The sequence below is a fragment of the Coregonus lavaretus genome (assembly GCF_964263955.1).
Source record: "Coregonus lavaretus genome assembly, chromosome: 21".
In the NCBI taxonomy this organism is placed as follows: domain Eukaryota; kingdom Metazoa; phylum Chordata; class Actinopteri; order Salmoniformes; family Salmonidae; genus Coregonus; species Coregonus lavaretus.
The window spans coordinates 48,227,257-48,299,345 of record NC_140008.1 but is presented as its reverse complement, the minus strand read 5'-3'; the positions used below and the strand labels follow the sequence as shown (position 1 = coordinate 48,299,345).

The 72,089-nt window shown below is 44.3% G+C and overlaps 1 protein-coding gene across 1 annotated transcript; it reads right to left on the bottom strand.

The window, feature by feature from the left end:
- Positions 1–30,497: 30,497 nt before the first annotated feature.
- Positions 30,498–58,310, bottom strand: adgrl4 (adhesion G protein-coupled receptor L4). The gene is made up of 16 exons (XM_084186168.1): positions 58,259–58,310; positions 57,585–57,734; positions 53,462–53,611; positions 49,525–49,674; positions 49,130–49,200; positions 48,602–48,781; positions 48,171–48,354; positions 36,778–36,891; positions 36,335–36,534; positions 34,071–34,250; positions 33,132–33,335; positions 32,677–32,897; positions 32,523–32,589; positions 32,163–32,254; positions 31,729–31,897; positions 30,498–31,508 (listed from the first exon to the last, which is right to left on the bottom strand). The coding sequence occupies exons 1-16, from the start codon at positions 58,302–58,304 to the stop codon at positions 31,446–31,448; spliced, it is 2,241 nt and encodes a 746-aa protein (XP_084042294.1). The 5' UTR covers positions 58,305–58,310; the 3' UTR covers positions 30,498–31,445.
- Between the last annotated feature and the right edge of the window lie 13,779 nt (positions 58,311–72,089).

Below are 72,089 nucleotides of genomic sequence, written 5' to 3'. Positions count from 1 at the left end.
TTTGTCGGTGATGTGTATGCCAAGGAACTTGAAGCTTTCCACCTTCTCCACTGCGGTCCCGTCGATGTGGATAGGGGGGTGCACCCTCTGCTGTTTCCTGAAGTCCACGATCATCTCCTTTCTTTTGTTAACGTTGAGTGAGAGGTTATTTTCCTGGCACCACACTCCCAGAGCCCTCACCTCCTCCCTGTAGGCAGTCTCATCATTGTTGGTAACCAAGCCTACTACTGTTGTGTCGTCTGCAAACTTGATGATTGAGTTGGAGGCATGCTTGGCCACGCAGTCATGGGTGAACAGGGAGTACAGGAGGGGGCTGAGCACGCACCCTTGTGGGGCCCCAGTGTTGAGGATCAGCGAAGTGGAGATGTTGTTTCCTACCTTCACCACCTGGGGGCGGCCCGTCAGGAAGTCCAGGACCCAGTTGCACAGGGCGGGGTTCAGACCCAGGGCCTCAAGCTTGATGATGAGCTTGGAGGGTACTATGGTGTTGAATGCTGAGCTATAGTCAATGAACAGCATTCTTACATAGGTATTCCTCTTGTCCAGATGGGATAGAGCAGTGTGCAGTGTGATGACGATTGCATCGTCTGTGGATCTATTGGGACGGTAAGCAAATTGCAGTGGGTCTAGGGTGACAGGTAAGGTAGAGGTGATATGATCCTTGACTAGTCTCTCAAAGCACTTCATGATGACAGAGGTGAGTGCTACAGGGCGATAGTCATTTAGTTCAGTTACCTTTTCTTTCTTGGGTACAGGAACAATGGTGGTCATCTTGAAGCATGTGGGAACAGCAGACTGGGAAAGGGAGAGATTGAATATGTCCATAAACACACCTGCCAGCTGGTCTGCGCATGCTCTGAGGACGCGGCTAGGGATGCCGTCTGGGCCGGCAGCCTTGCGGGGGTTAACATGCTTAAATGTCTTAATCCCGTCTGCCACGGAGAAGGAGAGGCCACAGTCTTTGGTAGTGTGCCTCGTCGGTGGCACTGAGTTATCCTCAAAGCAGTCGAAGAAGGTGTTTAGCATGTCTGGAAGCGAGACGTCGGTGTCGGTGACATGGCTGGTTTTCTTTTTGTAGTCCGTGATTGTCTGTAGACCCTGCCACATACGTCTCGTGTCTGAGCCGTTGAATTGCGACTCCACTTTGTCTCTATACTGATGTTTTGGCAGTTTAATTGCCTTGCGGAGTGAGTAGCTAAACTGTTTGTATTCTGCCATATTCCCAGTCACCTTGCCATGGTTGAATGCGGTGGTTTGCGATTTAAGATTTGCGCGAATGCTGCCATCTATCCACGGTTTCTGGTTAGGGTAGGTTTTAATAGTCACAATGGGCACAACATCACCTATACACTTCCGGATAAACTCAGTCACCGTTTCAGTGTATTCGTCTAAATTATTTTCGGAAGCTACCCGGAAAATATCCCAGTCCGCGTGATCAAAACAATCTTGAAGCATGGATTCCGATTGGTCAGACCAGCGTTGAATAGTCCTTAGCACGGGTATTTCCTGTTTGAGTTTCTGCCTATAGGAAGGGAGGAGCAAAATGGAGTCGTGGTCAGATTTGCCGAAAGGAGGGCGGGGGAGGGCCTTTTAACCATCCCGGAAGTTTGAATAGCAATGGTCGAGGATTTTGGCAGCGCGAGTACAACAGTCGATATGTTGATAGAACGTTGGCAGCCTAGTCCTCAAATTTGCTTTGTTAAAGTCCCCGGCTACAATAAATGCAGCCTCAGTCCAGTTAAGTTCTTTGAGGGCCATCGTGGTATCGGCTTGAGGGGGGGATATACACAGCCATGACCATAGCCAAATAAAATTATCTTGGGAGATAATACGGTCGGCATTTGATTGCGAGGTATTCTAGGTCAGGTGAACAAAAGGACTCGAGTTCCTGTATGTTACTACAATTACACCATGAGTCGTTAATCATGAAACACACACCTCCACCCTTCTGCTTCCCGGAGAGATATTTATTCCTGTCTGCGCGATGAACTGAGAACACCTCTGGCTGGACTGATTTCAACATTATATCCCAAGAGAGCCATGTTTCTGTGAAACAAAGTATGTTACAGGCCTTGATGTCTCTCTGGAAAGAAATCCTTGCCCGGAGTTCGTCGATCTTGTTAACCAAAGACTGAACATTAGCGAGTAGTATACTTGGAAGCAGTGGGTGGTGTGCGCGGCTCCTAAGTTGAACCAGAGTGCCTCTCCTCCGCCGGCGATGTTTTGGGTCAGCCGCTGGAATCAGTTCAGTTGCCCTGGGGAGAGTAAACAAAGGATCTGCTTCGGGAAAGTCGTATTCCTGGTCGTAATGCTGGTGAGTTACAGCCGCTCTGATATCCAATAGTTTTCCCCGGCTGAATGTAATGATACAAAACACTTTCTGAGCTAATAATGTAAAACATAATACATAAAAATAAAAAAATACTGCAAAGTCGCGAGGCTGCGATCTTCATCGGCGCCAGGTCAACAGAGTGCCCCATGATGGCGGTGGGGTTATGGTATGGGCAGGCACAAGCAACGGACAACAAACACAATTGCATTTTATCAATAGCAATATGAATGCACAGAGATACCGTGACGAGATCCTGAGCCATTCATCCACCACCATCACCTCATGTATTAGCATGATCATGCCCAGCCCCATGTCGCAAGGATCTGTACACAATTCCTGGAAGCTGAAAATGTCCCAAGTCTTCCATGGCCTGCATACTCACCAGACATGTCACCCATTGAGCATGTTTGGGATGCTCTAGATCGATGTGTACGACAGTGTGTTCCACAGGCCACAATCAACAGCCTGATCAACTCTATGTGAAGGAGATGTGTCGTGCTGCATGATGCAAATGGTGGTCACACCAGATACTGACCGGTGTTCTGATCCACGCTCCTACTTTTAAAAAAAAAGGTATCTGTGACCAACAGATGCATATCTGTGTTCCCTGTCATGGGAAATCCATAGATTAGGGCCTTATGAATTTATTTCAATTGACTGATTTCCCCAATTAAGGTGCCACAAACCTCCTGTGATATATATATAATTAGCTTATCAGAATAATACATGTTTCATTGTTCTGTCTTCCAAAGGGCCGAAGGACATATAACTTTGAATGGAAAAATCCCACAGCTCTCTTTTGATTTGAGAATGTTCTGTTTTGTCCTTGGATGGCTTATCTTGTCTCTTAATCCTTTCACCACCTGCTGGAGTTGATTTTGCACTCAGCTTTGACTGTGCACTGGTCCATCGGATTCGCACAGAACAGCATCTTTAGGCCAGCAGTTTGTGTGTGTGTGTGTGTGTGTAAATAAGGGCTTGGAGGCCCTTCAGACAGTGCTGGCTCAGCTCATGCCCTCTGCCTGGGAGGCCAAGTGTAAGGAGATCTGTTTAATCGCTTCTCGCAGTAATTAATGAGCAAACACTGAAAGGCAAACAAATGAAAATTACGAGATTGTGGAACTCAGCAAAAGATCAGCGCACAGGGCTCAAACTGTTCAGAGGATTTACATTTTGATAGAGAATAGGGAACATGGGGGGAAATTGCTGCTCTAACTGCAGTGTATCAAGATTTTGTATGTCTTTTTATGGAGAATTCCACATAGGTTAGGCCTAAATGTAGGCCTACTTGCATTTTACAGTTTTTAAAATAGAAGGTAAAACAGAGTAAAATTACAGATTCCTTAGCTATAAAAACATGAGAAAAATGAAGAAAAAACACGATTTAATTATTACAAAGTAAGCACAGTGTGCCAATATCAAAATGAAAGGAAAGAAAATGCATGGCAGCGAGCTAGCCCGGTGGACAAGTCTGATCACTATGTTCACCACTCTATTTCACTTCATAGTAAAATCATGCTGTGATGAACAAACATCCTTGCTATCCGGGATCCTTGGGACATCACTACCCCATTGAAGTTTAAATCTAAAATGGTTAGGGTAAGGGTAGGGGTTAAGGTTAGGGTTTAGGTAGGCACGTCCCAAGGATCACGAATAGCACTAACAATGAACAAACAAACTCAAACTGCAAAATTCCGTAAACAAAAGATTTGCCAATTCTGAGTTATTTGTAACCATACCCAACAAATGTCACAAAATATTAGCTAGACATGATGGCCACTAGTGATATGATTCAAAGCTCCAATGTGCTGGTCATACTTGGTCGATTGCAACTGACAGGCAGAATTTAACGCGCTCCTGCAGGTTATCGCTGGATTTCTTAAAATGCTAATAACAGGAGATTACATGCTTGATTGCAACCAAAAGCCCACAAGAATAAACCAGCAGATCAGTTGATCTCTCGCTACCGTGTCAAGTGATTATGACACTAGACAGCTGCGTCTACATTCTCTACTCCCACCTCCAATTAAATATCAACCTATCAGGAGTATTGGAAACCGCACCCTCTGTTCCATCAGCAAAAATCAGAGACATCTGGTTTTCAGGAGAAAAAGAAGAGAGCCTGTTAATTGAAATGCATTCCAGGTGACTACCTCATGAAACTGGTTGAGAGAATGCCAAGCGTGTGCAAAGCTGTCATCAAGGCAAAGGGTGGCTATTTGAAGAATCTCAAATATAAAATATATTTTGATTTGTTTAACACTCTTTTGGTTGGCTCTGAGATACAAATAATATTACTACACAGATCATACACGTAACTTTAGCTAGCGAGCCAGCCAGCTAACATTAGCTAGCTAGCTAACAGTACACTTTAACTTGAAATTAAAACTACCGTCTGACTAAATTAGAAACGTGTAATATATGAAAATGTAGCTAGCTAGACTATCTTACCCGTATACATGGACGGACGCTTCTCACTCTATGTCACGGATGCCATGGTTGTCCTTAGTTTGAAGATGTAATCCGGAGACAGGTGTTTTCTCCATCTCCTTAGCTATCATACTCTAATTCCACTGATTTCAAAACTCGGTCCTCCAGAAAGTGGAGAGAAACACTTATGCAGTTCTACTACGCAATATATATTTTTTAAAGCCGCGTTAGACAGGATTACCTACACATACTGACCAGCTCAAATAATAGACAGAAGCGTGCAACATGGCAGACCAATCCGAACTCCTCTCTCGGCATGTCCAGCCCACTCATTATCTCAGCCAATCATGGCTAGCGGGAAGGTTGCTGTCTTTTTCTGTAGCTAAACCAACTAGGCTGGTAATTTAACAATTGTATTCGTATTTACAGATGACATACAAGTTTGTTAGTAAGGCACATGAAAGTTCACATGTTCCAGAAGGCATTTCTACCAAAAAACGCATTTTGATAAAAAAACAAAAGTGAATATTTAAATGGCTCTCCTGTGAAGTAGTGACACGCGACGTACACCTAGTTTCCTGAAATGAGTCACATACAGTGCGGAGAACAAGTATTTGATACACTGCCGATTTTGCAGGTTTTTCTACTTACAAAGCATGTAGAGGTCTGTAATTTTTATCATAGGTACACTTCAACGGTGAGAGACGGAATCTAAAACAAAAATCAAGAAAATCACATTGTATGATTTGTAAGTAATTAATTTGCATTTTATTGCATGACATAAGTATTTGATCACTTACCAACCAGTAAGAATTCCGGCTCTCACAGACCTGTTAGTTTATCTTTAAGAAGCCCTCCTGTTCTCCACTCATTACCTGTGTTAACTGCACCTGTTTGAACTCGTTACCTGTATAAAAGACACCTGTCCACACACTCAATCAAACAGACTCCAAGCTCTCCACAATGGCCAAGACCAGAGAGCTGTGTAAGGACATCAGGGATACAATTGTAGACCTGCACAAGGCTGGGGTGGGCTACAGGACAATAGGCAAGCAGCTTGGTGAGAAGGCAACAACTATTGGCGCAATTATTAGAAAATGGAAGAAGTTCAAGATGACGGTCAATCACCCTCGGTGTGGGGCTCCATGCAAGATCTCACCTCGTGGGGCATCAATGATCATGAGGAAGGTGAGGGATCAGCCCAGAACTACACGGCAGGACCTGGTCAATGACCTGAAGAGAGCTGTGACCACAGTCTCAAAGAAAACCATTAGTAACACACTACGCCGTCATGGATTAAAATCCTGCAGCGCACGCAAGGTCCCCCTGCTCAGTCCAGGCCCGTCTGAAGTTTGCCAATGACCATCTGGATGATCCAGAGGAAGAATGGGAGAAGGTAATGTGGTCTGATGAGACAAATATAGAGCTTTTTGGTCTAAACTCCACTCGCCGTGTTTGGAGGAAGAAGAAGGATGAGTACAACCCCAAGAACACCATACCAACCGTGAAGCATGGAGTTAGAAACATCATTCTTTGGGGATGCTTTTCTGCAAAGGGGACAGGACGACTGCACCGTATTGAAGGGAGGATGGATGGGGCCATGTATCGCGAGATCTTGGCCAACAACCTCCTTCCCTCAGTAAAAGCATTGAAGATGGGTCGTGGCTGGGTCTTCCAGCATGACAACGACCCGAAACACACAGCCAGGCTAACTAAGGAGTGGCTCCGTAAGAAGCATCTCAAGGTCCTGGAGTGGCCTAAACACATACTTAATTTGAAGTGTTTCTAAAATCTCAGTTTGCATCCAAATGCGGACAATGCAGAAACAGCATTAATCATGGTATGTAATTAAGACTAACAGTCTTACAATAATCAGTTTCTGCCACCACTTTTACACATACACAATGCTCACACAAAAGGGAAATTCAATCTAGTGATTTATTTACATACATTTCTAGCTGAGTGTTGTCTGGTTCAGTTTGGTTTCCGTTATGACGGAGTGGTAAGCAGGGAAAAGGGGCCCTGGTCCTGGCGTTGGAGCTTACGGTCGAAGAAGCTACTTCCCTCATCGGAGCTGCCACGCAAGGAGTCTTCTTTCTCTCTCAGTTCCGTTCTCAATTAGTTCAGTCCAAAGAGAAGAATGTTTGTTAAGGCATTAGGATGCCATATTGTGTTCAGGTCCCCTTTTGGGGAGAGATGAAGACTCAGTGGTTCATTTACATTTACGTCATTTATCCAGAGCGACTTACAAATTGGTGCATTCACCTTATAGCCAGTGGGATAACCACTTTACAATGTTAATGATTTTATTTATTTTTATTTTGGGGGTGGGGAGGGGGGGTAGAAGGATTACTTTATCCTATCCCAGGTATTCCTTAAAGAGGTGGGGTTTCAAATGTCTCCGGAAGGTGGTGAGTGACTCCGCTGTCCTGGCGTTGTGAGGGAGCTTGTTCCACCATTGGGGTGCCAGAGCAGCGAACAGTTTTGACTGGGCTGAGCGGGAACTATGCTTCTGCAGAGGAAGGGGAGCCAGCAGGCCAGAGGTGGATGAACGCAATGCCCTCGTTTGGGTGTAGGGACTGATCAGAGCCTGAAGGTACGGAGGTGCCGTTCCCCTCATAGCTCCATAGGCAAGCACCATGGTCTTGTAACAGATGCGAGCTTCAACTGGAAGCCAGTGGAGTGTGCGGAGGAGCGGGGTGACGTGAGAGAACTTGGGAAGGTTGAACACCAGACGGGCTGCGGCATTCTGGATGAGTTGTAGGGGTTTAATGGCACAGGCAGGGAGCCCAGCCAACAGCGAGTTGCAGTAATCCAGACGGGAGATGACAAGTGCCTGGATTAGGACCTGTGCCGCTTCCTGTGTAAGGCAGGGTCGTACTCTCCGAATGTTGTAGAGCATGAACCTACAGGATCGGGTCACCGCCTTGATGTTAGCGGAGAACGACAGGGTGTTGTCCAGGGTCACGCCAAGGCTCTTCGCACTCTGGGAGGAGGACACAACGGAGTTGTCAACCGTGATGGCGAGATCATGGAACGGGCAGTCCTTCCCCGGGAGGAAGAGCAGCTCCGTCTTGCCAAGGTTCAGCTTGAGGTGGTGATCCGTCATCCATACTGATATGTCTGCCAGATATGCAGAGATGCGATTCGCCACCTGGTTATCAGAAGGGGGAAAGGAGAAGATTAGTTGTGTATCGTCAGCGTAGCAATGATAGGAGAGGCCATGTGAGGATATGACAGAGCCAAGTGACTTGGTGTATAGCGAGAATAGGAGAGGGCCTAGAACTGAGCCCTGGGGGACACCAGTGGTGAGAGCACGTGGTGCAGAGACAGCTTCTCGCCACGCCACTTGGTAGGAGCGACCGGTCAGGTAGGACGCAATCCAAGAGTGAGCCGCGCCGGAGATGCCCAGCTCGGAGAGGGTGGAGAGGAGGATCTGATGGTTCACAGTATCAAAGGCAGCAGACAGGTCTAGAAGGACAAGAGCAGAGGAGAGAGAGTTAGCTTTAGCAGTGCGGAGAGCCTCCGTGACACAGAGAAGAGCAGTCTCAGTTGAATGACCAGTCTTGAAACCTGACTGGTTTGGATCAAGAAGGTCATTCTGAGAGAGATAGCAAGAGAGTTGGCTAAAGACGGCACGCTCAAAAGTTTTGGAAAGAAAAGAAAGAAGAGTCTGTAGTTGTTGACATCAGAGGGATCGAGTGTTGGTTTTTTGAGAAGGGGTGCAACTCTCGCTCTCTTGAAGACGGAAGGGACATAGCCAGCGGTCAAGGATGAGTTGATCAGCGAGGTGAGGTAGGGGAGAAGGTCACCGGAGATGGTCTGGAGAAGAGAGGAGGGGATAGGGTCAAGCGGGCAGGTTGTTGGGCGGCCTGCAGTCACAAGTCGCAAGATTTTATCTGGAGAGAGAGGGGAGAAAGAAGTCAAAGCATAGGGTAGGGCAGTGTGAGCAGGACCAGCAGTGTCATTTGACTTAACAAACGAGGATCGGATGTCGTCAACCTTCTTTTCAAAGTGGTTGACGAAGTCATCCACAGAGAGGGGGGGGGGGGGGGGGGGGGATTCAGTAGGGAGGAGAATGTGGCAAAGAGCTTCCTAGGGTTAGAGGCAGATGCTTGGAATTTAGAGTGGTAGAAAGTGGCCTTAGCAGCAGAAACAGATGAAGAAAATGTAGAGAGGAGGGAGTGAAAAGATGCCAGGTCCGCAGGGAGTCTAGTTTTCTTCCATTTCCGCTCAGCTGCCCAGAGCTCTGTTCTGTGAGCTCGCAATGAGTCATCAAGCCACGGAGCTGGAGGGGAGGACCGAGCCGGCCGGGAGGATAGGGGACATAGAGAGTCAAAGGATGCAGAAAGGGAGGAGAGGAGGGTTGAGGAGGCAGAATCAGGAGATTGGAGGGAGAATGATTGTGCAGAGGGAAGAGATGATAGGATGGAAGAGGAGAGAGTAGCGGGAGAGAGAGAGCGAAGGTTGCGGCGGCGCATTACCATCTGTGTAGGGGCAGAGTGAGTAGTGTTGGAGGAGAGCGAGAGAGAAAAGGATACAAAGTAGTGGTCGGAGACATGGAGGGGAGTTGCAGTGAGATTAGTAGAAGAACAGCATCTAGTAAAGATGAGGTCAAGCGTATTGCCTGCCTTGTGAGTAGGGGGGGACGGTGAGAGGGTGAGGTCAAAAGAGGAGAGGAGTGGAAAGAAGGAGGCAGAGAGAAATGAGTCAAATGTAGACATAGGGAGGTTGAAATCCCCCAGAACTGTGAGGGGTGAGCCATCCTCAGGAAAGGAACTTATCAAGGCGTCAAGCTCATTGATGAACTGTCCAAGGGAACCTGGAGGGCGATAGATGACAAGGATATTAAGCTTAAATGGGCTAGTGACTGTGACAGCATGGAATTCAAATGAGGAGATAGACAGATGGGTTAGGGGAAAAATTGAGAATGTCCACTTGGGAGAGATGAGGATTCCTGTGCCACCACCCCGCTGACCAGATGCTCTCGGGGTATGCGAGAACACATGGTCAGACGAGGAGAGAGCAGTAGGAGTAGCAGTGTTTTCAGTGGTAATCCATGTTTCCGTCAGCGCCAAGAAGTCGAGGGACTGGAGGGTAGCATAGGCTGGGATGAACTCTGCCTTGTTGGCAGCAGAACGGCAGTTCCAGAGGCTGCCTGAGACCTGGAACTCCAGGTGGGTGGTGCGTGCAGGGACCACCAGGTTAAAGAGGCAGCAGCCACGCGGTGTGAGGCGTTTGTGTAGCCTGTGCGGAGAGGAGAGAACAGGGATAGGCAGAGGCATAGTTGACAGGCTGCAGCAAATGGCTACAATAATGCAGAGGAGATCGGAATGAAATGAACTAAACATCTGGGAAAGGAGAGAGCGGGGCCTCCCTCACCACAACTCCCAAATATAACTCTCCCAACTTCCACTTTAGAAATTATAATTGTTGTAAACTACAGCGGTTCAATGTTTCTAGGAATAGACTCTAACTTACTTTATTCAGCTAGCTAACTTGGTACAGTATTCTTCTATGAAAACCGCCCAGGGCACCGTATCCTATGACGCCATAGCTAACTAGCATGCTAGCATCCAATAACACACGGTTTAGCACCAATACTTGGTTACAACAAACTACCAATAGTGTGTTAACACACTAAACAGATAATTTGTGTCCGTGTCTAGTTCCTTTCATAACGCAGCAATAATTAAACGTTGGCTAGCTAGCACAAAGTCAGTCATGCTAGCTACACAAGTGGACTACACATCTCAAATGTTCAGAAAGGGAAGCTTTATGTTGCAAAATTCTCATTGACTAAAATTATATTGTATTTAGTTGCTACAGTACTGCTAGCTGGTAGTGTTGGCTAGCTAGCAATGGCTGCGGTGTTGACTTTGTTTGAAAAACGGCGTCGCTGCGAACGAATGTAGCTGGCTAAAAGGATATTGTATTTAGTTGCTACAGTACTGCTAGCTGGTAGTGTTGGCTAGCTAGCAATGGCTGCGGTGTTGACTTTGTTTGAAAAACGGCGTCGCTGCGAAAGAATGTAGCTGGCTAGCTAACCTCGATAGTTTCTCTATATTACACCTTTATTTTTGATACAAATACAACTATGTAGCTAGCTAACATTACACTAATCAAATCGTTCCATTGTAATGTAATGTGTCATATTACCTGCGGAGCGAAGTACAGCATGACCACTCACTCATGCCTGGCCCGAGTTGCTGCACCTTGATCTCCACTCCTCTGGTTCGTTGTGAGTGACCAGAGATGCCGGTTCGGCAGAGTTGGATAAGGCTACCTCAAGCTGTATTTTGGTTTTCAAGGAGTTGCCTAGCCCACTGGCGATTCCTGGTAGATTAAACTATAATTTCACAGTTGTGAAGTGTTGGTGGAGCCTCTCATATTTTCCCTCTCAATTGATAAGACCATCTCATCTTCAAAAGTCTTGTGAATATATGTACAGTGCATTCGGGAAAAGTATTCAGACCCCACATTTTGTTACGTTACAGCCTTATTCTAAAATTGATTAAATTGTTTTCCCCCCCTCATTAATCTACACACAATACCCCATAATGACAAAGCAAAAAACAGGGTTTTAGAATTTTTTGCAAATGCAGTAAAAAAAAAACACTGAAATATCACATTTACATAAGTATTCAGACCCTTTACTCAGTGCTTTGTTGAAGCACATTTGGCAGCAATTACAGCCTAGAGTCTTCCTTGGTATGACGCTACAAGCTTGGGACACCTGTATTTGGGGAGTTTCTCCCATTCTTCTCTGTAAATCCTCTCAACCTCTGTCAGGTTGGATGTGGAGCGTCGCTGCAAAGCTATTTTCAGGTCTCTCCAGAGATGTTGGATTGGGTTTAAGTCCGGGCTCTGGCTGGGCCACTGAAGGACATTCAGAGACTTGTCCCGAAGCCACTCCTGCGTTGTCTTGTCTGTGTGCTTAGGGTCGTTGTCCTGTTGGAAGGTGAACCTTTGCCCCAGTCTGAGGTCCTGAGCGCTCTGGAGCACGTTTTCATCAAGGATCTCTCTGTACATTGCTCCGTTCATCTTTCCCTCGATCCTGACTAGTCTCCCAGTCCCTGCTGCTGAAAAACATCCCCACAGCATGATGCTGCCACCACCATGCTTCACTGTAGGGATGGTATTGGCCAGGTGATGAGAAGTGCCTGGTTTCCTCCAGACGTGATGCTTGGCATTCAGGCCAAGAGTTCAATCTTGATTTCGTCAGACCAGAGAATCTTGTTTCTCATGGTCTGAGACTCCTTTAGGTGCCTTTTGGCGAACTCCAAGCGGGCTGTCATATGCCTTTTACTGAGGAGTGGCTTCCGTCTGGCCACTCTCCCATAAAGGCCTGATTGGTGCAGTGCTGCAGAGATGGTTGTCCTTCTGGAAGGTTCTCCCATCTCCACAGAGGAACTCTGGGGCTCTGTCAGAGTGACCATCGGGTTCTTGGTCACCTCCCTGACCAAGGCCCTTCTCCCCCGATTGCTCAGTTTGGCCGGGCGGCCAGCTCTAGGAAGAGTCTTGGTGGTTCCAAACTTCTTCCATTTAAGAAAAATGGAGGCCACTGTGTTCTTGGGGACCTTCAATGCTGTCACGGTTTCGGCCGAGGCGGCTCCTCCTCCTTGTTCGGGCAGGTTTCGCCGGTCGTCGTCTCCGGAGTTCTAGCTGCCACCGCTCTATGTTTATTGTTTGTTTGGTTTTGTCTGTTAGTCACACCTGTTTTGTGTTAGGTCTCATTTAGCACCCTATTTAGTTTCCTTGTTGTTAGGTTAGTGTTGTGTGTATTGTTCGTGTCGTGGTTGCGCTACCCGTGTCGGTACGCTATTTTCCTATGCTTCCTCCTTGTTTGTTAGGAGAGTTTACGCACCTGTGTGTGCGCTCGCATTTATGCCTGTGTGCGTCCTTTTGCCTCCGGGCTGTTTTGGATATATTTTTGTGCTTAAGTAAAGTCTTGTTGGACTTATCCTCTGCTGCCTGCGCCTGATTCTACACCACACCTATACACAGCATCGTGACAGAATTACACACCATTTAATGGAATCAGCAGGAGCACCCGTCGACACCATGGAGGAGCGTCTCCTTGGTCAAGAGCACCGGATCAACCGAATCGGGCACGCCTTGGAGGGCGTCATGGACACCCTTCGTCGATGGGAGACCAGCGGGGTTCCCACAGCCCCACCTATCGCACCATCACCACCGGACAGCCAGCCCGTCCATCGACCAGAACCCAGTGGGATTCGGCTCTCGCTCCCGAGGGCGTACGACGGCACCGCTGCCGGGTGTCAGGGGTTCCTCTTACAAGTGGAGCTCTACATTGCCACCATACACCCGGCACCCTCGGGATACGAGAGCGTTTCCGCCCTCATCTCCTGTCTCACCGGCAAGGCGTTGGAGTGGGCCAACGCCGAATGGAGGGGAATAGACGCCGCCACAGTCACCTATGCGGAGTTCTACCGTCGCTTCCGTGCGGTCTTCGACCATCCACCAGAGGGGAGAGCGGCGGGGGAACGTCTATTCCACCTCCGACAGGGGATGAGGAGCGCTCAGGCGTTTGCGCTGGAGTTCCGGACTCTAGCGGCTGATGCGGGGTGGAATGAGAGGGCCCTCATAGACCACTTCAGATGTAGCCTTCGGGAGGACGTCCGCAGGGAGTTAGCCTGCAGGGACACTACACTAACATTTGACCAGCTGGTGGACATGGCCATTCGGCTGGACAACCTGCTGGCGACCCGCGGACGTCCCAGGTGGGGGCCCCCCATTCCACCCTCCAGCGCCTCCGAGCAGTGTCCGATGGAGCTTGGAGGTGCTGGCGCTAGAGGGAGAAGAGGTAGGAGCCCGAGGGGGGCAGTCTCCTGCACCAAGTGTGGGCGCGGAGGGCACACCGCGGCTAGGTGCTGGGGAGGGTCCCCTGGTGAGGGAGAGAGCAGGTCATATAGTGGGGAGTCCACCCAGGTGAGTAGGCGCCCTACTTACCCAGAGCTTTCTGTCGTACACATTACCTTACCTGTTTGTTTCCCACAGGTTGCACCTCGGTCCCAGCATAAGGCGCTAGTCGATTCAGGCGCAGCTGGGAATTTTGTAGACCGGAGATTCTGTGTTAAGTTAGGGATACCCCTCCTCCAGTCGAAAAACCCTTTCCTGTACATGCCCTAGATAGTTGTCCGTTAGGATCTGGGTTGATTGGGGAGGTCACAGCGCCACATAGGATGATGACGCAGGGGGATCATGAGGAGACGATTCAACTCTATCTGATCGACTCTCCTGCGTATCCGGTGGTACTGGGGCTTCCCTGGTTGATGACCCATGATCCTACTATTTCGTGGCGAGAGAAGGCTCTTAAAGGGTGGTCTGCTCAGTGTGAGGGGTTATGTCTGGGTGTTTCCGTAGGGGCGACCTCGGTGGAGAGTCCGAACCAGATGCCAGCACTGCACATTCCTCCTGAGTATGAGGATTTGGCGCTCGTGTTCAGTAAGACCAGAGCGGCACAGTTGCCACCTCATAGACAAGGGGATTGTGCGATAGACCTCCAGACAGGAGCAGCGCTTCCGCGGAGCCATGTGTATCCTTTGTCACAGGAGGAGAAAAGGGCAATGGAGACTTACATTGCCGAGTCTCTGAGACAGGGATACATACGGGCCTCCACTTCTCCCGCGTCCTCGAGCTTCTTTTTTGTGAAGAAAAAGGATGGAGGTTTGCGTCCGTGTATTGATTACCGCGGTCTCAATCAGGTGACGGTGAAGTACAGCTATCCACTTCCTCTGATTGGGACCATGACGGAGTCCTTACACAGGGCAAGGTTCTTCACAAAATTGGATCTCAGGAGCGCATATAACTTGGTGCGCATTAGGGAGGGCGATGAGTGGAAGACAGCATTTAGTACCACCTCCGGCCATTACGAGTATCTCGTCATGCCATATGGGTTAATGAATGCTCCATCAGTCTTCCAATCGTTTGTAGACTAACTTTTCCGGGACATGCAGGCGCAGGGAGTAGTGGTGTACATAGATGATATTCTTGTGTACAGTGCTACTCGGGCCGAGCATGTAGCCCTGGTGCGCAGGGTATTGAGGAGACTGTTGGAGCATGACCTGTATGTCAAAGCTGAGAGATGTCTGTTCTTCCAGGAGTCAGTTTCCTTTTTGGGTTACCAGTTGTCTGCGTCAGGGGTGAGAATGGAGGTGGACTGAGTGTCCGCCGTGCGTAATTGGCAAACCCCAACTACGGTTAAAGAGGTGCAGCGGTTCTTGGGTTTTGCGAATTACTACCGGAGGTTTATCCGGGGTTTTGGACAGGTGGCAGCTCCCATAACGTCTCTTCTGAAGGAGGGTCCGGTGCGCTTGCAGTGGTCAGCTGAGGCGGACAGGGCTTTTGGGAGACTGAAGGACCTGTTTACCTCGGCTCCGGTGTTGGCGCACCCGGATCCCACTTTACCCTTCCAAGTTGAGGTGGACGCGTCTGAGGCCGGTATCGGGGCAGTTCTTTCTCAACGACCCGGTACACCACCTAAGCTCCGCCCCTATGCTTTTTATTCTAAGAAGCTCAGTCCGGCGGAGCGGAATTATGACGTAGGGGACAGGGAGCTGTTAGCCGTAGTACAGGCCCTAAAGGTGTGGAGGCATTGGCTTGAGGGGGCTCAGCACCCTTTCCTCATTCTGACTGACCATCGTAACCTGGAATACATTCGGGCAGCTAGGAGACTGAATCCTCGCCAGGCTCGATGGACTATGTTTCTCGCCAGGTTTGTGTTCAAGATCACTTACATCCCTGGGTCCCAGAACGGGAAGGCAGATGCTCTGTCCCGTCGGTATGACACGGAGGAGAGGTGCGTGGAGTCCATTCCCATACTACCGGAGTCTTGTCTGGTGGCACCGGTGGTGTGGGAGGTCGATGCGGAGATCGAGCGGGCGTTACGCACCGAGCCTAGTCCTCCACAGTGTCCGGTGGGTCGGGTGTACGTCCCGCTCGAGGTCCGGGATCGGCTGATTTATTGGGCTCACACGTCCCCCTCCTCTGGACATCCGGGTATTGGCCGGACAGTGCACTGCCTTAGTACGAAGTACTGGTGGCCAACGTTAGCCAGGGATGTGAGGGTTTATGTCTCCTCCTGCTCAGTGTGTGCCCAGTGTAAGGCGCCCAGACACTTGCCCAGGGGTAAGTTACAGCCCCTGCCCGTTCCACAACGACCCTGGTCTCACCTCTCGGTGGATTTTGTTACCGATCTTCCCTCCTCACAGGGGAATACCACCATCCTGGTCGTTGTGGATCGGTTCTCGAAGGCCTGTCGTCTCCTTCCCATGCCGGGTCTTCCTACGGCCCTACAGACCGCTGAGGCTCTATTTACTCACGTCTTCCGGCATTACGGGGTGCCCGAGGATATAGTGTCCGATCGAGGCCCCCAGTTTACCTCCAGAGTCTGGAGAGCATTTATGGAACGTTTGGGGGTCTCGGTGAGCCTTACCTCGGGTTACCACCCGGAGAGTAATGGGCAGGTTGAACGAGTCAACCAGGATGTGGGTAGGTTTCTGAGGTCATATTGTCAGGGCCGGCCGGAGGAGTGGGCGAGATATGTGCCCTGGGCCGAGATGGCACAGAACTCTCTCCGCCACTCCTCCACCCAACTAACCACTTTTCAGTGTTTATTAGGGTACCAGCCGGTTCTGGCACCATGGCATGAGAGCCAGATCGAGGCCCCCGCTGTGGATGAGTGGGTGCGGCGCTCGGAGGAGACGTGGGACGCTGCACACGTCCATCTGCAGCGTGCCATACGTCGACAGAAGACGAGCGCCGACCTACACCGCAGTGAGGGGCCAGTGTACGCACCTGGAGATCGAGTCTGGCTCTCAACCAGAAACCTGCCCCTCCGCCTGCCCTGCCGGAAGCTGGGTCGGCGATTTGTGGGGCCTTTTAAAGTCCTGAGGAGATTGAACGAGGTGAGTTACAGGTTAGAACTACCTATTGATTACAAGAATATTAACCCCTCGTTCCATGTGTCTCTCCTCAGGCCGGTGGTAGCTGGTCCACTCCAGGACTTTGAGATTGAGGAGACTCCTCCGCCCCCGTTGGACATCGAGGGGGCTCCGGCGTACACGGTTCGGACCATCCTGGATTCGAGACGCCGGATGGGGGGTCTCCAATATCTCGTGGAGTGGGAGGGGTACGGTCCGGAGGAGCGGTGCTGGGTGCCAAGGAGGGACATTCTGGATCCGTCCCTGATGACCGAATTCCATCGTGGTCATCCTACGCGCCCTGCTCCGCGTCCCCCTGGTCGTCCCCGAGGCCGGAGGCGGCGCGCGGCCGCGCGTCAAGGGGGGGGTACTGTCACGGTTTCGGCCGAGGCGGCTCCTCCTCCTTGTTCGGGCAGGTTTCGCCGGTCGTCGTCTCCGGAGTTCTAGCTGCCACCGCTCTATGTTTCTTGTTTGTTTGGTTTTGTCTGTTATTCACACCTGTTTTGTGTTAGGTCTCATTTAGCACCCTATTTAGTTTCCTTGTTGTTAGGTTAGTGTTGTGTGTATTGTTCGTGTCGTGGTTGCGCTACCCGTGTCGGTACGCTATTTTCCTATGCTTCCTCCTTGTTTGTTAGGAGAGTTTACGCACCTGTGTGTGCGCTCGCATTTACGCCTGTGTGCGTCCTTTTGCCTCCGGGCTGTTTTGGATATATTTTTGTGCTTAAGTAAAGTCTTGTTGGACTTATCCTCTGCTGCCTGCGCCTGATTCTACACCACACCTATACACAGCATCATGACAAATGCTGCAGAAATGTTTTGGTACCCTTTCCCCGATCTGTGCTTCGACACAATCCTGTCTCTGAGCTTTATGTTCCTTCGACCTCATGGCTTGGTTTTTGCTCTGACATGCAGTCAACTGTGGGACCTTATATAGACAGGTGTGTGCCTTTCCAATTAATGTCCAATCAATTGAATTTCCCCAGGTGGACTCCAATCAAGTTGTAGAAATATCTCAAGGATGATCAATGGAAACAGGATGCACCTGAGCTCAATTTCGAGTCTCATAGCAAGTGTCTGAATACCTATGTAAATAAGGTATGTTTTCAATTGTTAAGACATTTGCAAAAACTTCAACCAAAAAACTGGGTTGATAAAGGAAAAAAATATTTAATCAATTTTAGAATAAGGCTGTAAGATAATAAAATGTGGAAAATGTGAAGGGATCTGAATCCTTTCCGAATGCATAGTACTGTTGTATTTGCTGAGTTGAGTACGGGAGTTAATTTATATTGACTCATGGAGATTATCACCTCAATAACTGTGTTGTATTCCGTTAGCCTACACCCTGACTTACTATTGTATCTGTTAACTACCTCCTTTACCAACATATTTAGTCTAGTAAATAAAACCTTAAATTAATGATTTGTGGCTTTGAGTTCATTGACAAGTGATTGTGTTCTTGAAGTTTCTGAGCTCGATGACTTTCAGAATGAGAATATAGTAAATTGCCTGTTGATTAAGACTATTGTTGACATAGAATTCATTTCTCAGAACAAGAATAGACTGACGAGTTTCAGAAGAAAGTTATTTGTTTCTGGCCATTGTGAGCCTGTAATCGAACCCACAATTGCTGATGCTCCAGATACTCAACTGGTCTCAAGAAGGCCAGTTTTATTGCATCCTGTCACGTTCGTCGTGTAAAGGATTGGACCAAGGTGCAGCGTGGTATGCATACATGTTTAATGTTAATAATAAACACTCGACAAAATAACAAAGCAACTGAACGTGAAGTTCCAAAGGCTATACATCAAACAAGCCAAACACACAGAAACAAGATCCCACAACTAAAGGTAGGCAAAATGGCTACCTAAGTATGAACCCCAATCAGAGACAACGATCGACAGCTGCCTCTGATTGGGAACCACACCCGGCCAACATAGAAATTCATAACATAGAATTCACACCCTGACCAAACCAACTAGAGAAAACCGGGCTCTCAAGGTCAGGGCGTGACAGTACCCCCACCCCCCCCCCCTCTCCCAAAGGTGCGTACTCTGGCCGCACCAACCTGACTCATTAGGGGAGGGTCTGGGTGGGCATCCAGCCTCGGTGGTGGCTCCGGCCTCGGGCGCAACGTAGGTATTAACCTCTTCTTTCTGGCTCCCCGTTGCACACCTGGTCTGGTCTGGACCTTGGCACGATGCTTCCCCTCTCAGTCCTCCCACGATGTACCAAGCCCTGTTTGGACCCTGGTGTGGGAGGCCCCGACCCTGGAGAGGGGCTGACGTCTGGACCTGGACCGGCAATACTCCCGTGATGCACCAAGCCCTGTCTGGACCCTGGTGTGGGAGGCCCCGACCCTGGAGAGGGGTTGACGTCTGGTTCTGGCTCTGCAGTCCTCCCGCGATGCACCAAGTCCTGTCTGGACCCTGGTGTGGGAGAGTAGATGACCGGACCCCGATTGGGCACCGGTGGAACGGACTACTCTGGCACTGGAGTGGAGCCGCTGACCGGAGCTGAACTGGACCCCGGTGGAGCGGACTGCTCTGGCTCTGGACTAGAGCAGCTGACCGGGGCTGGACTAGGCACCGGTGGAGTGGACTGCTCTGGCATTGGATTGGAGCCGCTGCCCGGAGCTGAACTGGACACCGGTGGAGCGGACTGCTCTGGCTCTGGACTGGGGCTGGACTGGGCACCGGTGGAGTGGACTGCTCGGGCATTGGACTGGAGCAGCTAACCGGAGCTGGACTAGGCACCGGTGGAGCGGACTGCTCTGGCACTGTAGTGGAGCAGCTGACCGGAGCTGGACTGGGCACCGGTGGAGCGGACTGCTCTGGCACTGGAGTGGAGCAGCTGACCGGAGCTAGACTAGGCACCAGTGGAGTTGACTGCTCTGGCACTGGAGTGGACCGTACCGGGCTGGGGACACGCACCACTGGTTTGGTGTGAGGAGCAGGTAAGGGGCGCACCGGGCTGGCGACACGCACCACTGGTTTGGTGCGGGGAGCAGGTACGGGGCGTACCGGGCTGGCGACACGCACCACTGGTTTGGTGCGAGGAGCAGGTACGGGACGTACAGGACTGGAGACACGCACCACTGGTTTGGTGCGGGGAGCAGGTACCGGGCGTACCGGGCTGGCGACACGCACCACTGGTTTGGTGCGAGGAGCAGGTACGGGTCGTAACGAACTGGATACACACACCACTGGTTTGGTGCAAGGAGCAGGCACGGGCCTTACCGAACTGGAATCACGCACCACTGGTTTGGTGCAAGGAGCAGGCACGGGCCTTACCGAACTGGGGACACGCACCACGGGTCTGTGAAGGTGCCCTGGTGGCACAGTGCGCAACGCCGGCGCATAGCCTGGTGCCTGCACGGTCACACGCTCCTCAAAGCGAGTGCGGGGAGTTGGCTCTGCTCTGCAACCTGGCTTCGCCAGCCTCTGCTCGAAGTACTGAGCTCTCTGCTGCTGAAGGGTTAACTCCTCTAACTCTTGGGGTTGCCTCTCGGGCCTCCTTCGTCGTCGTACACTTCGGATTCGCCGTTTATCCCTCCTCGCTGTCTCCGTCTGCTCCCAAGGAAGGCGATCCATACCTGCCTGGATCTCTTCCCAAATCCAGGATCCCTTACCGTCCAAAATATCCTCCCATGTCCATGTTGTCTGCTCTTCCTGTTCACGCTGCTTGGTCCGTTGGTGGTGGGATCTTCTGTCACGTTCGTCGTGTAAAGGATTGGACCAAGGTGCAGCGTGGTATGCGTACATGTTTAATGTTAATAATAAACACTCGACAAAATAACAACGCAACGGAACGTGAAGTTCCAAAGGCTATACATCAAATAAGCCAAACACACAGAAACAAGATCCCACAACTAAAGGTAAGCAAAATGGCTACCTAAGTATGATCCCCAATCAGAGACAACGATCGACAGCTGCCTCTGATTGGGAACCACACCCGGCCAACATAGAAATACATAACATAGAATTCACACCCTGACCAAACCAACTAGAGAAAACCGGGCTCTCAAGGTCAGGGCGTGACACTTCTTCAATCAGCACAACAGTTTTCAGCTGTGCTAACATAATTGCAAAAGGGGTTTCTAATGATCAATTAGCCTTTTAAAATGATAAACTTGGATTAGCAAACACAACGTGCCATTGGAACACAGGACTGATGGTTGCTGATAATGGGCCTCTGTATGCCTATATAGATATTCCATTAGAAATCAGCCGTTTCCAGCTACAATAGCCATTTACAACATTAGCAATGTCTACACTGTATTTCTGATCAATTTGATGTTATTTTATTGGACAAAAAATGCTTTTCTTTCGAAAACAAGGGCATTTTTAAGTGACCCCAAACTTTTGAACTGTAGCGTATATAAAAACCCTTAATGGTGCCCCTCTCAGATTCATTTGGATAGGATAACCAAATTCATTATGAGAAATGAGATCAGTTAATTATTCCAGTAATTAATCAATAAATGATCTTGAATATCCATAGCCAAAGTCACAACAGTTTAGTTTATTGGGATCCCCATTAGCTACTGCACATTCAGCAGCTACTTTTCCTGGGGTCCACATAAAATGTACAAATACATGACAAAGTACAGAACAGTTATAGACAAGAACATGAGATATGACATTAAATTCAAAATACAAATAAAAGAGGTATGTTGGAAAGACACTGAGACAACACAAATACTATTTACACACTATTCATATATATATTCTTATATACAGTACAGTTAAATTAGATCTTTAGAAAGAAGAGGCGCTGTGATACAATATCTTTTTGATCTGTTTTTTTTGGCTAAACTTGCTTTTTGCCTGAGTAACCTCTGAGCATTCCATGATGACATGGCTCTATACATAACTGAGCAACACAATACATCTGTTTTTGGTGAAGAAACCCATAGTGGCGTGTCTGGTGGGGTATGTATGTCTGTTTAAAGTGTATGCAAATAGATTATACAAGCGGTTAGGCATTTTAAACACACACATTTCCTAAAAAGACTAGAAGAGAAGTAGTCAATTTCTCCTCAACCCTCAACCATGAAAGACTATCATGCATGTTGTTGATGTTATTTCTGTGTGCAGTTAAGGGCAAGGCGTGCTGCTTTGTTTTGAGCCAGATACAGCTTTGCTAGGTCTTTCTTTGCTGCACCTGACCATATTACCGGACAGTAATCAAGATGGGACAAGATCAGAGACTGAACAGTTGATCTTTGTGTCAAAAGCAGAATATATTTTTATAACATATATACCTCTACTCATCTTCACAACAACTTTGTCAGTATGACCATGATAACTGACCATCCAATGTTAATCCTAGGAGTTCAATTTCTTCAACTGTTTCAATGGTCACACACTTTATGCACAACTCCAGTTGAGGTTAAGGTCTAAAGAGAATGCTTTGAACCAAATACAATTAGGTAGGTTTTAGATGTATTTAAGACCAGTTTATTGTTAATTGCTCATTCTGACACTGACTGTAACTCCTTGCTGAGAGTCTCAGTGAGCTCACTGGCTGTAGGTGCTGATGTATATTGTGTGCAATCAGCAGCATACATAGTCATTTTAGCTTCATGTAAGACAAGTGGAAGAATATTTGTACAAATTGAGACGAGTAACGGCTGGTAAGTAAAATTCCCTGCGCTTTTAAAATGGATGTGTTCTGATGGGAATTTGCGCATGTTTAGAGCGCCACCATTAGGTAAAAGATCTGACAATAGTTTTTTCTTCACCTCCTTTTGCCCTTAGAAGACCCTCAATTTGTCAGGGCATGGACTATACAAGGTGTCAAAAGCGTTCCACAGGGATGCTGGCCAATGTTGACTCCAATGCTTCCCACAGTTGTGTCAAGTTGGCTGGATGTCCTTTGGGTGGTGCACCATTCTTAATACACACAGGAACCTGTTGAGCGTGAAAAACCTAGCAGCGTTGCAGTTCTTGACACACTCAAACCGGTGCGCCTGGCACCTACTACCATACTCTGTTCAAAGGCACTTAAATATTTTGTTTTACCCATTCATGTTCTGAATGGCACACATACATAATCTATGTCTCAATTGGCTCAAGGCTTAAAAATCCTTCTTTAACCTGTCTCCTCCCCTTCATCTACACTGATTGAAGTGGATTTAACAGGTGACATCAATAAGGGATCATAGCTTTCACCTGGATTCGCTTAGTCACTATGGTTGTGGGTTCAATCCCCATGGCCACCGTTCACATTTTCTCTCCTCCTGCCATGAATAAGCAACAAAAATATAAAGGATGGTGCAATTCCACTCTCCTTAAGAAAAATGAATAGATACAAGTTAGCTAGTCTTTTCTATTGAAAATCAAAGATAAGGCCTCCCGAGTGGCGCAGCGGTCTAAGGCACTGCAACGCAGTGCTAGAGGCGTCACTACAGACCCAGGTTCAATCCCAGGCTGTGTTGCAGCTGGCCGCGACCAGGAGACCCATGAGGTGGCACACAATTGGCTCAGCATTGTCCGGGTTAGGGGAGGGTTTGGCCGGCCGGGATGCCCTTGTCCCATCGCGCTCTAGCGACTCCTTCTGGCGGGCCGGGCGCATGCACGCTGACTTTGGTCTCCAGCTGTACCGTGTTTCCTCTGAGACATTGCTGCAGCTGGCTTCCGGGTTAAGCGAGCAGTGTGTCAAGAAGCAGTGTGGCTTGGCGGGGTTGTGTTTCGGAGGATGCAAGGCTCTCAACCTTTGCCTCTACCGAGTCCGTACGGGAGTTGCAGTGAAGGGACAAGACTCAGATGAATGATTTTCGGCCATTGCCCCTCCTTGTCCCAACAGAAGGGCCTGCTCCGCTCCTTCTTCCGACAGTTGAAACCGCAGTGCCCAGCTGATAATCCCCTCGATAATTGCCTTGAAACTGAACCTAAACTATATCGAAACTAATTTCACACATATAACAGATGAAATAAATTAAGTAAAGTATGATGGGGAGAATGGGTGAGTTGATAAGCAAGGGGAAGTGAAAGATGCATAATTATGTAATCACCAATTGTGAATGAAGAACAGGGCAGGCCATTCAATTGTAGTGATCCATTCTAATTATATGCTAATCTTAAAATGGTATGTACCTTATATCAGTTCACCAAATCAAAGCAGTCTTATCAGTCCACTGTGGCCTACTTGCAATAGGTTACACAGCAAAGGCTTGCATAATTGTACATGACGAATGGCTTTCAGTCTCTGGGAAAATATCCAATTCGGTCAGCAGGCGTGAGTGTCAGAGAATGTGGTGATGAGGCTTGTGGAACCTTATGTTGGCAAGGGGAGAAATGTCACCATTTCTTCATTGGCGAACAAGTTGCTTGCAAAAAAAAACAAGTCTGGCCGACACCATAAACAATGTGAGACGGGAACTCCGTCCCTCTGCGCAAAATAATGTACCTTTACAGCTGTTGTACTCAATGGTGCTGAAGAATGACAAGACAACAGGACACAATCAAGAGAAAACCGGATACTATTACACACTAAAACCAATTAAAGGTATGTCAAAGTATGTCAAGCAAGTGGAAGTTATGGAAAATGTGTCAGCTGTTAGGACAAGGAATAACAGATAAAATGAAATCCAACTGATGCCATTGCGTGAAGATGCACACAGGAACGAGCTGACAATAATTGACTATTTTTGACTGCTGTCATATCGACACATACAGTGGGGGGAAAAAGTATTTAGTCAGCCACCAATTGTGCAAGTTCTCCCACTTAAAAAGATGAGAGAGGCCTGTAATTTTCATCATAGGTACACGTCAACTATGACAGACAAATTGAGAATTTTTTTTCCAGAAAATCACATTGTAGGATTTTTAATGAATTTATTTGCAAATTATGGTGGAAAATAAGTATTTGGTCACCTACAAACAAGCAAGATTTCTGGCTCTCACAGACCTGTAACTTCTTCTTGAAGAGGCTCCTCTGTCCTCCATTCGTTACCTGTATTAATGGCACCTGTTTGAACTTGTTATCAGTATAAAAGACACCTGTCCACAACCTCAAACAGTCACACTCCAAACTCCACTATGGCCAAGACCAAAGAGCTGTCAAAGGACACCAGAAACAAAATTGTAGACCTGCACCAGGCTGGGAAGAATGAATCTGCAATAGGTAAGCAGCTTGGTTTGAAGAAATCAACTGTGGGAGCAATTATTAGGAAATGGAAAACATACAAGACCACTGATAATCTCCCTCGATCTGGGGCTCCACGCAAGATCTCACCCCGTGGGGTCAAAATGATCACAAGAATGGTGAGCAAAAATCCCAGAACCACACGGGGGGACCTAGTGAATGACCTGCAGAGAGCTAGGACCAAAGTTTGTTTTTGTTTGTTTTTAGTCATTTTGCAGACGCTCTTATCCAGAGCGACTTACAGTTAGTAAATACAAAAAAAATTTATACTGGCCCCCCGTGGGAATCGAACCCACAACCCTGGCATTGCAAACGCCATGCTCTATCAACTGAGCTACATCCCTGCCGGCCATTCCCTCTCCTACCCTGGACGACGCTGGGCCAATTGTGCGCCGCCCATGAGTCTCCCGGTCGCGGCCGGCTGCGACAGAGCCTGGATAGTAACAAAGCCTACTATCAGTAACACACTACGCCGCCAGGGACTCAAATCCTGCAGTGCCAGACGTGTCCCCCTGCTTAAGCCAGTACATGTCCAGGCCCGTCTGAAGTTTGCTAGAGTGCATTTGGATGATCCAGAAGAGGATTGAGAGAATGTCATATGGTCAGATGAAACCAAAATAGAACTTTTTGGTAAAAACTCAACTCGTCGTGTTTGGAGGACAAAGAATGCTGAGTTGCATCCAAAGAACACCATACATACTGTGAAGCATGGGGGTGGATACATCATGCATTGGGGCTGTTTTTCTGCAAAGGGACCAGGACGACTGATCCGTGTAAAGGAAAGAATGAATGGGGCCATGTATCGTGAGATTTTGAGTGAAAACCTCCTTCCATCAGCAAGGGCATCGAAGATGAAACGTGGCTGGGTCTTTCAGCATGACAATGATCCCAAACACACCGCCCGGGCAACGAAGGAGTGGCTTCGTAAGAAGCATTTCAAGGTCCTGGAGTGGCCTAGCCAGTCTCCAGATCTCAACCCCATAGAAAATCTTTGGAGGGAGTTGAATGTCCGTGTTGCCCAGCGACAGCCCCAAAACATCACTGCTCTAGAGGAGATCTGCATGGAGGAATGGGCCAAAATACCAGCCACAAAGGGTATATAACAAAGTATTGAGAAACTTTTGTTATTGACCAAATACTTATTTTCCACCATAATTTGCAAATAAATTCATTAAAAATCCTACAATGTGATTTTCTGATTTTTTTCTCATTTTGTCTGTCATAGTTGACGTGTATCTATGATGAAAATTACAGGCCTCTCTCATCTTTTTAAGTGGGAGAACTTGCACAATTGGTGGCTGACTAAATACTTTTTTTCCCACTGTATACTGTATTCATTATAATGCCATTATTGCTTTTGTGGCGAGTTTCACTATTTATCAAGGCCACGAGGCGCTTATAATGATGTTTAGGCTACTGATGTTTTCACCATTTGACCACGCGTCTTTTGACCGTGCTTCTTGGTGGTTGGGGTATTTTTTATTTTATTTTGTCTTTATACAAAGAAGCTGTTACCATGTTCCAATGCATACTGTATGCTTTCTGTTTCATAGTTGTAACAAAGGCACTCCACAAATTATTTTATTTAACACTTATATATTTTTTTTATTTTTTTTACACATAGCATAAACTATTGAAAATGCTATTGTGTTATTTGAAATAAAATACTAATTGTATTTGAATGTTACCCAAGGCCTTCATAAACACAACCAAATGATTAGTTTTGCTATAGCATATATGAACTATATTAATTACACTGTTAGAATGTTGCAGTCAGAATGACTGCTCATTAGCTTGAAGGGGGGTCCATCGACGCCCAGCGGTTCTGGTGTTAATGTTATCATACATATTACATTTTAGTCATTTAGCAGACACACTTATCCAGAGTGACTTACAGTAGTGAGTGCATACATTTTCATTCGTACTAGTCCCCTGTGGGAATCGAACCCACAACCCTGGTGTTGCAAGTGCCATGCTCTACCAATCTTACCATTATTGGATTTAAATTGATATGATCTCCTCCCATGGAGACCAAGAGCTTGGTTTTCTTTGTTTGATGGACCTCTGGCTCCTACTCCCAGTAAAAGAGCATGTAGGCCACAGACACAGATAACTACAGAAGGATGATGACATCAAGCAGCAATCAACCATTTGAGTGGCCATTTATCTTTTTCTTTCTATTTTCTGGCGATGGTCCTGACAGTCTTTGTTGTGATTTTTGCTTTTAGCTCCTGTCTGGCCTCCGCTGTTACATAAATCTCCCTTAACAAAACCAGGGCCTGTATTCATAAAGCATCTCAGGGTAGGAGTGCTGATCTAGGATCAGGTCCCCCGTCCATGTAATCTTATTCATTATGATTGAAGGAAGGAAAACAGGAATATGAAATGGAGAGAGTATTATTGGATAGAAGAAAGAGACACATTGTTTTATGAAGATGGGGCAAGGCCAATTGTCTGTTTTATTGTCCCATTGATAGAGCTCCAGTAGAGGACACCAATCCCCCCTTACAGTCTCACATATGCCCTTTCAGTTATTTCGTCAAGTTGGGGCAATGGGGCATTAAACAGTGTTATGCTAGTTATAGTGATAGTTTCCAGTAGATGGTGGAATTTTCATTTTTATCAGAAACCACCAGAGTCAGTGTCGTCACAGATGTTCCATTATATTGACCAGATACTCCATTGGCGGCTCTAACAATGAAAATAAATGTCTTAAAAAATGAAAGGCAGTCGGGAGGAGGCAAGATCAGGTGGGACCATTCTAGTCAATGAGAGGGCAGATGCACGTGTGAACAACCACAACAATCCTTTTTATCTGGGATCCTTGGGACGTCCCTACCCCATTGAAGTTGACATTTTAATTGGTTCAGGTACAGATTAGGGTTAGGTAAGGGTTATGGTTAGGGTTTAGGGTAGGGACGTCCCAAGGATTCCGGATAGCACTAACATGCACAACTCCGATATAAAGTGTTTTTTTCTGAAAGTTGCCGGGATGTCACATGTCCTACTTATATCAGTACACTCGTAACAACATAAGCATTACAAAACTTATATTTTCAATCAAATAAACCTCACGTAGCATATAAACCATTACATTTTTTGTTCACCAAATTAGACACTCTCTCTGACCTCCATACAAAAACTCTTCGCTTGCTGAGCAAAATTAAATTAAAAACCGCCACCTGCTGGACAAAAAATACTTTACGCCAAGTTATCCCTCTCGCTTTGCCTCTTCCTCTCTGGTGTCATCCATCTCTTGCTCCTCACACTCAAGAGGAATTTTTCAAAAATAAATAACTACAGTTAAAGGGATGAGACGATAAAGAAAAAACCTTTAGGTTTTACAAAGTGGAAAACGTTCAGAAGAGGTCATTATTTGTATTTTTATTTATTATGGATCTCCATTAGCTGCTGTACTCTTCCTGGGGTCCGGCAAAATTAAGACAGTTATACATGTATTTTTTTCACAACACACTAAGTGTGTGACCTCTGGCCCATACTCCACTACCACATATCTACAACACAAAATCCATGTGTACGTGTGTGTATAGTGTGTATGTTATCATGTGTGTGTATGCATGTGTCTGTGCCTATGTTTGCACTGCTTCACAGTCCCCTCTGTTCCATAAGGTGTATTTGTATCTGTTTTTTAAATCTGATTCTACTGCTTGCATCAGTTACCTGATGTGGAATAGAGTTCCATGTAGTCATGGCTCTATGTAGTACTGTGCGCCTCCCATAGTCTGTTCTGGACTTGGGGACTGTGAAGAGACCTCTGGTGGCATGTCTTGTGGGGTATGCATGGGTGTCTGAGCTGTGTGCTAGTCGTTTAAACAGACAGCTCGGTGCTTTCAACATGTCAATACCTCTCACAAATACAAGTAGTGATGAAGTCAATCTCTCCTCTACTTTGAGCCAGGAGAGATTGACATGCATATTATTAATGTTTGCTCTCTGTGTACATTCAAGGGCCAGCCGTGCTGCCTTGTTCTGAGCCAATTACAAGTCCCTCTTTGTGTCACCTGACCACACGACTTAAAAGTAGTCCAGGTGCGACAAAACTAGAGCCTGTAAGACCTGCCTTGTTGATAGTGCTGTTAAGAAGGTAGAGTAGCACTTTATTATGGACATACTTCTCCCCATCTTAGCTACTGTTGTACCAATATGTTTTGACCATGACAGTTTACAATCCAGGGTTACTCCAAGCAGTTTAGTCACCTTTTAGGTTTAGGGTTTAGTGAATGATTTGTATCAAATACAATGCTTTTAGTTTTTGAAATATTTAGGAACTTATAAATAACGTATTCCTTGCCACCCGTTCTGAAACTAACTGCAACTCTTTGTTAAGTGTTGCAGTCATTTCAGTTGCTGTAGTAGCTGACGTGTATAGTGTTGAGTCATCCGCATACATAGACACATTGGCTTTACTCAAAGCCAGTGGCATGTCATTAGTAAAGATTGAAAAAAGTAAGGGGCCTAGACAGCTGCCCTTTGGAATTCCTGATTCTACCTAGATTATGTTGGAGAGGCTTCCATTAAAGAACACCCTCTGTGTTCTGTTAGACAGGTAACTATTTTTCCACAATATAGCAGGGGGTGTAAGCCATAACACATATGTTTTTTCAGCAGCAGACTATGATTGATAATGTCAAAAGCCACACTGAAGTCTTACAAAACAACCCCCACAATCTTTTTATCATACATTTCTCTCAGACAATCATCCGTCATTTGTGTAAGTGTTGTGCTTGTTTCCTATAAGCATGCTTAAAGTCTGTTGTCAATTTGTTTACTGTAAAATAGCATCGTATCTGGTGAAACACAGTTTTTCCAAAACTTTACTAAGGGTTGGTAACAGGCAGATTGGTCTGCTATTTGAGCCAGTAAAGGGGGCTTTACTATTCTTAGGTAACGGAATGACTTTTGCTTCCCTCCAGGCCTGAGGGCACACACTTGCCAGTAGGCTTAAATTGAAGATATAGGAGTGGCAAAATCGTCCGCTATTATCCTCAGTAATTTTCAATCCAAGTTGTCAGACCCCGGTGGCTTGTAATTGTTGATAGACAACAATCTTTTTTTTTTCTCCTCCAAAATTACAAAGCTTTTTGGTGAGATATACTTGGATGTGTAGCGTCAGCATTTGTTGCTGGCATGTCATGCCTACATTTGCTAATCTTGCCAAATCATTAAAATAGTTGGCCATATCAGTCGGTTTTGTAATGAATGAGCCATCTGATACAATGAATGATGGAGCCGAGTTTGCCTTTTATCCCACATTTTGTAATGAATGAGCCATCTGATACAATGAATGATGGAGCCGAGTTTGCCTTTTATCCCACATTTCATTGAAGGTGCTCCAAAGCTTTTTACTATCAGTCTTTGCGTCATTTATCTTTGTTTCATAGTGTTGTTTCTTGTTCTTTTTATTCAGTTTCGTCACATGATTTCTCAATTTGCAGTAGGTTTGCCAATCGGTTGTGCAGCCAGACTTATTTGCCATTCCTTTTGCCTCATCCCTCTCAACCATACAATCTTTCAATTCCTCATCAATTCACGGGGATGTAATAGTTTTTACAGTCATTATGTCTATATTTTTATGCATTTGATTTGTTTTTGACTCACTTTAATAATTTACAAACTAATATGACACACATACTGAAAAAGCTGAATCTTTATTAAAAGTAAATACTTAATAGGACATACAATGCTGTGTTGGTGTACTACACTCATCCTCCATCTGTTAACGATCAATACAGATTTTTGATAGAAAACAGAAGTGCAAACTGGTGAACACCAAGTTAATAAGGTATCTGAGAAACTGTTAAGTAATGTGAGAATGCTCAGTCATTATATAAAAATATAACAGAAGCACGATTCTGGGTTTAGGATGAGACAGTGAAATGTTTAGTGCAAAAAAACTAAAACACACAAAAAATTCTCACAAGTCAAAATGTAGAATATTAAAGGTTGACTCAGCAACATGACGTAGATGCACAAAGTAAAAAGCAAAGTGGGTCAATTTCTGCAACAACTCAGCTGTTTTGGGCCCGTGGTGAAGCGAACCCATGCACATGCGCAGATACTACGTGTGACTGTGTGTGAGAGAGAAGTCTTGCGTCACGCTCATCGCAATATCTGTGGTGCTGCTCGTGACAATGTCATTTTCCTTAGTCTACCTTTGAGTCAATCTTACAAGAATATAACAAGAAGGAGAAAACAGATTTAAACACAATACATTATTTGCTACATGAACAATTTGCATCAGTTGAACAAGTCTGTTCTTATTATTATTATCTTTGCCTGGTAAACGAAGCATACATAGTGGTAAAGAATGTATTGTACAGGGTAGGTCCCCTGTAGCTCAGTTGGTAGAGCATGGCGCTTGCAATGCCAGGGTTTTGGTTCGTTTCCCACGTGGGGCCAGTATGAAAATGTATGCACTCACTAACTGTAAGTCGCTCTGGATAAGAGCGTCTGCTAAATGACTAAAATCTAAAGATATTGCAGTGCTGTACTCTACTTTAAAAAAATACTCCAGAGTCCCCAGTAACATTTGCTGATGATGGGCCCTCTGGATTTCGCAGCCTTGTTCATCTCAGGCACTCAAAACAACATGGCACATTTTTGAACAGCCGGTAGTACTCCTCTTGGATCTGTTAAAGTCAAATGGAATGGCGAATGTATAACACATTAGTTAGCCTCAGTGGGTGGATGAGGTAAAATATGACAACATTTTTATAATAAAGAAATTAAACTAAGGAATGCTCAAGTAATTACAAATAGGGCCAGAAGTTGTTTATCTACTGACCATATGATCTGACCAGGCAAAACTCTGGGCCATAATTATGAACCTAATTGAGAGGAAGGTGTTACCTTTCTGGACAACACACAGAGGAAGATGAAGATGAACATCCCTTGGAAAGCGTTGGCAATGGTGAAGAGATAGGCTGTGAGAGTGGTCTCGTTGAGGATGTGCAACACACCAAATGTCCAGGTGGCGCCCAGGACAAACAGAAGGGCAAGGGCACCACGAGCACAGGACCTAGAAGGACCATATATGCTTTTGTCATTGTGAGCCATATTCTGGACTTGATGTACAGTATGTGTGCTTAACTCAAGGCTCATACAAATCAGCTTAATGCTAACGTTTGTAGCTCAAGTTCTTCCCTAACATAAAGTATCTGCTCAATATTCAGTACTTCTGTGTGACAATTTTACTAACTGTAACAATAATATATATATTTTTTACACATGTTGAGTACTCAACAAGCACTGGGTCTTTGGCTAAAAGTCAATATCAGGCTTACCTTATGTTTTCGTAGTGGCTAATCTCGGGCTTCTTCACAGCAGTGTGTCGGTACACTTTGTAAATGATCACTCCAAAAGCCAGGAGATTGACCTTAGACCAGATAGACACATACAAAACCATGAGAAACAACCTAAAACTACTACAACATGTTGTTTGGAGCAAACAACTTCTTGATGTAATTATGGAATGTCATAAACTTTATTACCAATTACTGACATGCAAAATGATAACATGTTGTATATGAATGAATCAATGTGCTTCCAGACATTTCTGAAAGAAAGGAAATTCTTGAATGTCCAATAAAATTTGTGAAGATTTATTGAAAATAATTTGATGAAATTAAAATGTTGAACCTTACCAGGATAATCAAACACGCAGGCCCAATGAAACTCCAAATAAAGTTATTTTCTGTGCTCAGCCAACACCTTTGAAACATAAAACAATGTTTAACCACATGCTGGTGTGTAGTGCTAAAACAACACCTAACAAGCACACTCCCTTTTTCTACTTACACCTTATTGGTACCATAATACTTGGAGCCAAGTGTAGCCGAAATGGCCACCACCACTGCAGGGCTTCCATATCCAAAGATGTAAAAGTTGCGATGCAGGAATCCTTTGTTGTAGATGACACCAACCACTATAAGGTACAGATGGATCCCCTCAATGCACATCCAGGCAAAAGCCGCTAAGAAGAAATAATGGAGAAGCCCAGCAATGATGGAGCAGAATAGCTGAGGGCAGACAAAGAGAGAAACAAAATTGACCTTTATCATATTAGACAGACTTACCATCTATGAAATCTTATAAGACAAGGGTGACTACATATGTAAACAAATGCAAAGGAGATGCAGACAGAGGCACACACACACATACACACTGGTTCACTTTATGGAACATACTGTCTGGCTATGTTCAAGAATATGCTGTTCAATATTTATTGGAGCCGAAGTGCAGTCAGTGCTCACTTTATGGGTGTTCATATTGATCCCGACCAGAAAGATGAACTCAGCCATGAAGAGGCTGCAGCACAGGTTCTTGTGAATGGTGGTTCTGGTACTCTGTATCTCACTGAAGAACCAGAAGGTGAAGATGCACATGGACAGGCAGATGATGGAGATGATCATTCCCAGCTGAGTGATCCTGGTCAGAATGTTGTAGTGGGCCGCCATCTGAAAAGAAGAACCAACACAGTGAGAAGGTGCATCCTTTTTACAGCTCAGAACTCATATCCCCCCTCTCCCTGCTTCTCCCCCAGTTTTGTTGTTGTCAGAAAATAGAAAGTGACATATAATTTGAAAGCTACAGCCCTTGTGTTTTTGGAAACCATTAAGTAAACGATCTGACCTTTTTTTTTTCATTTACTTAAAAAATCATTTTGGGACAGTAATTGGGGACATATTTTATTTCAAATCTTGACTTCCAAATCTCTTATTCCCCGAACGAAAAACGTAGTACATTTCAAAAAATGTTGGCCTGCTGTATCTCTGTATTTTATGAGGGTATTATACAATATTATGTGTTGTTTAGAAAAGGCCACCAGAAGGCGTCAGACTTTAAGATGTTAAACCTACAATCTAGTGCACTTGTGTGGTTGAATGGTATAGCCCCCAATACTAAGCATAGAGACCAAAAGGTGGTTGGTTCAATCCCCATGGACACCATTCACATTTTCTTGTCTCCTGTCCTATATCCCTCTATATTTATGTGCTGTCTGAATAAACAACACAAAATATAAAGGAGGGTGCAATTCCACTCTCCTTTAAAAAAATAAAATAAATACAAGTTAGCTAGTCTTTTCTATTGAAAATCACTTCCATTTTGCCTTTGATGCAAGATGTTTAGATAACCAACGAGACAGCCACAGGGAATTGGAATGCATTCATATGGATGGTATGGACACTTACGTTGGCCCGTCCAGAAGACATAAGAATGGCGAAGTGTGTGAGGTGATTGCAGGAGCATGTGGTGGTGGTGCTGTTGACGTGGGTTTGCTCACAGCCCTGTGTGGCCCAATGGCCCTGCATGCTGGACGGATCGTACTCCCAGAAGGCACATTTGGTTTCATCATCTTTGGTGTCAATAGGCTTCAAAAGAAAGGGAATAAAATAGCAGAATTGGATATGTTATGGCAAAATACAGTGAGGGAAAAAAGTATATCATCCCCTGCTGATTTTGTACGTTTACCCACTGACAAAGACATGATCAGTCTATAATTTTAATGGTAGGTTTATTTGAGCAGTGAGAGACAGAATAACAACAACAAAATCCAGAAAAACGCATGTCAAAAATTTTATAAATTGATTTGCATTTTAATGAGGGAAATAAATATTTGACCCCTCTGCAAAACATGACTTAGTAAATATATAATAAATAATATGCCATTTAGCAGACGCTTTTATCCATGGGTGGTCCCGGGGATCGAACCCACTACCTTGGCGTTACAAGCACCGTGCTCTACCAGCTGAGCTACAGAGGACCACAGTTTTGGTGGCAAAACCCTTGTTGGCAATCACAGAGGTCAGACGTTTCTTGTAGTTGGCCACCAGGTTTGCACACATCTCAGGAGGGATTTTGTCCCACTCCTCTTTGCAGATCTTCTCCAATTCATTAAGGTTTCGAGGCTGACGCTTGGCAACTCGAACCTTCAGCTCCCTCTACAGATTTTTTATGGGATTAAGGTTTGGAGACTGGCTAGGCCACTCCAGGACCTTAATGTGCTTCTTCTTGAGCCACTCCTTTGTTGCCTTGGCCGTGTATTTTGGGTCATTGTCATGCAGGAATACCCATCCGCGACCCATTTTCAATGCCCAGGCTGAGGGAAGGAGGTTCTCACCCAAGACTTGACGGTACATGGCCCCGTCCATCGTCCATTTGATGCGGTGAAGTTGTCCTGTCCCCTTAGCAGACAAACACCCACAAAGCATAATGTTTCCACCTCCATGTTTGACGGTGGGGATGGTGTTCTTGGGGTCATAGGCAGCATTCTTCCTCCTCCAAACACGGCGAGTTGAGTTGATGCCAAAGAGCTTAATTTTGGTCTCATCTGACCACAACACTTGCACCCAGTTCTCTTCTGAATCATTCAGATGTTCATTGGCAAACTTCAGAGGGGGCTGTATATGTGCTTTCTTGAGCAGGGGGACCTTGCGGGCGCTGCAGGATTTCAGTCCTTCACGGCGTAGTGAGTTGCCAATTGTTTTCTTGGTGACTATGGTCCCAGCTTCCTTGAGATCATTGACAAGATCCTCCCGTGTAGTTCTGGGCTGATTCCTCACCGTTCTCATGATCATTGCAACTCCACGAGGTGAGATCTTGCATGGAGCCCCAGGCCGAGGGAGACTGACAGTTATTTTGTGTTTCTTCCATTTGCAAATAATCACACCAACTGTTGTCACCTTCTCACGAAGCTGCTTGGCGATGGTCTTGTAGCCCATTCCAGCCTTGTGTAGGTCTACAATCTTGTCCCTGAAATCCTTGGAGAGCTCTTTGGTCTTGGCCATGGTGGAGAGTTTGGAATCTGATTGATTGATTGCTTCTGTCGACAGGTGTCTTTTATACAGGTAACAAGCTGAGATTTGAAGCACTCCCTTTAAGAGTGTGCTCCAAATCTCAGCTCGTTACCTGTATAAAAGACACCTGGGAGCCAGAAATCTTTCTGATTGAGAGGGGGTCAAATACTTATTTCCCTCATGAAAATGCAAATCAATTTATAACATTTTTGACATGCGTTTTTCTGGATTTTGTTGTTGTTATTCTGTCTCTCACTGTTCAAATAAACCTACCATTAAAATTATAGACTGATCATTTCTTTGTCAGTCGGCAAACGTACAAAATCAGCAGGGGATCAAATACTTGTTTCCCTCACTGTATGTGTCTGAAAAAAATACAAAATAAATGGGGTGGTTCGTGAAAAACAAATGGCTACCTTTTGATTGTGGAAATACTGAATGACCATATCGTGCCTGCATGCACTTGTAAGCTAACATAAGACCATGCATATTAATCACAACTCTCCATAACTTAACTTGAATTGTAGCACAAATCTCCCATTGACATCAAAACAGGATTTATAGGAGTGTTGTAATTTAGTATGTGCGTCACAAGTTAGCGGTCTGCCGCTGGAGAGCTAATGGATCAGTCTAGGCTGTCTGTGTGACTGTGAGCATACCTCTGTGTGTCTGAGAGTGAAGGTCACATGGTCCAGCTGGTACATGTCAGCAGGTTTGATGGCGGCCGCTATCACCTGAGAGTTCACAACGATTTCCCCTGTTTCTGCGTAGCGCGTGTAGTCTGTAACACCAGGGTCAGTGTTTGGTTTCAGGATGCCACCGACACTGTCATACCGCAGGAAAACTATGGACACACTTCCTGATGTACAGAAAAAAAAATATTGAATTTGAATGTAGTAATATTGAAGTTTATATCAGATGTTGATACAGTAAGTGCTAGTGTTTGGTTCTACATTTGACAAATGTAGAGGATCCCCCAAAAACAATAACATTTGACTTGTTACTTTGATAAGATTCTCATCACATTTAAATGCATCTTTAGCTGACATTAATGCCTTAATGTTGTCATGAATGTTGTTTTTCCTTTCATCCGATCTCTTACCATTTTTGTTTCCCTCCTGCCTTTTTGGATTTAAACTGATACGATCTCCTCCCATGGAGACAGAGAGCTCGGTTTTCTTTGTTTGCTGGACATCAAAAGTGTAGAGTTTAATTTCTGTATATGAAAGAACAGAAATTATTCAGTTGAGTGGAATAATAATTGTGATTAATACAGCATCTGCGTCAATAGAGAACGGATTTCCAACTGCCGGTAGGCGTCTGACTGCCGACATTTTCGCTGGTTTCTACATGTAGAATCGGTTTTCAAATTATGGTTGGCACTCTGTTCAGAGGTGCCAAGTACACTCGGTCATTAGGCCTGCACTGTAAGACTTTTCTGTAATTTCAACAGTAAAACACTGTAGAATGCACAGTAAAAATACGTCAATCACTTTAACAGCATACATGCTGTAGATTGCACTGCATTATGGGTAAAATGTAATACTGTTATTATCTGTAATTGGAAGCCTCCAGTAAAAATTACTCTAACATACTATATTTCTTTACAGTAATAGCTTATTCCTACTGTAGATTCAAATGATCAGTTTCAGGCGCCAACCTCATGCTGTCAGGTGAGACACATAAAGCTCAGACTATTTTAGTAAATATATTCTTGAAGCTGCTGTGAAGTGGAAGAATATTTTCAGCAGCTGCTGAGTAGGTACCTTGACTTGTTTATCTTTATTGCTAACCAACGTTGAATTACTACATGTTTTCTTAGCTAGATAGCTGCCTTACGTTTGCTAGCTAGCTATAGTAAGCTATCTCAAGTTGACAAGCCATTTCGGTCTGCTCTAAATTGCTCGTAAATATATTTATGTGCGACCTAGAAAACAAATCACCCAGATAATAATTGTTGTGATGATAGGCTTCGCTGTACCGCAGCCTCTGAGTGCCATAGAGAATAAATGGAGCGCAGATTCGTGACCATTATGTTTTCACCATTACTACAGAGAAAATGGCTTGTTTCTAGCAGTTCAAAAGATTTTACACAAATTACCGGCACAACATCATTATTTTTCGGATTGACGGGCCACAGCATCACCCGCTAAAGCCAATGCGAATTACCAGTGCACCGGTATTGTATTGAGGTGCCTGCCGACCTTAAGTGCGTCCACTGGGCAGCTCTATCACAGTGTCGCCGTTGGTAGGTAGTAACATGGCCATTTATTTTTCCTCCCAGGATTAGATTTCAAGGAAGATAGAAGCATACAAAATAAATTACTAACATTGGTAGCCATCTAGATGTCCCCGTGATACAGTATACTCAATGGGGAGAGCATTAACGGAACAACACCGGGACAATGGTGTTTGCATCCTGTAGCACTAACTCCAAAAAGTTTTGGGACACTGTAAAGTCCATGGAGAATAAGAGCACTTCCTCCCAGCTGCCCACTGCACTGAGGCTAGGAAACACTATCACCACCGATAAATCTACAATAATCGAGAATTTCAACAAGCATTTTGCTACAGCTGGCCATGCTTTCCATCTGGCTACCACTACCCCGGCCACCAACTCTGCACCCTCTGCTGCAACTTGCCCATGCCCCCCCCGCTTCTCCTTCACACAAATTCAGACAGCTGATGTTTTGAAAGCGCTGCAAAATCTGGACCCCTACAAATCAGCTGGGCTAGACAATCTGGACCCTTTCTTTCTAAAACTAGCCGCCGAAATTGTCGCAACCCCTATTACTAGTCTGTTCAACCTCTCTTTCATAACGTCTGAGATCCCCAGAGATTGGAAAGCTGCCGCGGTCATCCCCCTCTTCAAAGGGGGTGACACTCTAGATCCAAACTGCTACAGACCTATATCCATCCTGCCCTGCCTTTCGAAAGTATTTGAAAGCCAAGTTAACAAACAGATCACCGACCATTTCGAATACCACCGTACCTTCTCCGCTATGCAATCCGGTTTCCGAGCTGGTCATGGGTGCACTTCAGCCACGCTCAAGGTCCTAAACGATATTATAACCGTGATTGATAATAGACAGTACTGTGCAGCCGTCTTCATCGACCTGGCCAAGGCTTTCGACTCTGTCAACCACCGCATTCTTATTGGCAGACTAAATAGCCTTGGTTTCTCAAATGACTGCCTCGCCTGGTTCACCAACTACTTCTCAGATAGAGTTCAGTGTGTCAAATCGGAGGGCCTGTTGTCTGGACCTATGGCAGTCTCTATGGGGGTGCCACAGGGTTCAATTCTTGGGCCGACACTTTTCTCCGTGTATATCAATGATGTCGCTCTTGCTGCTGGTGACTCTCAGATCCACCTCTACGCAGACGACACCATTTTGTATACATCTGGCCCTTCATTGGACACTGTGTTAACAAACCTCCAAACGAGCTTCAATGCCATACAACACTCCTTCAGTAGCCTCCAACTGCTCTTAAACACTAGTAAAACTAAATGCATGCTTTTCAATCGAACGCTGCTGGCACCCGCCCACCCGACTAGAATCACCACTCTCGACGGGTCTGACCTAGAGTATGTGGACAACTACAAATACCTAGGTGTCTGGTTAGACTGTAAACTCAACTTCCAGACACATAAAGAATCTCCAATCCAAAGTTAAATCTAGAATCGGCTTCCTATTTCGCAACAAAGCCTCCTTCACTCATGCTGCCAAACATGCCCTCGTAAAACTGACTATCCTACCGATCCTTGACTTCGGCGATGTCATTTACAAAATAGCCTCCAACACTCTACTCAGCAAATTGGATGTAGTCTATCACAGTACCATCCGTTTTGTCTCCAAAGCCCCATACACTACCCACCACTGTGACCTGTACGCTCTTGTTGGCTGGTCCTCACTACATGTTCGTCGTCAAACCCACTGGCTCCAGGCCATCTATGAATCACTGCTAGGCAAATCCCCGCCTTATCTTAGCTCATTGGTCACCATAGCAGCACCCACCCGTAGTCTGCGCTCCAGCAGGTATATCTCACTGGTCATTCCCAAAGCCAACACCTCCTTTGGCCGCCATTCCTTCCAGTTCTCTGCTGCCAATGACTGGAACGAATTGCAAAAATCTCTGAAGCTGGAGACTCTTATCTCCCTCAATAACTTTAAGCATCAGTTGTCAGAGCACCTTACCGATCACTGCACCTGTACACAGCCCATCTGAAATTAGCCCACCCAACTACCTCATCCCTATATTGTTATTTATTTTGCACCCCAGTATCTCTATTTGCACATAATCTCTTGCACATCTAGCATTCCAGTGTTAATACTATTGTAATTATTTTGCACTATAGCCTATTTATTGCCTTACCTCCATAACTTGCTACATTTGCACACACTGTATATATATATTCTGTTGTATTTTTGACTTTATGTTTTTTACCCCATATGTAACTCTGTGTTGTTTTTATTGCACTGCTTTGCTTTATCTTGGCCAGGTCGCAGTTGTAAATGAGAACCTGTTCTCAACTGGCTTACCTGGTTAAATAAAGGTTAAATAAAAAAATAAAAAAAATAAAAAAATAACAATGTCCTCCTTACTTGTCACTGTTCACTCGGCTCTCAGCTGTGCAACATTCGCCCGTGTCCGTATAACCTCTCAAAAACATTGTTCCATAATGTTACAGTATTAGCCAAGCCTGTTCACTTGACCAGTAGTATATAAACATTTGGTGGCAGAGAAATTAAATAAAATGTTGTGAGTCTGGTAAAATAATCTGTGGTATTGTGTATTTATTGGTTTGAAATAGGTGTATCTAGCTGTCTTATTAGTATTTGTTCAATGGCTCAACTGATTTCATAAACTACACTGAAAATATAAACACACATGCAACAATTTCAAAGATTTTACTGAGTTACAGTTCATATAAGAAAATTAGTAAAATGAAATAAATAAATTAGGCCCTAATCTATGGATTTCACACATTTTCACTGGGAATACAGATATGCATCTGTTGGTCACAGGAGACCTCTAGTGAGGTAAATACAAAACACACACGCCACCTGCTTGATATGTCCCCTTTCTTTTTACCCACAGTGTAACAGCCCTGGTGCTCTCTGTCTCTCATTATACCGTATTCTTTATTTTTCTATGCTTGTCCTAGGGCTGAGAAGAGCTAACAAATCAGAACTGAGGAGGATTGTTACGGCGCCCCATGAGGAACACTAGATGCTGCACTGACATCTCTCTCCTGGATGCTCTCCTGCCCAAACTGTCCCGTTGTGTGTTCCACCGCCTCTGAAACCCCTTAACCTGAATAGAGTTGCCCCTGATCATAGATCTAGGATTGTAGCCAATCCCAATTTTAACTCCATCTCTCGCTCTCTCTTTGTCTCTCTCTCCACCACATCTCCCACACACAGGCACACAATATGGTTTTTAAACTAGTGTTTTAATGATGCTCTTATTTGGTTACATGTGTTAACTGTTGTTACTTCTATTGTCAATTCTGTTGTTCATTTGTTGTCACCAATTGAATAAATGTATTTTATGTAAAAATGTATCGTTTTTTTCAGGGAGAATTACACTATACATTTACACCATTATACTGGCACCAGAATTGCCAGCTTAATATTGTAATTTTGCTTTATAACAGATGCTGTTATATTTTTGACAGTACTATATTTACAGTAAGGAAAATGTTTTATAATAAGGAAAATAGTACTATAAAATATATTACAGCATCTCTGCTGTAAAGTAAAATGACAGTATTAAGCTGGCAACTCTGGTGCCAGTATAATGCTGTCAATTTAAAGGGAAAAGTTTTACAGTGTGGGCTTCCGGGACTTCAGACCCAAATGTTTTTAGTCCAGCCCCAAACCTTTTGATGGTCGAAGAATTTTGAAATTGCGGGTTGTACGTTAGACAGCAGAGCCGACCCGCTTGTTTACAGATGCACTAGGGTTGGACAGGCTTCATGTGTAGATTAAGACACTGCGGCGTTGGCGCGAGATATCACTCGGAAAACGTATCTTAATCAGGGGATGAGAAATGCGTTGTACTCTGAATTGTTCCATTATCCCAACTGTTACACCGAGAAGATTGAACAACTGCTGTTTTTTAAATAAACTGCTGTTTTTGTCCTCATGCTAGCTAGCAGTAGCCACAGCAGCCGTTATGGAGCTTTTTTACCCATCGTCCTCACTGACGGGGAACTCGTGATAGGTTGCTTGAATCAGGCGGCAGCCATGTTCCTCCTGCTGATGTGACGTTTTCCTCACGACCCAGCCGCCCTTCTCCCGACAGGCGACACTACCAGTCAGAGGCAAGCAATTCTTTCAGCTTCAAACCCTGTCATCGCTTATTTTTTATATATTGATAGATTATTATCTACTTGTTGGTGATTTGGACACCAAGGAACCTGAAGCTCTCAACCTGTTCCACTACAGCCCCATCGATGAGAATGGGGGCGTGCTCAGTCCTCTTTTTTTTAGCTGTCCTCTGAGTGGAGGCTAAATGCCAGAGATGCAAAACCGGCCTGCCAAGGGCTTATAGTGGTCCTATGAGTGCAGGCTACCCGCCAGAGATGCAAATCATGTCTTGAACAGCAAATTCCGCTTATCTGCTGGTGGGAGGAATTTATAGCCTTGGGTGTGGGAAAGCGGAAAATAGCAGACGGGAGGACATTTTTGGCATACTGGCAAAGGATCTGATTGGCTGACACTGCCATTCCAAAATGGCTGCTATGGCTTCTGCTACCTAACATAAGGACAAAAATAACAGTTTTCCGGAAAAACAAGCTGTCATCTCGGTGGAACAGTTGGGATAATGGGACAATTCGGAGTACAACGCATTTCTCATCCCTGGATTGAGGTATGTTTTCCGAGCCATACCTCGCACCAGCTCCGCTGTGGCAAAGGAAGCCTGTCCGACCCTAGTGCAGCTGTAAACAAGCGGGTCGGATCTGCTGGCTAGCTGTACTCTGATATGAGTTTCCATAAACCTGCATCACTTGCGCTACAAGCAGTAGAGTAGGCACTGCAAGAAGCCCTAGGAATGAAGCACAGCTAGCGGTGCCTGCTGTGATTGGTCAAGATTTTACAACCCAGTGGACCACTCTGGACCCATCAACCCACGTCCCTTGACTCATTTTCAGCAGTCTACTTTTTCAAAAGTCATAAACTATCTTTTAAAATATATGTGTGCCTGCCTAGCGCAACCTGAATGCCATAGAGAAAAAATAAGCGCAGCGTCGTGACTGTCATGGTTTCACCATTACTTTACTGAAAACAATTTGCCCAAGCCGTACAAAAGATATGATTCATTTTACCGGAGATAGGCTATTTAAAAAAATATATATTGCAAATTCGAGGGAAACATTAGATAAATACCGTTTTAAAACTATGCTACTCGCAGACTGTAGCCTATTTATTTGATAACAAACAAGCTGGTTCAGTCATGTTACCTTATCAGCTAACAAGCTGAGGGGTATTCCAGAAAGCCGGATTAGTGAGTTAGGGAAATCTGTCAAACCAAAATTTGAGCAATAGCAACGACTGCTCTGAAGCAAACCTGCTACCTAGTAGGTTAAGTTGATCTTAGCCTGTCCGGGTGAATAAAGACGGGGCTTCTCCGCCAATCAGATTCTTGTCCGTCACTATGGCATGTCCCTTTGCGGAAAATCCAATTGCATATATTTGAATAAAATAACCCACCAATAGTAACTCTTGAACTGTTCAAGCTAGAGACACCAAACCAACTTTCACATGTTCAGGCTATCCTATCCTCTCAATTAATCAATCCTTCACAAGCTAGCATGCAAACCACATTTTCTTCAGAAAAGTACTTTTCTAGTTATTATTATTATTATTACTATTATTATTATTATTATTATTATTATATATACAGTACCACTCATTTGGACACACCTACTCATTCAAGGGTTTTTCTTTATTTTTACTATTTTCTACATTGTAGAACAATAGTGAAAACATCAAAACAATGAAATAACACATCTGGAATCATGTAGTAACCAAAAAAGTGTTAAACAAATAAAAAATATATTTTATATTTGAAATTCTTCAAATTGCCAACATGACAGCTTTGCACACTCTTGGCATTTTTTCAACCAGCTTCACTTGGAATGCTTTTCCAACAGTCTTGAAGGAGTTCCCACATATGCTTAGCACTTGTTGGCTGCTTTTCCTTCACTCTGCCATCCGACTCTTCCCAAACCATCTCAATTGGTCTGAGGTCGGGGGATTATGGAGGCCAGGTCATCTGATGCAGCACTCCATCACTCTCCTTCTTGGTAAAATAGCCCTTACACAGCCTGGAGGTGTGGTGGGTCATTGTCCTGTTGAAAACAAATGATAGTCCCACTATCCACTACCTCTGTAGCAGAGGTAACTCTGGGTCTTCCATTCCTGTGGTGGTCCTCATGAGAGGCAGTTTCATGATAGCGCTTCATGGTTATTGCGACTGCACTAGAAGAAATTTTCAAAGTTCATGAAATGTTCCGTATTGACTGAACGTCATGTCTTAAAGTAATAATTTCTCTTTGCTTATTTGAGCTGTTCTTGCCATAATACGGACTTGGTCTTTTACCTAAAAGGGTTATCATCTGTATACCTTGTCACAACATAACTGATTGGCTCAAATGCATTAAGAAGGAAATCCATTCCACAAATTAACTTTTAACAAGGCACACCTGTTAATTGAAATGCATTCCAGGTGACTACCTCATGAAGCTATTTGAGAGAATGCCAAGAGTGTGCAAAGCTGTCATCAAGGCAATGGGTGGCTATTTGAAGAATCTCAAATATAAAATATATTTTGATTTGTTAAACACTTTTTTGATTACTACATTATTCCATATGTGTTATTTCATAGTTTTGATATCTTCACTATTATTCTACAGTGTAAAACATAGCAAAAATACAGAAAATCCCTTGAATGAGTAGGTGTGTCCAAACTTTTGACTGGTAGTGTATATACAGTGGCGTGCGAAAAATGCCCCCCCTTGGCATTTTTCCTATTTTGTTGCCTTACAACCTGGAATTAAAATAGATTTTTGGGGGTTTGTATCATTTGATTTACACAACATGCCTACCACTTTGAAGATGCAAAATATTTTTTTTTGTAAAACAAACATGAAATAAGACAAAAAAAGAAAAGAAAACTTGAGCGTGCATAACTATTCACCCACCCAAAGTCAATACTTTGTAGAGCCACCTTTTGCAGCAATTACAGCTGCAAGTCTTGGGGTATTTTTGCCCATTCTTCAAGGCAAAACTGCTCCAGCTCCTTCAAGTTGGATGGGTTACACTGGTGTACAGCAATCTTTAAGTCATACCACATATTCTCAATTGGATTGAGGTCTGGGCTTTGACTAGGCCATTCCAAGACATTTCAATGTTTCCCCTTTAACCACTCGAGTGTTGCTTTAGCAGTATGCTTAGGGTCATTGTCCTGCTGGAAGGTGAACCTCCGACCCAGTCTCAAATCTCTGGAAGACTGAAACAGGTTTCCCTTAAGAATTTCCCTGTATTTAGCGCCATCCATCATTCCTTCAATTATGACCAGTTTTCCAGTCCCTGCCGATGAAAAACATCCCCACAGCATGATGCTGCCACCATCATGCTTCACTGTGGGGATGGTGTTCTCGGGGTGATGAGAGGTGTTGGGTTTGCGCCAGACATAGAGTTTTCCTTGATGGCCAAAAAGCTCAATTTTAGTCTCATTCTTCCATATGTTTGGGGAGTCTCCCACATGCCTTTTTGCGAACACCTAACGTGTTTGCTTCTTTTTTTCTTTAAGCAATGGCTTTTTTCTGGCCACTCTTCCGTAAAGCCCAGCTCTGTGGAGTGTACGGCTTAAAGTGGTCCTATGGACAGATACCCCAATCTCCGCTGTGGAGCTTTGCAGCTCCTTCAGGGTTATCTTTGCTCTCTTTGTTACCTATCTGATTAATGCTCTCCTTGCCTGGTCCGTGAGTTTTGGTGGGCGGCCCTCTCTTGGCAGGTTTGTTGTGGTGCCATATTCTTTCAATTTTTTAATAATGGATTTAATGGTGCTCTGTGGGATCTTCAAAGTTTCTGATATTTTTTTATAACCCAAACCTGACCTGTACTTCTCCACAATTTTGTCCCTGACCTGTTTGGAGAGCTCCTTGGTCTTCATGGTGCTGCTTGCTTGGTGGTGCCCCTTGCTTAGTGGTGTTGCAGACTCTGGGGCCTTTCAGAACAGATGTATATACAGTTGAAGTCGGAAGTTTACATACACTTAGGTTGGGGTCATTAAAACTCGTTCTTCAACCACTCCACACATTTCTTGTTAACAAACTATAGTTTTGGCAAGTCGGTTAGGACATCTACTTTGTGCATGACATAAGTAAATTTTCCAACAATTGTTTACAGACAGATTATTTCACTTGGGTCAGAAGTTTACATTTACTAAGTTGACTGTGCCGTTAAACAGCTTGGAAAATTCCATAAAAATATGTTTCGGCTTTAGAAGCTTCTGATAGGCTAATTGACATCATTTGAGTGAATTGGAGGTGTACCTGTATTTCAAGGCCTACCTTCAAACTCAGTGCCTCTTTGCTTGACTTTTATTTTATTATTTTATTTTAGCAGCTGCTCTTATCCAGAGCCCTCCATGGGAATCGAACCCACAACCCTGGCATTGCAAACGCCATGCTCTACCAACTGAGCTACACGGGACATCATGACATCATGGGAAAATCTAAAGAAATCAGCCAAGACCTCAGATTTTTTTTTGGGACCTCCACAAGTCTGATTCATTCTTGGGAGCAATTTCCAAACACCTGAAGGTACCACGTTCATCTGTACAAACAACAGTACACAAGTATAAACACCATGGGACCACGCAGCCGTCATACCACTCAGGAAGGAGACGCGTTCTGTCTCCTAGAGATGAACGTACTTTAGTGCAAATCAATCCCAGAACAACAGCAAAGGACCTTGTGAAGATGCTGGAGGAAACAGGTACAAAAGTATCTATATCCACAGTAAAACGAGTCCTATATCGACATAACCTAAAAGTCCGCTCAGCAAGGAAGAAGCCACTGCTCTAAAACCACCATAAAAAAGCCAGATTACGGTTTGCAACTGCACATGGGGACAAAGATTGTACTTTTTGGAGAAATGTCCTCTGGTATGATGAAAAGAAAATTGAACTGTTTGGCCATAATGACCATCGTTATGTTTGGAGGAAAAAGGGGGTGCCTTGCAAGCTGAGAAACACCATCCCAACCGTGAAGCATGGGGGTGGCAGCATCATGCTGTGGGGGTGCTTTGCTGCAGGAGGACTAGGGAACTTCACAAAATAGATGGCATCATTAGGAAGGAAAATGATGTGGATATATTGAAGCAACATCTCAAGACATCAGTCAGGAAGTTAATGCTTGGTCGCAAATGGGTCTTCCAAATGGACAATGACCCCAAGCATACTTCCAAAGTTGTGGCAAAATGGCTTAAGGACAACAAAGTCAAGGTATTGGAGTGGCCATCACAAAGCCCTGACCTCAATCCTATATAAAATGTGTGTGGCAGAACTGAAAAAGCATGTGCGAGCAAGGCCTACATACCTGACTCAGTTACACCAGCTCTGTCAGGAGGAATGGGCCAAAATTCACCCAACTTATTGTGGGGAGCTTGTGGAAGGCTACCCGAAATGTTTGACCCAAGTTAAACAATTTAAAGGCAATGCTACCAAATACTAATTGAGTGTATGTAAACTTCTGACCCACTGGGAATGTGATGAAAGAAATAAAAGCTGAAATAAATCATTCTCTCTACTATTATTCTGACATTTCCCATTCTTAAAATAAAGTGGTGATCCTAACTGACCTGGAATTTTTTACTAGGATTAAATGTCAGGAATTGTGAAAAACTGAGATTAAATGTATTTGGCTAAGGTGTATGTAAACTTCTGACTTCAACTGTATACTGAGATCATGTGACAGATCATGTGACACTTAGATTGCACACAGGTGGACTTTATTTAACTAATTATGTGACTTCTGAAGGCAATTGGTTGCACAAGATCTTATTTAGGGGCTTCATAGCAAAGGGGGTGAATACATATGCACGCACCACTTTTCTGTTATTTTTTTTTTTCATTAAACTTCACCATTTTGGACTATTTTGTGTATGTCCATTACATGAAATCCAAATAAAAATCAATTTAAATTACAGGTGTAATGCAACAAAATAGGAAAAACGCCAATGGGGATGAATACTTTTGCAAGGCAATGTATATATATTTTTGACAAATTCTTAATAGAAATCTAATCTCTCAATGTTCATCTCAAAGTACACCAGATTGATGCATTTAGCTGTTTTTTATTACCCAACTAGGGTTCCCTCTTTGGCTTTGTCCTTAAGTCCTAGAAACGCCCCTGCTCTCGGCCGGCAACCGCTACCGGTGTGTCCGTGCTAAGAGACATGATTGTGGAATTCTTCTTACCCATTTCACTCTCTTTGATCTCAATCTCAGTAGTCGCTTTATATTTCCTGGCCAGTGTCAGGGTACTCTCCTCCACTGTGTGTAAGAGTTTGGTTATGGTGTAGTCCCGGTGTTCCTTTTTGATTCTGTTCCAGGCCACCAACTCATCCTTCTCAACCAAATTGTTCACCACATTTAAAAATGTCTGTGGAAAAGAAATGAAGGCAGTTTAACAAAAGCATTTATGAATATCAAGCAACAAGACAAATCATACTGTGTATTTTAATGGATTGAACAACCCTTTCTCTGTTTTAAATGTATATGCAGCAAAGTTTAAGCAGCCTTATAAATGATGACAGAAACCATATGTATATATATACCCTTAGGCCAAGAACATTTAGTATCCTACTTCTAAAAAGAGCAATAGCATTGCTAGTGGAAATAAAGATTACTCTGAGAATTGCTTTGGTCACGGCTGGTTTGACGGTTAGATTTTTCTCCCCAGAGCTCATCAGCGAGGCCGATTGAGAGAGGGCCTCCACATAGGAGATCACATCCACCGACGTCAGCTCTCCTGACGTCTGTTTTTCAATCTCCACCAGCAGGCTCTGAAGATCTGTAAGATTTCTGATCTACAAATGGTAGAGACAAGATTAAGTAAGCTCCAATGGATGCATCCTGTCCAAATAGGAGAAATAGGATAGTCCATTTAAAAATATCTACTAAATCTTAAAGCAAAGCAGACAATTAAACTAAGTTATTCCCACAAAAATGTTTCAGACCTATGCACAGTTCTACACATGGATATTACCATATCTTCCAAAAAGGAGATCCTGATTGATGTACCAATTAACACATGTACCAATTAAATATCTATATAGAAAATATATGTATGCCTTAACAGTGACTAACAGAGGGTGGTGCCCTCTTATATATTATAAGTGGTACTACCATCCTAGTTCATTTGTTAGAGTACTTACATATTCAAGTGTTCTGTTGACACTTTGTGTTATGCACACAACGTTGTCATGACAATTTTTCTTGGGATGCTCTGGAATACAACATATGGAATCATCATATTAATTTGACAGTAGGCTAGAGTAAACTCAAAACTGCTTGTTTGTTTAAGAATATCTACATTTTTACGACTATGATATCACCAGGACATACCAAAAGTGTTACATATTTAATTTTGAAAAGATAATTAAGATAACACTGCTCACAATATGTTTATAAGTTCTCAGCAAAGATTTTTATATAATATGGTAACCTCACATAATTTATATATTGTATCCTCCCATTTCCCTCAAACCTTTAGTTTCAAAACTTAGTGGGTGAATTGAAATTCCATGCAGATTTGATTCCAGATGCTTACCTTGACATATTATCCCATTCTCTGGATGAAATCGCTTAGTGCCTGAAGTAGAAATGTAATCTCTTTGGCAGGTGCAAAATAAAGATCCATTTGTGTTGTGGCAATGTGAGAATGGTCCACAGATTTGGCCGTTCTTGCATTCATCAATATCTGATAGTAAAAAGAATAACAGGGTATTTTTTTCTGAATGAAAGACATAAAATAGGTCTGATGAATGATAGATTCAAACTGAAAATAAATCTAGGATATCAGTTTCTTAAACATGTGTTGTAATGTTGAGAAAAAAAACATATATATATATATATATATATATATATATATATATATAAGGGTTTTTCTATATATATATATATATATATATATATATATATATATATATATATATATATATATATATACAGTGCATTTGGAAAGTATTCAGACCCCTTGACCTTTTCCAAATGTTGTTACGTTACAGCCTTATTCTAAAATGGATTAAATTGTTTTTTTTCTCTCATCAATCTAAACACAATACCTCAGAATGACAAAGCAAAAACAGTTTTGAGAAATTTTTGCAAAAGTATTCAGACCCTTTGCTATTAGACTCGAAATTGAGCTCAGGTGCATCCTGTTTCCACTAATCATCCTTGAGATGTTTCTACAACATGATTCGAGTCCACATGTGATAAATTCAATTGATTGGACATGATTTGGAAAGGCACACACCTGTCTATATAAGGTCCCACAGTTGACAGTGCATGTCAGAGCAAAAACCAAGCCATGAGGTCGAAGGAATTGTCCGTAGAGCTCCGAGACAGGATTGTGTCGAGGCACAGATTTGGGGAAGGGTACCAAAAATGTCTGCAGCATTGAAAGTCCCCAAGAACACAGTGGCCTCCATCATTCTTAAATGAAGAAGTTTGGAACCACCAAGACTCGTCCTAGAGCTTGCAGCCCGGCCAAACTGAGCAATCGGGGGAGAAGGGCCTTGGTCAGGGAGGTGACCAAGAACCCGATGGTCACTCTGACAGAGCTCCAGAGTTCCTCTGTGGAGATGGGAGAACCTTCCAGAAGGACAACCATCTCTGCAGCACTTCACCAATCAGGCCTTTATGGTAGAGTGGCCAGACGGAAGCCACTCCTCATTTAAAAGGCACATGAAATCCCGCTTGGAGTTTGCCAAAAGGCCCCTTAAGACTCTCAGACCATGAGAAACAAGATTGTCTGGTCTGATGAAACCAATATTAAAATCTTTGGCCTGAATGCCAATGTGTCACGTCTGGAGGAAACCTGGCACCATCCCTACGGTGAAGCATGGTGGCAGCATCATGCTGTGGGGATGTTTTTCAGCGGCAGGGACTGGGAGACTAGTCAGGATCGAGGGTAAGATGAATGGAGCAAAGTACAGAGAGATCATTGATGAAAACCTGCTCCAGAGAGCTCAGGACCTCAGACTGGGGCGAAGGTTCACCTTCCAACAGGACAACCACACAGTCAAGAAAACGCAGGAGTGGTTTGTGACAAGTCTCTGCATGTCCTTGAGTGGCCCAGCCAGAGCCCGGACTTGAACCCGATCGAACATCTCTGGAGAGTCGTGAAAATAGCTGTGCAACAATGCTCCCCACCCAACCTGACAGAGAGGATCTGCAGAGAAGAATGGGAGAAACTCCCCAAATACAGGTGTACCAAGCTTGTAGCGTCATACCCAAGAAGACTCGAGGCTGTAATCGCTGCCAAAGGTGCTTCAACAAAGTACTGAGTAAAGGGTCTGAATACTTATGTAAATGTGATATATCAGTATATATTATTTTTTTTGATTGCAAAACTTTCTAAAAAAACTGTTTTTGCTTTGTCATTATGGGGTATTGTGTGGAGGAGATTGATGAGGGTAAAAAACGATTTAATCCATTTTAGAATAAGGCTGTAACGTAACAAAATGTGGAAAAAGTCAAGGGGTTTGAATACTTTCCGAATGCGCTATATATATAGTACCAGTCAAAAGTTTGGACACACCTACTCATTCAAGGATTTTTCTTTATTTTTACTATTTTCTACATTGTAGCTGGTTGAGACAATGCCAAGAGTGTGCAAAGCTGTCATCAAGGCAAAGGGTGGCTACTTTGAAGAATATAAAATATAAAATATATTTTGATTTGTTTTTTTGGTTACTACATGATTCCAAATGTAATATTTCATAGTTTTGATGTCTTCACTATTATTCTACAATGTAGAAAATAGTCAAAATAAAGAAAAACCATTGGATGAGTAGGTTTGTCCAATCTTTTGACTGGTACTATATACAGTGGGGGAAAAAAGTATTTAGTCAGCCACCAATTGTGCAAGTTCTCCCACTTAAAAATATGAGAGAGGCCTGTAATTTTCATCATAGGTACACGTCAACTATGACAGACAAATTGAGAAAAAACTATCCAGAAAATCAAATTGTAGGATTTTTAATGAATTTATTTGCAAATTATGGTGGAAAATAAGTATTTGGTCACCTACAAACAAGCAAGATTTCTGGCTCTCACAGACCTGTAACTTCTTCTTTAAGAGGCTCCTCTGTCCTCCACTCGTTACCTGTATTAATGGCACCTGTTGAACTTGTTATCAGTATAAAAGACACCTGTCCACAACCTCAAACAGTCACACTCCAAACTCCACTATGGCCAAGACCAAAGAGCTGTCAAAGGACACCAGAAACAAAATTGTAGACCTGCACCAGGCTGGGAAGACTGAATATGCAATAGGTAAGCAGCTTGGTTTGAAGAAATCAACTGTGGGAGCAATTATTAGGAAATGGAAGACATACAAGACCACTGATAATCTCCCTCGATCTGGGGCTCCACGCAAGATCTCACCCCGTGGGGTCAAAATGATCACAAGAACTGTGAGCAAAAATCCCAGAACCACACGGGGGGACCTAGTGAATGGCCTGCAGAGAGCTGGGACCAAAGTAACAAAGCCTACCATCAGTAACACACTACGCCGCCAGGGACTCAAATCCTGCAGTGCCAGACGTGTCCCCCTGCTTAAGCCAGTACATGTCCAGGCACGTCTGAAGTTTGCATTTGGATGATCCAGAAGAGGATTGGGAGAATGTCATATGGTCAGATGAAACCAAAATATAACTTTTTGGTAAAAACTCAACTCGTCGTGTTTGGAGGACAAAGAATGCTGAGTTGCATCCAAAGAACACCATACATACTGTGAGGCATGGGGGTTGAAACATCATGCTTTGGGGCTGTTTTCTGCAAAGGGACCAGGACGACTGATCCGTGTAAAGGAATGAATGAATGGGGCCATGTATCGTGAGATTTTGAGTGAAAACCTCCTTCCATCAGTAAGGGCATTGAAGATGAAACGTGGCTGGGTCTTTCAGCATGACAATGATCCCAAACACACCGCCCCGGCAACGAAGGAGTGGCTTCGTAAGAAGCATTTCAAGGTCCTGGAGTGGCCTAGCCAGTCTCCAGATCTCAACCCCAGAGAAAATCTTTGGAGGGAGTTGAAAGTCCGTGTTGCCCAGCGACAGCCCCAAAACATCACTGCTCTAGAGGAGATCTGCATGGAGGAATGGGCCAAAATAACATCAACAAGTGTGTGAAAACCTTGTGAAGACTTACAGAAAACGTCTGACCTGTGTCATTGCCAACAAAGGGTATATAACAAAGTATTGAGAAACTTTTGTTATTGACCAAATACTTATTTTGCACCATAATTTGCAAATAAATTCATAAAAAATCCTACAATGTGAGTTTCTGGATATTTTTTTCTCATTTTGTCTGTCATAGTTGACGTGTACCTATGATGAAAATTACAGGCCTCTCTCATCTTTTTAAGTGGGAGAACATGCACAATTGGTGGCTGACTAAATACTTTTTTTCCCCACTGTATATATATATATATATATATATATATATATATATATATATATACATATATATATATATAATACCAGTGCATTCTGTCCCATCATTTGGTTGAAATTCCTTCAGGCCGGTTGAAGTGTATCCTGGGGCACAGGTGCAGTAGTAGCTGCCCTCTGTATTGGTACAGTTGCTGTTGTTTCCACAGATATTAGTGACATTTTGGCATTCATTGTCATCTGTTATGATGGAAGGACACAGAAACAAAATAAAATTAATATATGCTGTGTACACAGATTAGCAGGTGTTATGGCGGGTGCAGCGGAATGTTTATGTTCCTAGTTCCTATCAATCAATGTAGTAAATGTCAACAAGCACACAATAATACAGCAGTAGATATATTTATGTGACCAATGTTCAATGACTATGTACACAGCGCAGCAGTCCCTACGGTGCAGGGTAGAGTACCCGGTAGTAGCCGGCTAGTGATTGTGACTGAGGGGCAGAGTAGGGTACTGGGCAGAGGGCAGGGTGGTGGCTGTTTAACAGTCTGATGGCCTGGGGATAGGAGCTATTTATCAGTATCAACTGTATCAACAAGGGGTTATTATTCTGACATTATTTAGACAAGTAATAGTCAAATTTACAATGAATGTTACTACGACCCCATACAAGTTAACTACAATGATATAGCTTGTTGTGCACACAGTTGATACTGGTTGTGACTGGTTTGTAAGTACTGGCAATCATCAGATATTCACCATGCCAATTCACATCAAAACACACCTGCATGAGATATTCACATTGTTTATTGGAAGTGACACAATAAGACTTTCAATTGTTTTGTTCATCTGTCTAGATATGATGAATATACTGGTCTTCCTCCCCACTGTACCTTGTGTACAAAGCCTGTCCGGGAAGGGATATCCTTAGCTCTGAGAAAGGGAGGTGACAATATTCAGGAGGAAATATGACCATAACATTCCAGACCTCTGAACCGCCATTGTTAACACAAACACTGTGTAGGAAAGGGTTTCATAATGAAAATGACTGGCTTCCATTTTCTCTGAGTAGCCTATGGGTAGCTCAATAGGATTTCACAGTACAATGTAAGCAAAATTAATATGCATTAGGGATATGAACAAAAATATGTACTCAAGTTGACTGTCTTAAAGGATAGTTCCCCACTGGGCAAAAACTGGTTGAATCATTGTTGTTTCCACATCATTTCAACCCCAAAAATCTATGTGATGACGTTGAACCAGCATGGAAAACCAATTAGATTTGTCAAAAGTCATCAACGTAAGCGCATTTAGTCTTTTTTTACCCAACTTTTAACCTAAATCCAATGACATGGTGAAATGTTTTGTTGATTTCACGTTGCCAACTCAACCAAATGTAAATAAAAAAAGTATACTTTGAACTGTCTCCCTATATCCATTCTCTAGAATAAAATAAATGGGGTCTGTTTTAGGGAATCTAAGAACATTTCATTGGTGGAGCTTCTTACCTGGTTTAATCATGTGCAAAAATTACAATGTACCTTAAAATTATGGACTATCTTTAAATTTAGAGTAGAAATAGTTTATTTAATGGAGCCATCAATTCTACACTATATTAATGAAGTGACATATTGTTCAAAATTATACTATTTTTTTTTTCAAAACACATGTTTGTACTGTATTTCCGTGTAGAAGCCATTTACTGTATATTTATATTACCACAGTTTAATTTACATTGGGCCCTTGAAGTATGTAAACCCCCATGATTATGATCAGATCAGGAAATATGAACGTTTCCAGGAATACTAAGCACAAGTGTCCCACAAACCTAACAACTGCAACAATGTTGGCTGACAGACGAACTTGAGCAATAAAACAATTTGACCACTTTCAACAGGAGCAAGAATTTTTCACATTTCAGTATTTTCGTTATGATAAACACACTTTCAGGGTTTACAATTTCAATAGGGTAGATAGGTTGGGAAAAACCCCACTAGGAATGATTAATGATTGAACCAGGTTTACAATAACTGTGCTAGTTGCCTGAGAGGATGGTGCCCTTATGGTGTTAGCTACACACCCAGTGAAAATACATTAGGACATGAATTAAATCAAAAGGGGTTATTTTAATTAGAACAACACTTGCCATACATGTATTCCCATGGTAGAAATGGTCAGATTGAGAATTGAGAAGGGAGAAGAAAAGTATATCAACAAACTTAGCTGTTTTTGTGGCCCAAAAGAATTCTAGACATGTTAGTAAAGCAAGTTAGCTAGCAAATAATAATGTACTCGGCAGTGAACACAGATTTTTAACTGTGTCACTAAAAAAAGCTGTGTCACTAATTCCTTATAATGTACTTAGTATTTTTATGCTGCATTTTGTGTATCAAGGCTTCCTTGTAAAAGAGACATCGGTCTCAATGGGACTTCCCTGAATAAATTAAGGTTTAATAACATGTTGTTAGTGTAACGAACTAGTTGGCCAGTTTGTTTAGCTCCAATATTGACTTCGCTTTATTACATACACTGAGTGTACAAAACAGGAACACCGCTTCTTTCCATGACATAGACTGACCTATGATCCCTTATTGATGTAACCTGTTAAATCCACTTCAATCAGTGTAGATGAAGGGAAGGAGACAGGTTAAAGAAGGATTTTTAAGCCTTGAGGCAATTGAGACATGGATTAGGTATGTGTGCTGTTGATGGTGAACGGGCAACACAAAAGATTAAAGTGCCTTTGAATGGGGTATGGTAGTAGGTGCCAGGCACACCGGTTTGAGTATGTCAAGAACTGCAGCGCTGCTGGGTATTTCACGCTCAACAGTTTCCTGTGTGTATCAAGAATGGTGTACGGTCAACATGGGCCAGCATCCCTGTGGAACGCTTTCGACACCTTGTAGTCCATGCCCCAACGAATTGAGGCTGTTTTGAGGGCAAAAGGGGGTGCAACTCAATATTAGGAAGGTGTTCCTAATGTTTTGTGCACTCAGTGTATATTTCCAATTAGATTTGGGTAACTTCCAGTCCACATGGACAGATGAACCCTGGGTTCAATTCAATTGAACCTGCATTGCTGTACTTACGCAAATTAAATCACAGATTGGTTTTGGCTCATTGGTTTTGGGTAAATGTTCAATTACCACCAAGTGGACTCCTCTCACAGGTACCGTAGATTCTTCCAATTTAAAAAATAGCAAGTGTTCTCAGGCAGTAATTTGTAAACAAAGACAGTGTGTAAATTAAATTCCTGCCCCAACATTGTAAAACAGGACAGAGAAAGTGTTTATTTTTTTGTCGGACTGCAGACCTGATGATGGTACGCCTGCTGTTGAAAGATATAAGACAAATGGGTACCACTAGCGGACAGTTTTCCCAATATGTGAAGGAGTACATACATGTGTGCAGTAAGGATCCAAGTACCATCAGCTGATTATTTACACATACTGTCAAAAGGTAGTAAAATGTTGGAGTGAAAATTACTCTGAGTGTTTTTCACACTTTACACAAGTGTAGATTGAATGCAACAATAACCAGTGTTGGCCATGAACATTTTCATCTATTAACAGAGTTAGTAAAACTATGTGAGTGTTAAAAGCTAATACTTCTCGTGTTGGTGTTAAATATGTGTTGATAAAATGTTTCAATGGTTATCTCATTTAATAATATATATGCTTGAATAATATAACTTCTAAATGCCAAATGAGCTTAGTACAACCGTCATATCCCAATCATAACTCAATATAACTTTTCCATTGTTAAATGGTGTCCATTTGAGTCTTTGTAAACAAAGAATAGCCTCAACATACAGTATGTAAAATCATGTTGATCATATGGACTATCAGTCCTTGCATCCATAGCATAATCTATTAATTTTTATTAAATTCCTACATCGCTCAGCTTTACAGCCAACCAGGTGGCTGCTGTTTGACTAAAACACAAATTAAGGTTTGTGCCTTTAGCCGCAGATGTCATCATGCACAGACCAGTAATCAACACCCTTTTAACCCTGAATGAATGCAAATATAAGCACCCAATATTGCCTACAATAGTGCCTATTTTTTCCATTTATTTGGGGGTTGAGGCATTAAACTACCTTTCAGGTCTACAAACCTGAGTGTAATGTCACTTTAAGTGCTATGTATTCGAGAGGCGTACATAACCTTGTTCTGTATAGGTTTGTAAAAAATCTAGAACTTATATTTACCATTACAAAAGGTGGTCCCATCACCAGTATATCCACGGTTGCAATAGCAGGCATTATTGGATCCATTCAGGGCTTTACACGAGGCAAGTCGATGGCATGTATCACAAATGTCAGAAAATCTGCATGGGTCCATAACACTGGAAAGCCATGCTATGAGATAAAAAGTGAATACATTTGCTTTGTGAGTTGAATAAAATATGTGAAACAAATGTACTACCAGATCAGCATTAACTGATCAATATGGAAGGAACAATGGTACCATGAACTATGGTATGTATTGAATGTTGCATACAATCATATTATGCTATTATGACTAAGAATGTTGACATTTTCAGCAAATGGTCATATAATAACAGAAATACAAAAATCACATGTAGGCCTACTCTATATCACAACATAAATAAACTACTCAGAGGTAATGTTAGACTAGTATTGAAATGGACTCGCACAACTTCAAAGTTCCTAATTATATCTATGCCACTATGGTCACTGAAGTCCAGGAGACCTGGAGTTTGGGATAAAAAATATCCTGCCATGCATCCTGAGTATTTTCTCTGGTAAATCGCACATACACATAACGGAAATAGCAAAGAACATATGTGTATTTGCACCATGTTCAAGGGGTCTGCTATGCTACAGTACATATTATATGACAGAAGAACAGATAGACTTACCTGCTAAAAGTACAAGTTTCATCTGGGACTTGAGCAAAGACTCCATACTTGTGTTGGGACAGAAATACTTTTAGCTGAAACTCTGTGGCTGGTGACGTGGTCCATTTCCTTGCATCAGTTTTCCTGTTTCCCTAAACCTGACCCTTCCTGTCCTGATCTTTAATCAGCTTTCACAAACATTCAACTGGGGACACGCCACCATCCCATGACAATGGAGTCTAATCAACAGCATAAGAGAATGCTTACAACCCAGTATAGTTTGGCTTCCTAATTAAAGTTATTGTAGCTTTAGTATAGAGTATACATTCTTACAATTAATGATTTGCAATTTGGTGGCTTTTTCTTTCAACTCCATCTCAATACTAAGTGTTCTTTAAGCAGTAATGTTATTGCGCCTCTGGGGTGGCCATTTTACAAAACCACAAGGACATTGTTCCCAACAGAAACACACACTGTGTGAACTAGCTGAACAACATTGACTTCAGTGAAGGACAACACCCTCTCTTTCTAGGACACTGTACAAAAATGAACACATTCCAGAGATGGCTTCCTACAGATGTAACACTGATTACAATGCACTCGACTAACTTGCATCAATATTTACACATCTTTTCATACATTTTAATTTGATGATCTCCAGACTAGCACTCAAGAGGAATTTAATTAAGGAATATGAATATCTTATACTGAAAATGTTTTAATATAGAAAACAAAAGTAATGGTTTCCTGGATGCTATTAATTCACTCTTCATCTCTTTGATACATTCCCAGTGGTGGACCATTTCACTGGCTGAGTTGCATGGAGAGTCAAATTGGCCAAGTTGGACTGATTCATTGTATTATATTCCCATCACATTATCAGTTAATTTACATGCATGTAGAATTACATTTTGACTTCCAAACAAATTTTGTGGAAAATGTAAGTAACGTACCCTACACTTTAGCCTGCTAAATGCTGATATACAATTAATGTTGGCAATTTTTTTGGGAAAATGCTCAGAAAGATTGAAAAAACAAACAAAACACACTGCTGCAAGTCCAAAATTAAAAGGATTATGGGTAACATTTTATATGATGGACAAGGTATGACAGCAATCCATGCTTTGGTTTAGTTTCCCTGGCACTGTTTCCAAATGCTTTTATAATTTGTGGCACAACTCCCATGCAAGTCATGGTACTTATATTAGTATTTTTCGCGCATCATGTCCAAATTATCAATAAGTGACTTTGTTGAGATACACAATCAATTGTAGATACTTCAGGATGATTTGGACATGATGCGCAAAAAAATACTAATAGTATAGGTACCATAACTTGCATGGGATTTGTGACACAAATGCAAAAACATTCGCATTTGCAAACAGTGCCAGGGAAACAAAACCAATGCATGGATTACTGCCATACCTTGTCCATAGACTGTTTACAGGGTAAGGAAACCAATATGTCATTTTGTAATTTGGGTGAACTATCCCTTTAAGGCCTGGGATAGTGTGGTATATGGCCAATATACCACGGCTAAGGGTTGTTCTTATGCATGAAGCGAAGCGGAGTGCCTGGATACAGCCATTAGCTGTGATATATTACCCATACCACACACCCCCAAGGTGCTCCTGCTACTGCTATAATAAACTATATATTACATATTTTAATTAAAACTTATTTATTATTATTCACCCTTCCACCAGAGGATATAGTTCGGACAAAAATCTGGTTGCTAGTTCTTTTTCCATTGCTGCTATGCAAACAAAGAATGGTTGCTATACAGGCTAGCTAACATTCTTCTCCATTGCTTGGTAGCCATCTACAGCTAACAAAATCATGTCAAACTCTGCAGCTGGAATGACAGCAAACTAGCTGCATTTTATTTTGTTTTAGCTGTTTTCTATTGACATTTATTCAGATGTATCCATAATAATAATGCTGAAACATAATTTCACCTGGCTCAGAAAAATTGCTGTCTCATCAGGACACCATTCACTCTCTATGGTACAGGGAGATCGCTTTTCTAAATTGCAACATCGTTGCTGAGGTCGCAGCGGCAGACAACAAGGTTCATACAACACCCCGCTGTTGCAAACCAAATGCTAGGTGAAATAATGTGTTAAAAAAAGCCTCATTGCTTTTCTCTTGTCATTTGCCATGTTGTATCATAGTGTTACAGGCATTGGTTATTCCATTTGTGTTTCGAGGTTTGACGTTAGCACGTTAGCACGTTGGGCGCACCGATTGGTGTCCCCTCGTTAGTCAGTATGTGTTACACCTGTGCTGGCACAGATGATATTTAAGACCAGCTGGCCCTTGAGAGATGTAGAGGGTTAACACCTTTAGTTTGCTCTCCCTATTTGATCTCTAAAAAAAACAATCCTTTATCTGATCTTCCCTGTTTTCATTTTGCTCCACTTTTTGGTTTGCTTACTGTCTTTACATTTGGTGTGGGTTTTTATTTTGTCAGCCTCTTCTTGGGTACATTTAGTGGGCACTCATGGTGGGTTTCATTTAGGTCCCAGTTGTTGTTGGTAGTCAACTTTCAGTGGACACCCCCATGCATGTCTTTCAGAACCTCTCCTAGAACCCCACCTGTTTCATTTTGGTTGTTGTTAGTGACTCTTTGTTAGTTCCCCCTTCTGTTTGAGCGACAATTTTAGTTTTTTTGCTGGGGAACGTAACACTCAGAACAGTAAACAAGTATTTTTGTGTCATACCCATGGTATATTGTCTGATATACACACGGCAGGAATGCTGTTTTAGCCAATCAGCATCAGTATCCAAACTACCTGCTTTATAAACACAGGCAAAACACCTTCATACATAATGCTCATAACCATTTCTGAAGCAGACATTGACTAGGATTTTAGCATATATACTTTTGAGTACTCATGAGTCATAACAATATATTTGCTAATTAGCATTGTATAGGCCTAATTCCAAACCAAACAATACAACAGGATAGAGTGGCCGCAACACAAACAAAATAAACATTATACAAAATTAAATTAGATGAAATTAAATTAAGAAAACAGGGAAGACCTTTGGGAGAAATGCTTGCTGGGGGTAGACCGTCTAGACCGTCTCCATCACACCACATTTTCTAGTGATACCTAATTAAATTGTATGGAATGGTGTTTCACTGTTTCTTGTCAGACATTACGCACATTGCAATACACTGTCATGTTGAATAGCCATGTGCCATTTATAAAGCTGTTGAAATATCGGTCAATTTGCCATTGTTAAACTTTTTATGCCACTGCTATGCCCTAGATTGATAGCATATTTCTATCAACAGAGTCGAAATATGAGTTGTGTTCAAAAACAGCCATACATGCAAAACGATAAAGCCTTTTGTCTCATGGTTCTATACCAAGTGTGCATTTGAAGATAAGCCATGAAATAACACTCAGTTGGTGGTTTTATTTATGGCTATTTGACACTGTTAATGTAGAAATTACCCTATTCTTTGTGTGGGAAACATACATGGGTGGATTCTGGGCGGTGAGGAGAAAGTCTCATGCCAAACATCTGAGTCACACATAACAAAATGATGAGGTAAGGAATATGAACCAGTGACTTAAATGTGGGAACAAATCTATTGAGTTTACCAGAGAAAATGTAATTTAGTGGTGCAACAACTACATCTATGTAGATATGAATCTTAATATAGCCTATAGCCAAGTATGAAATCAATTAGGGACATGGAATTACCTCAACATTAGAGTACACCACTTTTGCAGCTTCAAAATGACTAACATTTGTGATTATTACAATGGCAACATTGTTGTTACATAGGACTTTAGAAATTGCTTTTTAATTCCATAATAATGGAGTTATTACATAATTGGAATAAGGAACAGTCACCATTCCTCTTGTGTGCAGTAGTTACACAAACTCTCAGCTCATTGCTTTGCAAATAAAATGCAATTACCAAAGTATTGTGTATGCTAATAAAATGTTGCTCCAAAAGTAATTACAGTTTACATTTACATTTTACATTTTCGTCATTTAGCAGACGCTCTTATCCAGAGCAACTTACAAATTGGTGCATTCACCTTATGATAGCCAGTGGGACAACCACTTTATAATTATTATTTTTTTAATATATTTTTTTGGGGTGGGGTAAGGGGGGATAGAAGGATTACTTTATCCTATCCCAGGTATTCCTTAAAGAGGTGGGGTTTCAAGTGTCTCCGGAAGGTGGTGAGTGACTCCGCTGTCCTGGCGTCGTGAGGGAGCTTGTTCCACCATTGGGGTGCCAGAGCAGCGAACAGTTTTGACTGGGCTGAGCGGGAACTGTGCTTCCTCAGAGGTTGGGGGGCCAGCAGGCCAGAGGTTTGGGTGTAGGGACTGATCAGAGCCTGAAGGTACGAAGGTGCCGTTCCCCTCACAGCTCCGTAGGCAAGCACCATGGTCTTGTAGCAGATGCGAGCTTCAACTGGAAACCGGTGGAGTGTGCGGAGGAGCGGGGTGACGTGAGAGAACTTGGGAAGGTTGAACACAAGATGGGCTGCGGCGTTCTGGATTAGTTGTGGGGGTTTAATGGCACAGGCAGGGAGCCCAGCCAACAGCGAGTTGCAGTAATCCAGACGGGAGATGACAAGTGCCTGGATTAGGACCTGTGCCGCTTCCTGTGTAAGGCAGGGTCGTAATCTGCGAATGTTGTAGAGCATGAACCTACAGGATCGGGTCACCACCTTGATGTTAGCGGAGAACGACAGGGTGTTGTCCAGGGTCATGCCAAGGCTCTTTGCACTCTGGGAGGAGGACACAACGGAGTTGTCAACCGTGATGGCGAGATCATGGAAAGGGCAGTCCTTCCCCGGGAGGAAGAGCAGCTCCTTGGCGAGGTTCAGCTTGAGGTGGTGATCCGTCATCCACACTGATATGTCTGCCAGACATGCAGAGATACGATTCGCCACCTGGTTATCAGAAGGTGGAAAGGAGAATATTAATTGTGTGCATAGCAATGATAGGAGAGGCCATGTGAGGATATGACAGAGCCAAAAGACTTGGTGTATAGCTAGAATAGGAGAGGGCCTAGAACTGAGCCCTGGGGGACACCAGTGGTGAGAGCACGTGGTGCAGAGACAGATTCTCGCCACGCCACCTGGTAGGAGCGACCTGTCAGGTAGGACGCAATCCAAGAGTGAGCCGCGCCGGAGATGCCCAACTCGGAGAGGGTGGAGAGGAGGATCTGATGGTTCACAGTATCAAAGGCAGAAGATAGGTCTAGAGGATGAGAGCAGAGGAGAGAGAGTTAGCTTTAGCAGTGCAGAGAGCCTCCGTGACACAGAGAAGAGCAGTCTCAGTTGAATGACCAGTCTTGAAACCTGACTGGTTTGGATCAAGAAGGTCATTCTGAGAGAGATAGCAAGAGAGTTGGCTAAAGACGGCACGCTCAAGAGTTTTGGAGAGAAAAGAAAGAAGGGATACTGGTCTGTAGTTGTTGACATCGGAGGGATCGAGTGTAGGTTTTTTGAGAAGGGGTGCAACTCTCGCTCTCTTGAAGACGGAAGGGACATAGCCAGCGGTCAATGATGAGTTGATGAGCGAGGTGAGGTAAGGGAGAAGGTCTCCGGAAATGGTCTGGAGAAGAGAGGAGGGGATAGGGTCAAGCGGGCAGGTTGTTGGGCGGCAGGCCGTCACAAGTCGCAAGATTTCATCTGGAGAGAGAGGGGAGGAAGAAGTCAAAGCATAGGGTAGGGCAATGTGAGCAGGACCAGCAGTGTCATTTGACTTAACAAACGAGGATCGGATGTCGTCAACCTTCTTTTCAAAATGGTTGACGAAGTCATCCACAGAGTGGGAGGGAGGGGGGGGGGGGGTTGATTCAGCAGGGAGGAGAAGGTGGCAAAGAGCTCCCTAGGGTTAGAGGCAGATACTTGGAATTTAGAGTGGTAGAAAGTGGCTTTAGCAGCAGAAACAGAGGAAGAAAATGTAGAGAGGAGGGAGTGAAAAGACGCCAGGTCCGCAGGGAGTCTAGTTTTCCTCAATTTCCGCTCGGCTGCCCGGAGCCCTGTTCTGTCAGCTCGCAATGAGTCGTCAAGCTACGGAGCAGGAGGGGAGGACCGAGCCGGCCGGGAGGATAGGGGACATAGAGAGTCAAAGGATGCAGAAAGGGAGGAGAGGATGGTTGAGCAGGCAGAATCAGGAGATTGGAGGGAGAAGGATTGAGCAGAGGGAAGAGATGATAGGATGGAAGAGGAGAGAGTAGCGGGAGAGAGAGAGCGAAGGTTGCGACGGCGCATTACCATCTGAGTAGTGGCAGAGTGAGTAGTGTTGGAGGAGAGCGAGAGAGAAAAGGATACAAAGTAGTGGTCGGAGACTTGGAGGGGAGTTGCAGTGAGATTAGTAGAAGAACAGCATCTAGTAACGATGAGGTCAAGCGTATTGCCTGCCTTGTGAGTAGGGGGGGACGGTGAGAGTGTGAGGTCAAAAGAGGAGAGGAGTGGAAAGAAGGAGGCAGAGAGAAATTAGTCAAAGGTAGACATAGGGAGGTTAAAGTCACCCAGAACTGTGAGGGGTGAGCCATCCTCAGGAAAGGAACTTATCAAGGCGTCAAGCTCATTGATGAACTCTCCAAGGGAACCTGGAGGGCGATAAATGATAAGGATGCTAAGCTTGAATGGGCTAGTGACTGTGACAGCATGGAATTCAAATGAGGAGATATACAGATGGGTCAGGGGAGAAAGAGAGAATGTCCACTTGGGAGAGATGAGGATTCCTGTGCTACCACCCCGCTGACCAGATGCTCTCGGGGTATGCGAGAACACATAGTCAGACGAGGAGAGAGCAGTAGGAGTAGCAGTGTTTTCTGTTGTAATCCATGTTTCCGTCAGCGCCAAGAAGTCGAGGGACTGGAGGGTAGCATAGGCTGAGATGAACTCTGCCTTGTTGGCCGCAGAACGGCAGTTCCAGAGGCTGCCGGAGACCTGGAACTCCACGTGGGTCGTGCGTGCAGGGACCACCAGGTTAGAGTGGCCGCAGCCACGCGGTGTGAGGCGTTTGTATAGCCTGTGCGGAGAGGAGAGAACAGGGATAGACAGACACATAGTTGACAGGCTACAGAAAATGCCTACAATAATGCAAAGGAGTGTCACGATCGTCTGAAGAAGCGGACCAATACGCAGCGCGTGGAGTGAACATGATGACTTTATTTAATAAAGCAACCACGAAAAACAACAAATGACGATAGTGAAGTCCTCTGTAACACTGACAGAAACATGGAACAAAAACCCACAACTCCCACAAGAAAACATACAGATTAAATATGGCTCCCAATCAGAGATAACGAGCCGACAGCTGACACTCGTTACCTCCGATTGGGAGTCATAGACCAAACCTAGACATGAACCCAACAGAAAGGCAAACCTAGAAATACACACAACAGAACTACCAACATAGAAATACACCCCAAATAATGAAAATGAACAACCCTGGCTCAACAATCAACGTCCATGGAGCCAGAGTGTCACAGTACCCCCCCCTAAAGGTGCGAACCCCGGGCGCACCAACATAAGGACTAGGGGAGGGTCTGGGTGGGCGTCTGTCCACGGTGGCGGCTCTGGCCCCGGTCGTGATCCCCACCCCACCACAGTCACAACCTGCTTCAGTAGCCTCCTCCCAATGACCACCCTCCAACTAACCCCACCTGGACTAAGGGGCAACACCGGACTAAGGGGCAGCACCGGACTAAGGGGCAGCACCGGGATAAGGGGCAACACCGGGATAAGGGGCAGCACCGGGCTAAGGGGCAGCACCGGACTAAGGGACAGTACCTGACTAAGGGGCAGCACCGGACTGAGGGGCAGCTCCGGACTGAATGGCGGATCCTGGCTGGCTGGCTCTGGCGGATCCTGGCTGGCTGGCGGATCCGGGCTGGACGGCTCTGGCGGATCCTGGCTGGACGGCTCTGGCGGATCCTGGCTGGACGGCTCTTGGCTGGCTGACGGATCTGGCTGCTCATGGCTGGCTGACGGATCTGGCTGCTCATGGCTGGCTGACGGATCTGGCTGCTCATGGCTGGCTGACGGATCTGGCTGCTCATGGCTGGCTGACGGATCTGGCTGCTCATGGCTGGCTGACGGATCTGGCTGCTCATGGCTGGCTGACGGATCTGGCTGCTCATGGCTGGCGGAAGGCTCTGGCTGATCCTGTCTGGCGGACGGCTCTGGCTGATCCTGTCTGGCGGAAGGCTCTGGCTGATCCTGTCTGGCGGAAGGCTCTGGCTGATCCTGTCTGGCGGAAGGCTCTGGCTGATCCTGTCTGGCGGAAGGCTCTGGCTGATCCTGTCTGGCGGAAGGCTCTGGCTGCTCCTGTCTGGCGGAGAGCTCTAGCGGCTCCGGTCTGGCGGACGGCTCTGAAGGCTCATGGCAGACGGGCGGCTTTGCAGGCTCAGTACAGACGGGCAGTTCCTGCGGCGCTTGGCAGACGGACAGTTCAGACGGCGTTGGGCAGACGGGCAGTTCAGACGGCGTTGGGCAGACGGGCAGTTCAGACGGCGTTGGGCAGACGGACAGTTCAGGCCCCGTTGGGCAGACGGGCAGTTCAGACGGCGTTGGGCAGACGGACAGTTCAGGCCCCGTTGGGCAGACGGCAGACTCTGGCTGTCTGAGGCGCATCGTAGGCCTGGTGCGTGGTGCCGGAACAGGAGGTACCGGGCTGAGGACACGCATCTCAGGGCTAGTGCGGGGAGAAGCAACAGGGCATGCTGGACCCTGGGGACGCACCGTAGGCCTGATGCGTGGTGCCGGAACTGGAGGTACCGGGCTGAGGACACGCATCTCAGGGCTAGTGCGGAGAGAAGCAACAGGGCATGCTGGACCCTGGGGACGCACCGTAGGCCTGATGCGTGGTGCCGGAACTGGAGGTACCGGGCTGAGGACATGCATCTCAGGGCTAGTGCGGGAATCAGGAACAGGACGCACAGGACTCGGGGAACACACAGGAGGCTTAGTGCGTGGTGTAGGCACTGGTGGTACTGGACTGGAGACAGGAGGTGGTGCCGGAAATACCGGACCGTGCAGGCGTACTGGCTCCCTTGAGCACTGAGCCTGACCAACCTTACCTGGTTGTATGCTCCCCGTCGCCTGACCAGTACAGGGAGGTGGAATAACCCGCACCGGGCTATGTAGGCGAACCGGGGACACCATGCGTAAGGCTGGTGCCATGTAAGCCGGCCCGAGGAGACGCACTGGTGACCGGATGCGTGGGGCCGGCCTCATGACATCTGGCTCAATGCTCAGTCTAGCCCGGCCGATACGTGGAGCCGGAATGTACCGAACCGGGCTATGCCTGCGTACAGGAGACACCATGCGCTCTACTGCGTAACACGGTGTCTGCCCGTACTCTCGCTCTCCACGGTCAGTCCAGGGAGTAGGTGCAGGTCTCCTACCTGACTTCGCCACACTCCCTTCTAGCCCCCCCCCAAGAAATTTTTGGGTAGTACTCTCGGGCTTCCAGCCTTGCCTCCGTGCTGCCTCCTCATATCGCCGCCTCTCGGCTTTAGCTGCCTCCCGCTCTTCACGAGGACGGCGATATTCTCCCGGTTGATCCCAAGGCCCCTCACCATCCAGAATCTCCTCCCATGTCCATGAATCCTTTATGGGAGTCCATAAATCCTGTGTAGGTAGGTCCTGTTGCCGCTTGACACGCTGCTTGGTCTTTTTGTGGTGGGTTTTTCTGTCACGATCGTCTGAAGAAGCGGACCAATACGCAGCGCGTGGAGTGAACATGATGACTTTATTTAATAAAGCAACCACGGAAAACAACAAATGACGATAGTGAAGTCCTCTGTAACACTGACAGAAACATGGAACAAAAACCCACAACTCCCACAAGAAAACATACAGATTAAATATGGCTCCCAATCAGAGATAACGAGCCGACAGCTGACACTCGTTACCTCCGATTGGGAGTCATAGACCAAACCTAGACATGAACCCAACAGAAAGGCAAACCTAGAAATACACACAACAGAACTACCAACATAGAAATACACCCCAAATAATGAAAATGAACAACCCTGGCTCAACAATCAACGTCCATGGAGCCAGAGTGTCACAAGGAGATCGGAATGAAATGAACTAAACATCTGGGAAAGCGAGAGAGCGGGGCCTCCCTCACTTACGTTTCACTGAAACACCCAAATATAACTCTCCCAACTTCCACCTCAGAAACTATAATTGTTGTAACCTACAGCGGTTCAATGTTTTCTAGGAATAGACTAACTTAGTTTATTCAGCTAGCTAACTTGGTACAGTATTCTTCCGTGAAAACCGTCCAGGGCACCGAATCCTATGATGCCACAGCCAACTAGCATGCCAGCCTCCAACAACACGGTTTAGCATCAATACTCGGCCACAACAAACCACCAGTGTGTCAACACCCCAAGCAGATCATTTGTGTCCGTGTCTAACGTTGTGTAAAGTTTTGGGTTAGTCCCGACAGCTTGAGCGAGTCTGTCGTCAACTTATTCAGCCAGTTAGTTAGCTAGAATAGTTAGCATACTAGCTAGCCATTGCTCTCTGCCAACGAAAAAAAACCCTCCTCCCACAGCACGAACACACAGAGAGAGCCAAGCTAACGTTAACTAGTCACCCATGTCCCGAATTCCCTTGAACGACCCTGGTTACCAGTATGTAAAACCAAAACACAAATGTAGGTTATAACTTACCCCTAGTAGCTACTGTTAGCCAGCAAAGCTAGCCACTGAATCGACTCAGCCAGTTCGCATCTGTTCGCTAGGTTGTTCCAGCTATTGTTTAGGTAGCTATCCAGGTAGCAACAAGCTAGCTACATTTCAAGCACAGTAGCTATTAACTACCTAACGCCAACGCTTCAGACAATGATGTTAGAAAAACAGCTGAATGGTAGGCAGCTAGCTGGCATAATTACAGGTACTCTCAAGCGTGAAACAACTATCCACAGTTGCTAATAGTTACCAGTAACTACCCGCTAGCTAGTCCAGGTAGTGGGTTAGCTAGCCTCGTGCTTCACCGGGCTCAGCCGAATACAATACTTACCTACAATAATGATCTACAATAACCTACGATAACTACAATAACCTACGATAACTACCTAGATAAACTACCTACAATACCTAACTACAATCTAAATACATGGTTTAAGCTTACTCGACACCATATAAGCTAAGTTCTATTACACAGGCACAAGAACAGTTTAATGTTAAGGGTTGTTGAGAATACCAACAGTAACAAAATATGGCTATTATGTGTCTAAAGGAAACTAAATATCTGAAAACTGCCTTCTTCAATCAACACAGCCAAGTTAGGTGGGCAGTCATGTTAGTTTGTATTCTGAGTAAACTATCCCTTTAAAATTGTATAGTTTGTGTTTAAAACAAGAACACTTACCCTCAGATGGACAAAGAGGTTAAAAGTTGTTTTTGCTAAGCATCCAACTTGCTATTGGGTGATCTGAAAAGTCATAGTCAATCGATCAATAAAATAATAATACTTTTAGCAAAAATGTTTATTTTCAATTTACAATCTGTAGAAACAATGAGAATAGAAGGGTTCAGAACTTTTGTAAAAGATCACAGTACAGTTGAAAAATATATGGCAAATAGAAATCCAATATGGATGGTGTTAAGAGATAGATGGGAGGTGTTGAATGGAGTTGAAGGATGGGACTAATAACAACTAACAACAACTAATAACAACAAGATAACTAATGTAAAGCATACTGTGTCCATAATAAGTATATAGGTTATAGGTTGAGAGCTTTTGTGAAAGAGCACAGTTAGAAAGATATGGCATATAGAAGCAAACCGGATGGACATCATGAAAATGATCGGAGAGGTTGAGGGTAGAGGAAGTTCAGGAGTGAAAACAAACAAAATAGAATTATTGTAAAATTGACTGTGTCCATAAAATGTGTATAGTATGTATAAGCTGGAAGTAGAGGCCTAAGCATTGTTGTTCACTAGTTTACTCCAATTAGGGAAGCGGTGGTGGGGTTGGAAAGTAATAAAGGGAAATACATTTTTAAAAAGTATATATATATATATGTATGTATTTTATTTATATGTATGTACAGTGGGGAGAACAAGTATTTGATACACTGCCTATTTTGCAGGTTTTCCTACTTACAAAGCATGTAGAGGTCTGTAATTTTTAGCTCAGCTGGTAGAGCACGGCGCTTTTAACACCAAGGTAGTGAGTTTGATCCCCGGGACCACCCATACACAAAAACGTATGCACACATGACTGTAAGTCGCTTTGGATAAAAGCGTCTGCTAAATGGCATATTATTATTATTATTATTATTATCATAGGTACACTTAAACTGTGAGAGACGGAATCTAAAACAAAAATCCAGAAAATCACATTGTATAATTTTTATGTAATTAATTTGCATTTTATTGCATGACATAAGTATTTGATACATCAAAAAAGCAGAACTTAATATTTGGTACAGAAACCTTTGTTTGCAATTACAGAGATCATACGTTTCCTGTAGGTCTTGACCAGGTTTGCACACACTGCAGCAGGGATTTTGGCCCACTCCTCCATACAGACCTTCTCCAGATCCTTCAGGTTTCGGGGCTGTCGCTGGGCAATACGGACTTTCAGCTCCCTCCAAAGATGTTCTATTGGGTTCAGGTCTGGAGACTGGCTAGGCCACTCCAGGACCTTGAGATACTTCTTACGGAGCCACTCCTTAGTTGCCCTGGCTGTGTGTTTCGGGTCGTTGTCATGCTGGAAGACCCAGCCACGACCCATCTTCAATGCTCTTACTGAGGGAAGGAGGTTGTTGGCCAAGATCTCGCGATACATGGCCCCATCCATCCTCCCCTCAATACGGTGCAGTCGTCCTGTCCCCTTTGCAGAAAAGCATCCACAAAGAATGATGTTACCACCTCCATGCTTCACGGTTGGGATGGTGTTCTTGGGGTTGTACTCATCCTTTAGACCAAAAAGCTATATTTTTGTCTCATCAGACCACATGACCTTCTCCCATTCCTCCTCTGGATCATCCAGATGGTCATTGGCAAACTTCAGACGGGCCTGGACATGCGCTGGCTTGAGCAGGGGGACCTTGCATGCACTGCAGGATTTTAATCCATGACGGCGTAGTGTGTTACTAATGGTTTTCTTTGAGACTGTGGTCCCAGCTCTTTTCAGGTCATTGACCAGGTCCTGCCGTGTAGATCTGGGCTGATCCCTCACCTTCCTCATGATCATTGATGCCCCACGAGGTGAGATCTTGCATGGAGCCCCAGACCGAGGGTGATTGACCGTCATCTTGAACTTCTTCCATTTTCTAATAATTGCGCCAACAGTTGTTGTCTTCTCACCAAGCTGCTTGCCTATTGTCCTGTAGCCCATCCCAGCCTTGTGTAGGTCTACAATTTTATCCCTGATGTCCTTACACAGCTCTCTGGTCTTGGCCATTGTGGAGAGGTTGGAGTCTGTTTGATTGAGTGTGTGGACAGGTGTCTTTTATACAGGTAACAAGTTCAAACAGGTGCAGTTAATACAGGTAATGAGTGGAGAACAGGAGGGCTTCTTAAAGAAAAACTAACAGGTCTGTGAGAGCCGGAATTCTTACTGGTTGGTAGGTGATCAAATACTTATGTCATGCAATAAAATGCAAATTAATTACTTAAAAATCATACAATGTGATTTTCTGGATTTTTGTTTTAGATTCCGTCTCTCACAGTTGAAGTGTACCTATGATAAAAATGACAGACCTCTACATGCTTTGTAAGTAGGAAAACTTGCAAAATCGGCAGTGTATCAAATACTTGTTCTCCCCACTGTATGTGTATATTTATGTGTGTATATATATATATATTTACTAGAAAAAAAACATA

Excerpts from the sequence above, each read along its gene's own strand:
- adgrl4 (XM_084186168.1), bottom strand. The coding sequence starts at position 58,304 with ATGGAGTCTTTGCTCAAGTCCCAGATGAAACTTGTACTTTTAGCAG. Across the intron at positions 49,675-53,461 it reads TGATGGGACAGAATGCACTG|ATATTGATGAATGCAAGAAC; the intron begins GTATTATATATA and ends TTTTACTATCAG. Across the intron at positions 32,898-33,131 it reads TCAATATGAACACCCATAAA|CTATTCTGCTCCATCATTGC; the intron begins GTGAGCACTGAC and ends GTCTGCCCTCAG.